Source organism: Sphaeramia orbicularis, chromosome 12, assembly GCF_902148855.1.
Source record: "Sphaeramia orbicularis chromosome 12, fSphaOr1.1, whole genome shotgun sequence".
Classification (NCBI taxonomy): Eukaryota; Metazoa; Chordata; class Actinopteri; order Kurtiformes; family Apogonidae; genus Sphaeramia; species Sphaeramia orbicularis.
Genome location: NC_043968.1, coordinates 44,622,077 through 44,683,566, shown reverse-complemented (window position 1 = coordinate 44,683,566; position 61,490 = coordinate 44,622,077). Strand labels below are relative to the sequence as shown.

The window sequence follows — 61,490 nt, the reverse complement described above, 5'->3', positions numbered from 1 at the left end:
ATTTACGTGTTTTACCTGTAGTATTCGGTCAAAGGCTTTTAGGCCTCCCTGTTCTGCTGGGCCTCCTGGTCGGATGTTGTTGACATAGACCCCGCGGTCCAACAAACCATCAGAAACACTGAACCCAAAATCCTCCAGGTCTGTGGCTTTCTCTAGAGTCAGCTACACAAATACATGTACATAAATACATAAAATAAGACACCTACATTGTTGTCCTACACGATCGTCTGAAGCCTCTTAGTTCATTTTTGATTTGGTGGTAGTGTTGGAAATAGGCTCAGAACAAAATGTCTCTGGATACAGCTGGATAGCTCATCAGCCAATCAGAGCAAAGGTACAGGTGGCTGCCTGTTGTGGTATCGTACAACATCTGACCTGCCCTGTGTCAAATAAATTGTGGGGATTGGTTCTGTCCAGTCTAGGCTCAGTGGTGGATGGAAGCAGAACCAGACTCATCAGTCAGACAGATGGATCCTTTTCACAGGCTAGTTTAGTTGTTGTCTGTGGGTCGGTATCTGTGGACAGCCTTAAGTGTTTGGTGCCATCATATGCTTTCCTTAAGTGGTAATTTATTTATTGTCAATCAGTAGAGAGACTCAAATCTGATTTAGCTCTAATTAAAAATCTAGATCTTCTACTTATATGCATTTCCTCGTCAAAATGTATAAAAAGGAAAACCAACGTTAGGCCTAATTATCTTTAAAAAGAAATTCAGGATTAGAACCAAGTGGGTACAACATCCTGAAGTTAAAGATCACCTTGTGGAGCTCCACAGGGTTCTGGTTCAGGATTTCATTGACCTCCTGTCCTCATCTTCTTCAGGCAAAGGCTCGACGATGGGGGTCGGAGGGCAAGGTGTTGGACCGTGTGGTCACCTGGGAGAATTCAATGTGAATGTGTTCAACATACTAACAATGATGTGACATAACAGCTGAAAATGTACAGGTCGGAGGTCAGGGCCAAGTACCTGTGGTCGGGAGTTGCTGCGTTCCTGGAAACTTGCCTGACGACCCAGCGTGCTGCGCAGGGGGGTGGGGTCATGGTTCAGACTGAGGCTGGAGCCTGACATTATGGTTGCCTGGAGACAGCCAGAGAGCCAGTCAAAAACTCCAACTCAGAGACAGCTGATTAAAAATGGAGGTTACAGACAACCGAGGGGGCGTGACCTTTGACCCCAGCTGCCAAGATCACACCAGGAAAGGACAGGTTTTCACTGACAGGATCTACTAATGCTTCTGATGGTATTTACTGATGTTGTGTTTCCGTCTGTTGCCATTTTTTATTTCATGAATCTTGCTGAGGACAAAATCTACTCACAGGATCACAACAGTAAATCAGGTCCACTGATGTGACCTGTTGCTTCTTTACTGAGCAGATCTACCAACACCAAGTTCTGTCTATTGAGACGATCTACAACTGTTTTCAATGACAGATTTTGCAACAGGACCCAGTTACAGGACATACATTTGTTTTAATTCTTACCTTTAAGGTTCTACTGTCTTTTTGCTCTAAAGGACCATCCTCATCCAGAACCATAACTATAACATTTGGTTTAACATTTAAAGTCATCGTTCTTACTCAACAACTAGAACAACAATTACAGAAAGGAACGATGTCATTGGGATCCCTTTCAGAGTGATCTGACAAAAATACTGACCGCCAATCATAATCCATCTGAAATTAGAGGACATTGTGCTTTTTTGTTTTTATTTATCTACTCTTATTTATGACATAAACTTGTGTTTTTCATACCAAGGATCAGGACCAGAAATCGGTCTCGGACCAGTTTTAGTGGGTCGCCAACTGTCAGAGTAGAATGAAGAACATTAATATGTGTTCCTTCTCCCAATTAAAGAAAATAGTGTTCCCTGGAAAAGTTCATTAATGTTAATAAATGCAGAGGACCTCAGTTGTAATAACAGACAATTAAAAAAGAGGCTGTAATGCACAGTACTTTGAAGCAACTCTTAATGATTTTCTCTCTGTGACTGATGTTTGAATATTCTGGCAAAGTGCATTTAATTCCCATACAGTGTTTACATGGGGCCATTCATTATGTATTTTTGAAAATATGGTGCCCAGGGAGACAAAATAGATTTTTTGGGGTCTTTTAGGAGTCAACAAACTGAGTCGGCAACTGAGTGACAGAGCCTCACTTTGTCGACCCTGTTGTGGGTAATATAGGCTTTTGTGGATAATTTTTGTGGACTTTATTGAGATTGATGGACGTATTTTGTGTTGAGGGCGTTGTGTAACATGTTTATTTTTATATGAGGGAAAGTGGATTGATAAACCCCTTTTCATCTTTTTTTGCAGTGTGAGTTTTATTTAAAAAAAAACAAAAAAAAACTGTAAAATGTCATTCTTCATTAGTGTGGATGCTCAGAACATTGTTGTTATAGTTATAGGTTTAGGTGTGGACGGCCCAATAAGGATCATTTACTCATTTGTACTGATACATTTCCTGACTGGATCTACTATATATTACATGTATTTCATGTGTGATGACTGACATCATTTTTGTTCAAGCCTTCACACATCACTCAACAGATGCTCACTTCTCAGCCAATCAGATCCAAGGACTCATCAGATGCATGCATGACTGACAGATCAGCCTTATGACTGGCAAGACAAACTACCCATCAGGCCTTGCACAAGCTCTCCCAGCATGCCTTGCTCAAACTGCCATGCCTGGTGCAACATGACTCTGCCACGTGATTATTCAGAAGCTGGGCGATGTCACTAAAATGTCACAATGACGTCACCATGGTCGGTAGCGTTGCTGCTGGGTGCGGTTAGAGTCACATTCAAAGACAGCTAACATGTCTGATGTTTAACAACGCTAAAACTCCAGGTACAGAGAAGAGAGAGGAGAGGAGGAGGAGGAATTAGTAAGTGGGGAGAAAAGAGGATACCAGAGTGAGGAGGTGCGTCTCCTTTCCAGACTCCTGGAAGAGAAGCAGTCATTTCTCTTTTCAGCCCAGTCACTCAGATTTACTGCTGCATTTTTAACCAACGTATAAGCATATTACTCTTTTAACATGAAGAGAAAGCATATTATCACTAATACTGATAAAACTGCATCTACGTAGGGCTGGGTGGTGATTCAGTATTATTATTTAAAGATATGTGAAAAACTTGAGTTGTGATCTGATCATACTGTATTATTTTGAAAGTAAGTGTATTATTTCAGAGATAAAATACATTGTTCATAGTCACATTGACATTTTTGTTTGTCTTTTAGAGTAAAAATGTACCAATCTACATCAGACAAAAATACATCATTTAAATGTTAATGTCATATTTACATTTTGGCTTTAACAGTTTTTCTTAATGTTCTGCAGATATTTGATAACATTTGGAAAAACTTTTAGATTAGAATGATAGGATTTTTTGCTTTTGTTGTTTTCATATCTCAGATTAAAACCTAGGAGCTTTAGCACATTGTTATGTTAGATGATGTGCCACTGTTCTAACACTGTATCTGTGAAACAACTAACAATTAAACATAATGCATCAGACAATTAAAGATTTGCACACAACGCTTTGGTCTTACACTATTTTATTGCCTCTTAGGCAGCTACTTGTGTTTAGAGAATATGTAAGACCTCAAAACACCTCAATTTATTAAGTAGGGTATTAAAACATTTTTCTTTCAGGCTACATCCACACTAATATGTTACATTCAGTTCTAAAATCATGATGATTTATAACAAATCTATCACCATCCACCATTTTTAACTATTCTTACCACCTCGGTTACACATATCACTTGAGCAGGAGAGATGATCATGTCAGAAAACATTCTCAGATACTGTGTGACTAACAGCTGGTGTGAATGTAGTCAGTGTGATAAAATCTACATCTACAGATCTAATTTATAATACAACCAGTGTCAAAAAAATAATAATAAAGAGAGTCAACAGTATCTCTAAAAGTCTCAGTTTTAGGGATCCTAAAACATTGGTGTAATATTAATACTAGATGTAAGCTTAGCCAAAATAAGTGTTTTAAAATTGTATTTATTAGGGGGTATAGCGTGGTGACAGTGCTGGACACAAGCATTGTTGCAAATCTCTGGAATAAACAGCTGTCTGTGGTAAAATATTGTACATAGTATCATAGTAAACAAGCAGAACTTGACAACACAACTATTGTTGACAGAATAATGAGGATGGAAGTGCCTATAATTGATATACGTGTGTGAATTATCAGGGTCATGTGACTGGGTGATAAATTGGGGGGGCAGGTGGGATGTTAGGTGTAAACATACAAAAAGTACCTTGTCAAACAAAAATGTATTGGTGTGGATATAGCCTTAGCAATGGAAAGAACACTCCTCAAATACCACCAACAATATTGAAAAGTGTGCTATACCCAGCCCTATGACTTAAGCCCTTTCTCGTAGGTACTATTATTATGCCTAGGATTTCTACTGCTGCTTACTTCTAATAGTTTGTACTTGAGTAATGACAGTACGACTCACTTCCAGTTCTCTGGGATGCCGCTCTGCCCACAGGTCTCCAGATCCTCCAGTGCCTGAGACCAGAAGTTCTCCTCCTGGTCTGGCTCGTCCCATCATGCCCCACCGTGAACCTGAATGAGAGGTCAGAGGTCAAAACAATCAATCAGAGGGAAGAACAGCTGATGACTCCACACAGAGGAGGAGGTAACGGACGGTCATGCTGGGGAGTCTGTGCTGTGGGGACATGCTACATCTACAAAATCCACCAGGTGAGTGTGTCTGTGAGACGGAATCAGAGGTCACCAGGTAAGGGTTTCTGTTGGAGTTGTAGGGGTTGGACAGAGGAGGGAGTGAGGGTTAAAGGTCACATGTCAGTGTGTACTTGCTGTCAGTGATAGACCGCTGGGCCGGTTATAAGCTCTGCAGCAAGAGACATACTGCTGTTACTGTCGGTGTGCAAGACGTGGAGCCAGCCTCTGTGACTTCAACACTGGTTTGAGGCTCTACCTGTTTTCAAAGCTTTGTGTTTGGTATTTGCTTGTTGTCATCTCAGCTTTTGGAGCTGGGGGTGATCATCTTTGACATAAGGTGGCATGAGGTAGAGCGAGGGTAAAACTTGTGAAGCAAACGCTACCTTTCTGAAAACACTGACTAGACTGCAAACTAATGCTGTTATACTTTTTGCTAAATGTTAACACATACAGTAAATGTCAGCTTTGCATAATGTGTAAGCACACCACTTAGGTGTGACAGACAAGCATATATTGCAGATTCATACAGTATGTACGCACATGCACTAGCACTTGTCCACACTCTGCCTGCTTTTAAACACTCCAGTGCCTGGTGCTATTTGTCACATTTTTATATAAACTACCCATCATTGCGCACATGCAAATGCATCAGCACTTTATCAGCACTGCACTGCAAAGCTGCTCTTTTTTCTTTCCTGTGTTTCTAGAATGTATTTACTTCTGTGCTTTTTTCTAAATGTGACTTGCACCTGATATTTAGAGAATGGCACTACAGTCTAAAATAAATCTGATTACAAAACCAAATTAATTCTAATAAGGCAACCTTGCTAAATTAATATGCCAGCTTTTATAATTAAAATGAAGCAGTGCTATAACAAAATCCTCTGACACAGTTACAGTCCATCTGAAAAAAAAAGTTTTATTTAACAAACAGAGGGTGTGATAGTCTGACTCCACAGGCAGTTTGAAGTCAACCGCACGTGTCAATAAGAGCTAACACTGCAGACATCAAATCCTTCTATTAGTCCTAAAATGTTATTAACAAAGCAATAACTGACAAACTGGCCATCAGTTCACTTAGTAAAATGTCAAAATAAAACAAATGAGACCAGAGTGACTTCTGGGAAAGTTCACAAGGCTGATAGGATCAACGGGAGTCAAAAGGAGCAGGGATTTTTTTATCCAGTGACAGTCAGTATTATACTTTAATTTACATCCCCCTTTGTTGTCCATTTGCTGCCCCTTTTGCCACTGCTCTGAATAGGTAACACTGAATAGGAATATGGTTATGTGTAAAAAAAAAAACAAAAAAAACAAAAACAACAAAAAAACACACACACACACAGGTCAACAAGTAAATTTAGGGGATAAAAGTGTAAAATGTATAAGTTTGATTTTGGTTGGCCTTTGAGTGTTGGTTTAATTATGTTTAATAAAGAAATGTGAGCACATGCTGTAGGAAGAAAACAGCTTGTAAACACTCAAAGCTGTCTGCAACACTCTCTGTCTCACCCTCCAAGTGGGGGGCGGTCCCAGTCATCATCACTCAGACCCAGATCTGACAGCGGATTGGCCCGCTGGCGAATGGAAGAAGATGATTGGCTGTTGGTTGTCTTGGCGTTGCGCCATTCATGGAAGCTGTAGGGAGACGACTGAAATGGTGGAGCTGCAAACAAACAGAAATATTTAAGATTATTATTAAAAGTTAGGATCAGTATTCAGAGGTCAGAGGTCAAAGGTTATTCTCTACATACCTGGGGTGGTGAAGCTACTGTCCATGTTGGATCCGTCCCAGGACTCCACAGCGCTGTCCACAGACGGCAGAGTGCAGAACGCTCTCTGGCTTGATAGTGGTGCTACCATGACAACAGGCTCCTCCTCTCCATCCTGGTTCTCCTGGCCAAGGCCCGCCCCTGACCCCACACCTGGACCAATCACACAGGACTTTGGGCTTGATACTAAAAGGAAGGAAAAAAGCCTACACTCATTAATGTTCAACCAGAACTGTACAAAGAAGTTAAGAACTGGTGAAGTTTGCAACTGATCAGATACCCTTTACTACCCTCTACGGGCACAAAAACACAGAAAGTTGTTTTTTAAATTAACTGTTCTGTGCTTTTTTTTTGTTAATGGAATATTAACTAGTAACTAGGATGGTAATGCACCATAACTCTAGATGCCACAATTAAGATGATAAATGTGAAGCTTGCAGTCTGAGTTTACAGAACTATGTTCGCCCAGTGTTTCCTGTGGAATTGATCTCTTGGTGTGGCAGTGCATAATCTGGGGGAGGGGGTGTGTGCGTGTGGACATAGATGACCACAAACAAAAAATAGATAACCTTTAAAGATCTAGCAACAATTCTTTCCTCGCTGGATTTTTCAAAGGTCATTCAGCGTTGGAGTTGTGATTCAGATACATAAGAGGCACAAACTGAACAAATCTCCTCTTAAATATAATCACCTTGGCGTTATCTTGTCTTTGTCTAACAGAGAATATGTAACAATATAAAAAAAATAATGATGCTGATGTTAACATACACTCTCCCTGCTTCTTGATCTTCAGTGTCACCGTCTCTCCGGCCTGCTGCAGCAGACTGATGGCTTCACTCAGAGGTTTCCCCTTCAGGCTGCTGCTGTTGATCGCAAGAATACGATCTCCAACGTGGATCGCTCCGGTCCTGAAACACACGACACATAACACACATACAAACAGCTCATTTTACACTGCAACAGTGTAGCTGTTGATCAAAACGTATTTCCAACTATTATAGTAATGTATTATTTTCTTTTTTGTGCATTTGATGAGTTTCTTTGTCTTTTCTGGTTGTAAAATAAACTCTTTGGATGACTAAAAGATGTAACTTTAACACATACATAAATTTGACAAAATATATACAAGTATTTAACCAAAATGTTAGAAAATAAACAAAAGACATTATGTAACATAACGTGCTGTGCACTTATAAATACCCCTTGGCCAAACGATGTGTAAGATTCTGTTGAAAGGTTACTGCCCTATAATTTACATAAGATTGCCTTTGTGTCAATTTGGTGCGGAAACCTCAATGCATCTTCAGCTAATGTGATTATGCCGCTGAAAGGGACATTCACTCATTTGACCTTGAACAAGAGGTGCCAGTTTTCTATTTTCTATTTTCAATAGGCTTCTGCTCCATGCCAAGAGAACCATAAATTTGGTGCAGATATGTCAATGCATTCTCTTCAGATAAGCAATTACATTGTTGAATGGACGGACGGACAGACCCGCCACAGCCAACAAAATTATTACAATACCCCTTTGGCCCGAAGTGGCCAAGGGGTAAATATGGAAAAAAAAAAAAATTATTTATCTTCACCAGCAGAGGGCAACATTCCCCACTTTACCTGATCAGAAAACCTGCCCTCAGTTTTTTACTGAAATCAAATTACTATGTTTAATTAAGACCAAACTATTTTACTTTTCATTTGATGTAAGTGGACTAAAGTTTTTATCAGACAACCCTAAATTCAGCAGAGTAACAAAAAGTCCCCACTTAGATTTAACAAAGTAAAGAGGTAATACTTCCATGGCTCATTACTGCGGTGATTAATACATATCAGTAGTAAATGTGTCATTAACTTTAACTGATGCAGTGAGTAGCTTCTCATATTTTGACAGAAAGCATGAAAATTGGACGTTGTCAGGGATTTATCAGGGTCATTTGGCTTGTGAAAGAGTGGTTTAGGGAACTAGAGACACCATTTTCACATATGGATTGTCCACCTAAATCCAGACCTGAACCTCCTGAAAATCTCTGGGATTTGATGGAGGAAAACTTAACACCACCCGTGGTCAAACTCTCACATCATCAATATAAGATCTTAGTGAAAAATTAATGCAACTATGGACAAAAATGTTAAAATATTTATTGTGTCAAATGAAAATAATGCATCTTGGAACCTGTTTTTCTTTGGTTGGACAGTGTAGAAAACAATGAAAGGTCATGGTAAGAAACAAATAACAAATGGTATTAAACAACTTTTTAAGAATTTAAAAATAAGTTTAATAAGTAAATTAGGCCAATAACAAATATAAACAAAATATATATTGAAGTTGTAGTTTTTAATTTATATTGTAAATATATACATTTATCTGAGAAATGACACACTCAAGAGAAAAAGAAACCTTTTTTAGGATGGCATCTAACGTGAAATATCATCAGGAATTGGCTCCAGTAATCTATTTATTCACCATTTTATCATTAAAAATACTGGTTTCATAAAAAAAAAAAAAATCAATGTTCTTTTCTGTTTTTTCTTTTCCTTTTTTTCCTCTATCTTTGTATTAACCTCTTGTGTATTTTCAATGTGTGTTGTGTCACAATCTAAATATGTAGGGATATGGAAGTCAAAATGTGTGGTCTTGGCTTTTTGTCTTCAGATGTTTAATGTCATCATTTTTATTGAAGCTGAAAAAAATGCATTTTTTAAAAAACATTTATGTTAAAAAAGTTAACATTGTTCCTTATGTTGTAAAATAAACAGAACAGACCGTGCATTAAATCAGGCATTGCAAAGACCACACAACACCCTATGATTAGTTTATAGGTGTGTGTGTTTTTGTATGCGTACCTCTCAGCCAGGCCTCCTTTACTCAGTGAGGAGATGATAATGGGGTCAAACGGTTCCTCTGTGCCTGAGATGGTGATGCCCAGCGGGCCGCCGTACCGCTGCAGCTCCACAGTGTAGATGATGCTGCCAGACACCTCCTGTTCATCTGAAGACGACAACAAACATTCATTCAACACCAGGTGAACACATGGCACAGACTGTAGGAGGCTCTATGTGATCATAATGTGAATTTAAGAGTCTTTGAAAAGTCCTCAAAGAAGTTTTGGAGTCTTTGATTGGCTACTGGGAGTGAATTGGCTTTTATTTGTCACTAAGAATATTCTATGAGTAGAATTAGTTTAGCTGCAAATTATTTGTTAAACATAAATAGTGAGCTAATGGGACTTGGTGTATTAAAAAACCTGCATCCTTGAGGTGATCCTACAGGTCCTTGAAAAGGATCTAATGGCCTCTGATTATGTTACAACTGATTGAAGATGTCTTGAGGGTCGTTGAGGAGGTAATTCAACATGTTTTATGCATTTTTAAAGAGGATTCATGGTCCATTAGAAGGTTTTCAGTGTCCTTGAGTGAGTGTTAATGATGTCTGATGACGTACCTGAGTTGTCTTCGTCTTTGCGGATCTTTAATTTGACCAGTTCCTCACACTGCTGAAGGATCTGAACAGCCTCCTCCATGGAGCAGTTCTCCACCCGGATGTTATCAATAGCCAGCAGCTTGTCTCCGAGCTCCAGCGTCCCCGTCCTGAACAGAAACACAGAGACATTACTGTTACTCAGTGGTTCAGACAGTTTAGGTCCCGTTTCAGGTTCAGAAAATAAGACCCATCAAAATTGTGTTAAGGTTCAGAGAAAGTTCCTCATTCAACCCAGGGTTTGTTTAATCCCTTCGGAGTTTTTTTCGGTTAAGAGGATATTGCCTCCAGCTCAGATTTAAACGTAGTAGGTGATGGTAAAGGAGCTTTACACTGGTTACCACCCACTACAGAATAAAAAAAGAGGTCTACTCCACTGTAGGAACGAGGTGGACTCCATGAAAGGCAACCTGTTCCCTCTGTTCATGTAAACAGCTCAGTCTAAGCCAACAAAACACCATGATTCAAATTTTCATGTGATAAAACTAATACCTATGAAAACATAGTTTTGACCATTATATTCCATTTCTGTTATTAGAGCCGCCTAAATCCCTGTAAATCTTTTCAAGGCATTTTAAAGCCTAATTATGGACTGTAGACTTTTTAGAACCTGCTAAAAGTCTGGATTGACTATAATGCTCCTATTTACCAGACAAAAGTGTGTGTGTGGTGTGTGTGTGTGTATGTTTGTGTATACCTGTGTATGTGTGTTTGTTTGTACCTGTGTGTGTGTTTGTGTGTATCTGTATGTGTGTGTTTGTATCTGTGTGTGTTTGTATGTACCTGTGTTTGTTTGTAGCTGTGTGTGTGTACCTGTGTGTGTTTGTGTGTACCTGTGTGTGTGTGTTTGTTTGTACCTGTGTGTGTGTGTGTGTGTGTGTGTGTGTTTGTGTGTACCTGTGTGCTACGCTGCCTTTCTTGATGTCGGAGATGATCAGAGGATCACCTGGTTTCCTGTTGGATGGAGCTGCAAACACATAGACACAGAGAGCTCACATAAAAGAGAAAAACTGTAAATAATTAAACCTGTTTACCTTTTGAGATGGTGATTAAATAAAGATAAAACTCAAGAAGAATATGTATTATTGAACTGTATCAAAGACTGTATATTTCAAGGCAAAATCCATTTGGACATGATGTGAGACCAAATCAAAATAAATTAATGCATGTTCTACTCCATTCATTTTGTTCTGAAATGCATCAATGATATGTTGTGATGCTTGTACATATCAGCAGTTTCAGTGTCCTAGATGTCCACCATGTGTTTCTCAATTAAACTGATAAAACAGTAAACAGTGTTCTGTGTGTTTTCACTTACAGCTGATGGTGATTCCCAGCTCAACCCCAGGTTTCTTAGGGAGTTTCACATGGAACGTCCCAGAACTGGGGATGACTGACTCTGATGGACACAAGAATACAACAATAATTAATAAAATATGAGCTCATTTAAGCATATTCATATATTTCTTTTTTTTTATTTTGAGCTACATCATAAGCTATAAATGTATTCACTTCTGATAACAGACGTTCATGTGGAAAATGTGCTAAATGTTGACTGAAATAGGAAACATGTAAGTGGTACGCCCTTATGCCCACTGTGTCTGAACAGATGACCTATATAGACATCTGTGATGGTACAAATGTAAAACATGCTGGAAATGAAGCATTTAGAGCAACTGAATGCTTTTGTTTAACAGAGATTAGATTTACATCCCATGAATTCACCTCACGCTTTGAACCTTTGAGCATATTTAATATGAACATCAGAGTATTACACTGTACATGATGCATAACAAAAAATATCAAAAAGCATAATATGTCTTGTTTATGTCACCTTACAAGACCCTCATCCTCACTTGTTCACTCAGTATTTCATGATAATGTAGCAACAAAAGCTTTGACTTATTGCTGCCACTGACTCAGCCAAAAGACACATAAACACATTGAAACGTGGGCTTTTATTCAGAAATCTGAAGCCAGAGCAGTATCCACATATTTTCAGTCATATGGTGTACTGTGTTTCATGACTGTGGCTGAGTGGTTAGTATGCTGCAATTAGCATCAAGAAAATCTCCTCCCCTGGCACCAATCACACAATATGTCTGTGAGTCATTTGTGACAACATGTTGGGTGTTTTAGGCTTTTTATTTACACTGACAGAAAGTCTGACAGATTAAAACGAGATGCAGAATGAAACACAAACTGGCTGTCCATCAAGCGGTAGGATAGGAAAAGGACGTGTGTGTGTGTGTGCATGTACCTGCCACGTCAAACTCAATCTCCAGTGTGAGCTGAGCAGTGATGGAGGAGTCTCTGAGAAGCTGATTGGTTTCTTCCAAAGTGGAGTCTTCAGTAGGAACTCCATTTATGGACAAAATCCTGTCACCGATCTGCAGGATACCACACCTACGCACACACATTTAAAGAGTCAAAGCTGCAGGATATAAAATTAACCCTTTGCTCAATGCTCTAATTCAGTGTTTCCCAACCTTTTTGAGCCACGGCACATATTTTACATTAGAAAAATCACAAGGCGCACGACCAAACAAAAATGTCACAAAAAGTATATTTATGTAAATATAATGCAAATCTAGTCTCAACTGACTTCCTCAGTGTGAAACCTTGGCCTGTTAGTTGAACACAAAGCTGATATTCTTGCAGGAATTGAAGAAAGACACACAAATCGTCTGTTTTTGTCTTTATATCAGTCATGTTTGTAAAGTCCACCTCACATAGATACAGTAGGTTGTGGAGAAAGGACACAGAACTAAAATAGCATTGTTTTACAAAATGGGGAACTCCTCGGCAGCAGTCACCGGACACTCATGATATGGCCAAATAACTGTAATGTTTTTCAAGATTATGGCCAATGTACAATTTTATTTTGTTTTCTGGTAATATCAAGTGAAGACAGAACATAAAGAAAGAAACAAAATAAAGTTTACTACATATTACTTTAATTTAAAATACACCCATACTGTCCCACATCACTTCATTTCTATTTGGAATTTTATGATACATTTCTATTTTACTAGGTTATCTTTATGAAGTTCTATACTGTGTTGAAAAAATTATTACTCTATATACTAGGCTGAAACTATCCCACAGCGCAACAGGAAGCATAAAAATAGTAAAACAAAGGTGTGTCAGTATTTTCTGTAGCTCAGTTTATAGTTTTACAGAGGGTAAGTTAACGCCTCATGTACCTCTCAGCAGGACTGTCGGGGTCGATGTAAGCAATGAGAGGTGGCGACGAGAGCGTCTCAGTCGCAAAGACTCCACCTTGCAGCTGAAGACCAAACCCCATGATGCCGTCACCTAGCAACGTCACCTCTGTTGTTTCCGTGTGAACCACCTGACCAGCAAGCCCCACAGTGCTGGACGCAAGAGACACTGACAGACAGGACAGAAAGAGAGTGAGTGATTCCTAACATCACCCCTTTTTGAATTAAAAAAAGACAGAGGTCAGACTCACATGAACTCTTAAAATCCTTCTTCTTGCCCTTCCTCCTCATCAGTGTGCCCCGTGGACTCGTGGGATACATGTTCCTTGGCAGGGTGCTCATGTTGAGGGAAGAGAGGCTATAGGCTGACATTGAGCCGGGAGAGAAGGAGTGGCTGAGAGCTACAGAGAGAGAGACATGATGGTGATGAAGATGAGCAGAGATCTCATTCTGTCTTAAACATCACACTGCAGGTAGAGAGAGAGGCGGACGTACGAGGGTTGTTTGTGTGGCGGTTGTGCGATCTGGCACCAGACTGGTCAGGGTGGTACGTGTTGTAGTGGTAAGGGGGTAGAATGGGGGCAGAGCCTCCGGTTTCCCAGGGGAGGGGGCGGGGACTACGCTGCACCTTGACTGCACACACAGAAATACCACACATCATGCACACACACAGAGGAGGGTGTTTAGGTTAAGACAAGAGGAAAGGTCAGAGGTCAGGAAGTTCATAAAAGATTACATTTCACTTATGTAATCTTTTATGTGTGAAACGTAATTTTTTAGCGAATACTACATTGTGATATGATCAGAACCAATCAGATCTGGTTTATATGTTTGTGCTGTGGTGTGTTTAGTGTGATGTAGTCCTGATGTGACTGTCATACTATGGTGTGGGGTGTTCCAAGTCAGTCAGACCTGGTATGGGGGTGTCTTTATCATGATGTGATATGCTGACTGTCAAGTGGGCCCGGTGTGTTTATGTTTATATGAGAGCGGGGGTGCACATATGTCTTCATATTAATGTATGATGCATTCACAGCGCACATGGTGCAGCATGTTTGTTTTTCACCTTTTGCATTCAAAGCTAATCAGGGCTGGTATGAATGTATGACTGGCAACAAAACAGTAATTACCATCATCATCATGTAATATTATATCATGATAATGATAATTATCAGGATTATCTTTTTCTTGTGACTTCAGGGAGCATTTTGTTTACTCTGTCAGCTAAATGATGATGTGAGTCTAAAGTGTAATTGAAAACTAAAAATAACCATCTGGTTTCTTCAATTTTCACTAAGGACCAAAAATCTAATTTTAAAATAAACATTTAAGAAATGATTATATTTGTCATATTTACTATAACAACTGACATGAAATGTTTACTATGATAATACATTGGGACATATCTCCCAGTCCTATAATGTGTGTATGGTGCATTTATATCTTGGTGTCTGCCATACTGCGTTGTGATGCATTCAGGGTCAGTCAGATCTGGTGTGTTGTGCTTAACGTCCTGTGTGAATTTGGGACCTGTTATGTCTATTATTACTGTGCTGTAGTATTTCAAGGCCCCTGTCGCATGGTATGCATATTTATACCATGTTGCGGTGCATTCAGGGCCGGTCGGGCCTGGTGTTGTGGCAGGATCTCCATGCGGACAGTCTGACAGGAGGCGGAGAGGAGCTGAGTTGCTTCAGCCAGAGAACAAAACTCCATTGACTTCCCATCAACAGACAAAATGTGATCTCCTGCATGAAGAGCTCCACATCTACGCACAAACAGAAAATAAAACTCAATTACACAACTTCCACAAAGTGAAACATTTATAAACAAAACAAAGTGATTCAATTAAAACAAAAATATTTAACAGATAGGAAAGATTGCATTTCTGAAAGGGGTCAGAGTTCACATACCTGTCTGCTATACTGGCTGGTTTGACTTTGTCAATGATGATGACCTGCTTGTTGCAGAACATGGAGGTGGACAAAGCCACGCCCAGACTGGAGCCAGTCGCTTTGGCAACCTCAACCAGCAGTGGTCCTGATGCCGTTGCAACAGAGTCTGATGGACAAATAGTCATAAACATGTCATTTGTCTTTGTTGTGTTTGCAAAATGAATCTGTTCATTTTATACAGAACCCCATATGGAGTACCACAGGGTTCAGGTGTTGGCCCCCTTTCATTTTTTACGCCATTAGGGCCTAGTTTTCACAAAAGCGCCATTTTCCATCATAAATCTACCCATCTTTATATTTCAGTTTATTACTGAAGAATTATTTTCTTATAAATTAAGAACAGTTCACAGAAACTGTGAACTGCTGGTAATAACTGATCTCACAGTGATATAAACAGCTTGATTAGCCAACAACAAAAATAACAGAGTCTGAAAATGCTAATTACTGACCCATCACTGAGACGTCGTATTCGATCAGCAGCGTGGCTTCCTGCCCACACTGCTTCAGGATGCTCATGGCCTCTGACAGGGTGCTGCCATGGAGACGAATCCCATCAATGCTGAGCAATCGATCACCCGGCTTGATAGTTCCTTCTCTGAAGAGAGAAAGAGAGTTCTGAGTTTCTACATAAGTTGCACGGGAACCAGAATCCTTACAGACAGAGGAGTTACTGCACCTGTCAGCCGGACCGCTTGGCCTGATGGTTGTTATGACGATGGGACGAGACTTGTTTCTGTCTTCATGGGCCCCCCCTGCACGTACACATTCATGTCATATATGCATTTATGACAAACAACAAAAAATTATAAAAACACACACACAGCTTTCTTACCTCTGATGACAAAGCCAAAGCTGTTTCCTTCTTTGTGAAGTGTGACTTCCACATTTTTAAACATGACACCTGACCCCTGCACAGCTGAAACACACAGCATATTAACATGACCTCTGGCCTGCCAGAACTTTAAAATAACAAATTACATGCACTCCTAAAACACTCCCTTATGGGTTAGTGATAAGATTGATGTTACAGCAGCAAGAGGGATAGCCAAAATTAAAGTAAAAAATAAAGCCGCACTCAGTGAACACAATAATAAAAAGACAAGCTATGATAATCACTCATTCATTGATTCATTCAGGCTTTATTTTGTCTCAATGCCTCAATAATGAGGTAAAGACCTCATTTGCAACGGGGCTCAGCAAACTTGCATAACAATGGTGATAAAAAACAATGAAAAGGTAATTCAACCATTAAACCTTAAGAAAAATTGAAGGTAATAAAATACATTATATTTGAGGTCCCCACATCTAACATAAGTCTTTAAATAAGTGTTCTACCCAGAGATTGCCTATGAGAATATGATATGAGAATAAAAACAAGGACTATGTGGACATCAAATGAGAGGACAGTTATAGCAAGACATCATTTCTAGTAGTTTCTCAAACTGCCCTACAGACAAATCAAAATACTTCTTGAAACTCTTGAGCTTCTAAAAGTGTTTCTAATGGATCATATAGCAAATTTAGATTACATTTTGCTGCCATGAAAAAATGAATTCACAAGTTATAAGCCTTTCTTGTTGTGTCTACTGCAGAAACCAGACTCACTCATCCTTCAGGCAGCTAAAAAATTATCTCTGTTACAGTTGACAATGTGTTCAAAGACGGTCTGAAAGTTACTTCAGTCTGCCAAAACCATCTTGAGCATTTCAGAAAACCTGACAGTAGAATGTGTGAATCTGTGACTGACAGGCCAGCTACACAAATGTGGGGTTTGGATTCCCTGTTAATTCAAGTTTGACATTCACCAGAGAAAAGGACTGAGCGATGAGGGTTTATCTTATTTGACAGTTTGTTTAACGTTTCCCAACAACAGACTTTTCTTAGACTTGTTGCCTCAGGGAAGTTGTCTTACGTTCAGACCCATAAACTAATACTACCACTACTCCTTTCCAAAACACTACAACGCTGCTTCACTTCTAGATCTACAGTTGCTTGTACTTACAGACGGGTGGCAATTCGTACTCAACCTCCAGAACAACTCGCTCCCCAACATTCTTCAATAGGCTGATAATTTCATCATGTCTGAATTTAGCCAGGTTAATGCCGTTAACGGAGCGAATGTAGTCACCCACGTTCAGCTGGTCACTCCTGCAAAAACAAAAAAAACATTTTGTGACAAATCAGCTGCTAAAGCCTGACTTATGTGAACTTAAAACCAGAAACACTAAACATTATTATGGCTCCATACCAGAGTAAACTTTTAAAATCCACTCCCCAACACCTTTATTTTAAACCTATTTTAGGGTTACCCTTAAATAAAAGACCTGAAGCCCAATGTGCCTGTTAAGGAAGATAATCCCTGATTAGTCCAACAATGGTGAAATCTGCAATTATGAACATATGTGCAAACAGGGACTTGAACCCTGGACCCTCAGTTTTAAAATTTGATGCTCTACCACCTGAGATATCTGGGCTCTGGTAAGATTCATAGGGCGGCAACCTCTAGTTTCTGTATTCAATATGAAATTAAAATACATCGGCTTAAACATAGCTCAAATGTAACCCTAACCCTGAAAGGGGTCTCTGGTGACCTGGAAATGTAAAATAACTTACAACTGGATCAAACATTAAAGCAGAAGTTTAGTAACATATAGTGGTGAAGATTGCAATTGACTGACAACCACCTCCCAGTAGAAAACAGACTCTTCAACTTTTAAGTTATAGCAAGACCACTGAGTTGGGTGGACAAACTTTAAGCAAAAGTGGACGAAGATAAAATAATCTAACCAAACACAGTAAAATAAAGTTGGAAGCAGACACTGATGGTTCATACTAATTTGTTACCTGGCTGCGATGCCCCCCTGTCGCAGGTTCGAAACCCGTGGCTTCCCATCCTTGTCGATGCCGCCTGAAACTGTCAAACCGAGCGTTGTCCCCTCCTTCTTCATCAGCTCCACCACGGAGCAGCCCCGAAACTCATCTACACCACAGGGACAAACACAGGTGATTGCTCGCACAATATGTATCACCATGATTTTTGTTTTAAATGTTTTTTTTTTCTTCCATTTTGATTTATTTCACAATTCCCTAATTTCTGACTGCACAATTTTTTTCAACACTTTTGTCCGTACAAAGAAGTAAAATAATAATCTTGACAAAAAGAACTGGAGTCATCTTCTATTCTATCATCTATCTATATTTCAGAAAACAACTGAAGTATTGAACAGGGAGAAAGATAGATAGAGGGAGAGGGATATTTCAGGGCAGACAAGAAAAATCTGATGTAACCAGTCCTCAGGTGTGATTTGACAGAAAGCAGGGTTTTATTAAAATGTTCTGTTTTAATATCCCATCAGTTTTGATTATCACTTCTTCTATGTTGTAATGTTTAGAAGCCCAGCTCTGTCACTTATTTACCATACTATTCTGTTCAATATCCTTTGGTGGAAAGCTTTTATATTCTATTTGATAAATTGATTATTGGTCGCGACGTCTCACTTGGAAGACCTCTATGCTTGTCATTAGGACTAAGGTTTTGTTCTTTATGAAAAGGGTTCATAGTTTTGTAGTTGTTGTTCTTGTGGAGTTTTCTAGCCAGTCATGTCTTTTACTTTTTGGTGGGCACTACTGCTTTATTACAGCAAGAGTTAAACGGAACTTAATCCTGTTAGTCTTAACTACTACTGTGTTATGGACACCATAGTTAAAATATCTTCCTGGAACGTTAATGGCCTTGGCTCCTACACTAAAAGACGAAAAGTACTTCAGTATTTAAAACAAAAGAAATCAGATGTGATCATGCTTCAGGAAACACATCTATTAGAGAAGGATACTGTAAGAATCAAAGATAGGTGGATCGGCCAAGCCCATCACAATACTTTTATACAAAAGAAGAGGGGAGTGTCTATTATATTTTCTAAACATCTTAGAATTCAAGTGGAGAAGGAATTTAAAGATGAAGAGGGGCGTATAATTATTCTTTTAGTAAATTTAAATGGACAAACCATGATTATTGGCAATATATATACGCACCTAATGCAGAAGACCCTGACTTTTTTCTACAGTTAAAGAGAATCTTTTTAGATTTTGGTGACTACCCTATCATTTTGGCTGGAGACTTTAATCAGGTACTGGATGTATTTTTGGATAAGTCAGGGAAATCGGTCCCTAAGGCCAGCAAAGCCCAGGATGCTATCAAAGTACTATGTAATGACAATGGTCTTCTAGACGTGTGGAGGCTGTTGAATCCATCTGCTCGGGATTATACCTTCTTCTCAAGTAGACACTCTGTTTACAGTCGTATAGACTATTTTCTGATTTCACACTCGATCATTGAAAGTGTTGATAGTTGTAATATTGGTACAATAGCAATAACCGATCATGCTCCCATAGATTTGGTCTTACAGCTGGGGTCACATCAGGAAAGGTTCAAAGGATGGAGGATGAACACAAGTATCCTCAATGATAATAACTTCTGTGTCCAATTACAAGACCTTATTAATGAATATTTCAAAATAAATAATAACACTGCAGAGCAAGGCTCAATTTGGGATGGGTTTAAAGCCTACATTAGAGGTATTTTGCTACAGTACTCTTCCTTAACCAAAAAGCAAGATCGACAAAAAATTAAAACATATGAAGACGATATAAAAAAATTGGAGAAGGAATATTGTGAAAATTCCAATCCTTCAGTTCTTAATCGTTTAGTCAGAGCAAAATACGAGCTAAATACAATATTTTCTAAAAAAGCAGAATATTCACTTTTCAGACTTAAACAGAGGTGGTATGAATCTGGCGATAAAGCCGGCAAATTGTTAGCTAGTCAGCTAAAGGCACAACAAGCAGCTCGTCACATTAGCGCTGTTAAAAATGGTGTTGGGAAGATAGTCACTAGCCAGAAAGAAATCAATACAACATTTAAAGAATTTTACAAAAAGCTATACTCTCAGGAAGTCCAATTTGATTTAAATACAGCTGAAGAGTTTTTTGGAAATTTAACTTTTCAAAAGTTATCTGAAGCGAGCGCCAATGAATTAGAAAGACCAATTTCTTTAGAAGAGCTGAATAAAGCCATTAAAATCTCACCTAATGGGAAAACCCCGGGTTTGGACGGTATACCCAACGAGTTTTATAAAAAATTTATGTCTGAACTTGGCCCGGAAATCTGAGAACGTTTAATTCGGCTATTGCTACTGGTCCCTCCCCTCTTCAATGAACGAATCCTGATCACTCTTATATTGAAAAAAGGGAAAGACCCTCTGGAGTGTGGGATTTATAGGCCAATAAGTCTATTGTGTTGTGATGCAAAATTATTTACAAAGATTTTCGCATTGCGAATTAACAAAGTTATAGCATCAATTATTCATCCGGACCAGGTAGGTTTTGTCAAGGGCAGAACATCCTCTGACAGTTTAAGGCGTCTCTTACATTTAATCTGGAAGTCCCAACATTTAACTAGTCCTGTAGCAGCCCTATCATTAGATGCGGAAAAAGCATTTGATAGGGTCAGCTGGAGTTATCTATATCATACGCTTGAAAGATTTGGGTTTGGAACTTCATTTCAAGAAATTATTAAAATGATTTATGCAAATCCAAAAGCGGTCATAACAACCAATGGAATGAGATCATCTCAATTCACACTAAAACGCGGGACCAAGCAAGGGGATCCATTATCACCACTACTTTTTATTATTGCACTTGAACCACTGGCACAAGCTGTCAGACAGAATGATACAATAAAAGGTGTAATAATGGGTGGCCGAGACAACAAAATGTTAATTTTTGCAGATGACGTACTGCTTTTACTGTCTGACCCTCAAAAGTCATTACCTCCCTTACTGGACTTGATTAATGCTTTTTCAAGACTATCTGGGTACAAAATTAACTGGACCAAATGCGAAATAATGCCTTTGTCAAAGTTTTGCTACAAGAGCCATGTTCAAAATTGGACATTCCAATGGACTCCAAAAAACCTTAAATACCTGGGTATACTTTTGAATCCGGGATTGGAAGATATTATAGCTGACAATTTTGAGCCGATAATAAATGAGATAAGTCTACTTCTTAAGGGTTGGGATAAAATGCATATTTCACTATGGGGTAGAGTTCAGAGAATAAAGATGGTCATCACACCAAAATTAAATTATTTGTTCAACCTATTACCCCTTAAGGTTCCCAAATCGGTGTTTAAGGCCATTGATAAAATGATAAATAATTTCATCTGGGCTGGGAAAAGACCCAGAATGACCCTGAAAAAACTCCAGAATAAAACAGAATATGGAGGCCTACGGTTACCGAATATGCAGCTTTACCAAGAAGCCTTTACAAGCGCACAAATAACAACACTTATATCAACAAAAGATAACAGACCGATCTGGGTGGACTTGGAGAGTGAAATAAACTCCCCATTTAAAGCTGCTGACTATCTGTCTCAACACCCTAATGATAAAGTAAAATCTAACCCAGTTATGAACCATACTAGAAACGTATGGCACCGTTTACATAAAAAAGACAATATTTGCCCCTTTCTTCTTGGTACATCTTCGGTGTGGAACAACCCAAAATTAAAGATTGGGGGAAAAATGTTCTTCTGGGCGAGTTGGCATAATAAAGGTGTCGAGAACATAAACTGCTTTTTTCGAGACAACACCCTAGTGTCTTTTCAAGATCTACAGACAAAATATGGCCTTAATAGTACTGATTTTTGGAGATTTCTACAACTGAGAGATTGCCTCTCGAAATTAAATAAATCTGAAGTAAAGCTATCGGGTGAATCTCCAGTGTACTCTATATTTAAAAAATTAAGGTATTTACCACGTTTAGTAAGCCGCATTTATAATTATCTTATCGAAGACGTCAGGGATGTTAATTTAGGGCTCCAAAAGGTGTGGGAAATGGATTTAGGGAAAATATTTGGGGAGGATGAGTGGGGATGTATTAATTAAACAAATGTTAAAGCCAATAAGAGATGCACGGTCCAAACTCATTCAATTTAAAATTCTCAATAGACTATACTGGACACCTGTCAAACTATATAGAGCAGGAATATGCAATTCTAATATCTGTTGGCGGTGCAAACAAGTCCTGGAGACATGGTTCACTGTTTCTTACCTGCCCGAGTCTGACCTCTTACTGGCATAATGTCATGGGAAAGATAAATAGTACTTTAAATTTGAATTTGGTCCTGACACCTGCGTTGTGTCTTCTGAATTTCCTGGAACATGATGTTACATTAGAAGTCAAAAGAGCACACTGGCTTAAAATTGCACTCACTACAGCTAAGAGGATCATACTAAGGCACTGGAAGGGGCAGAACAACCCTACTTATTTTGACATGGTATTCAAGCCTTATCAGAGACCGCCTCATTTGAAAGACTGATCCACAAGATAAATGGACAGATGGATATATATAGAAGTGTGTGGGAACCCTTCTTAACACAGATCGGCTCATATTGAAGGATGCTGATTGAACTCAGCTCATGCTGGAGGATCCAATGTGCCTTCCCTATTTTTTTTTTTTTTTTTGTTTGTTTGTTTTTTTTGTTTGTTTTGTTTTGTTTGTGACTGACTGGCTGGGGGAGAGGGGGGATTGTGGGAGAAAAAGGAAAAGGAAGAGTTGTGCCTTCAACATGGACATCATACTAATGTGTGTTCTTATCAATTTAGTGCAAGATGCAATGTGTTCGGCTCTGTGCTAGGGCTGTGGACTAATTGTGATGTCCTTGATTTATATTTTTTTTAATGTGATTTGTTAACCCTTGAAGGACTCAATAAAAATAAAATTGAAAAAAAAAAAAAAAAAAAAAGTTCTGTTTTAATATTCATCAAGCAGGGCTTCACCCTCTTTCATACACACAGGATGAAGACATCTGATCTTCAGCCATGACCATCATTGTCTTCTTCTTCTTTTTCATCTTTTTCTTCCAAAGAGGCTTTAGACCAAAAGAGTCATGTCCTTTTCAACGTCCTGAAAAGTCTGTACAGCTGACTCAAAAAAAAAACCTTAATTCTAAAAAATGTTAGATGAAAAAGCTTAGTGAAGTGGTGGTTCAGCAACTTTTTCAAACGTTACTTCACAAACTGCCTGCTAACGATGAAGACTTCAGACTATAACAAAGCATCTCCAGGGAAAACAGACTTCTGTTAAAACAGCAGCAGATTAGAGTGCCTTGTCTGTCAAATTGTACTATTAGAGTGATCACTGGTGGTCTTCTTGGGACTTCTCAGAATTTGAAATGCGGAAATCAGGTTTCTGCTGCATTTATCACCCTTAAGTCAAGTTTTTCCTTTAAAACAAAGACAGCACTGCTTGTTTACTTTGGTTTGAAACAGCTTGAACATTCAAAAATGTATCTCACTGTTACAAAGCTCCAACAGCTACTTTTGCAAACACTAATTAAACAACCAAACTGGTTGAAAGGACAAAACCCTCATGCATTTGTGCCCCATGGAACATTACTTCAAAAAATTTTTTGCACATATTTACATTTACACATATGACGTTCGTCAGTTTAGAAGATTCTACAAGTCAAGAAAGTCACACTTTGTGGTAAAACTGCTGAGGTATTTGATTGTAAAAACATATGTATATAGAAAGACCACAGCCAAAGGTAGCACAAGTGATGTCATTGTAACTATAATGTTGCCCATAAAGTTGGAAGAAAATATTGCAATGGCTACTGCCACAGTACTGTGGCACAAAATATTGGTTTGTCTATTGCCACAGGGCCAATCAAATGTTAGAATTTGTACTGTGACAAAAAGCAGTAACGGCATTTTGTTGCCACAGAGCCAATCATGGATACTGTTACATGAACTCATTACCCTCTTCTTGCCACAGTACTGTGGTGATATATGGCATACACACAACAACGAAACTGTCAATCCGCAAAAGTTTAATATCTTTTCAGCCTTTCGTCCACATGACACTAGTGTTGTCAGTGCCCGAAACGGTATTTTTGGAGAACGGTTCCCAAAGCCAGACCTAAAAAAATCAGAGGGGCTGAAAAAGGTGACAAAGTAAATTATCACCTGAAGGCTGCCTGACTACACTACAGCCAGAGAGATAGAGAGAATCAGACTGGTAAATGAGGGAATTATTTTTACCCCCATTTACTATGTAGTTTTGAACATCCAAATAAAGTGAAATTTACTGTTGTAAATAATAAATAAACAACAGGACTGTCGACAAAAACTTAAGTACAGCTTGAAGGGGTATGGTTTATATATTGATGTATAAATATACATATATTTTTTTTAGATCTATTTAGCAGTGTTATTGTAATGGTGTACAGCTAGTGCAAGGGGGTAAACTGAGTACAGCTAGATTGTAAATTAAGCATGTAATAGTAATAGATCTCCTCAATTGCAGTAACACAAATATCAATCAACTTGCCTAATTTTTACTATTTTCTTCGGAAAATCTGCAGGACTGTCGGTAAGTCCTGTAATTCAGTAAGACAGGTTTCACTACCAGATGACTACCAGATGTTCACACTGAAAAGAATGTGGTTGTGCATGCCCAACGGTTTGGAGTATGTGCATAATTCTTTAGGGGTAATAAAAATACAGGGGTAAAAATTGTATTCATAGCCGGTGAAACACTCACGTGATGCACTCTATCAACGTCACTGAAGATTCTGAAAGTTCATTTTACGGAGTGGGTTCGGAGGGTCAGGTGTAGCATACAGTGATATTTTTTCAACCTGTAGCGCTCAGTGTGCTGCCTCCGGAGGCCTATTTGGCAATGACTCTTATGCAGTATCAGTTTGACTGATTCATCTGATTTTGAAGCTCTACCAGTACTAACTGGTCCCAGAGTTTTACCAGTTTCTCATGATTGGCTCATTAACACTTCTATTTATGCTTAGTGACTCTGAAGCTGATGTTTCCTTTATTTCTTGAAATTCTTCCAGCTGTTTGTGGTCTGTTGTTTTCAGAACAGATAGACACATTTAACCAGTCAACTGGAATTAATGGGAATTCCTGCGTTTGAGGGAAAAATAATAGCTCAAAAATATGCAGTCTTGTCCCAGATTTAATAATTCAGTGATCCATAGTCATTCATTTATTTTTGGTATTTATTACTTTAAGTAAGATGTGCAGTTCAATGATCTGGTTTCTGATAAAATCTAAATTAGTTTTTGATAATATTGCAGGATTAAGAGGCTCATTTTTCCTGTTGAAAACCATTTATAAATCTAGTATTGGTCAAATCTTGTATCGTATAAGAACTACTGGATCAGGCTTTCTAAAGCCCCAAAGACTCACATTATTGAGACAATACTTTTAGAACATTGCAGGATGCTACTGACTCAGCTTGCAAATCACCCAGGTTTATTTTAGAAAGTGGTGTTATATTGTGTATGTTTTTTCTCCATATTTATGTGCAGTGGCTCACCTGTACAATGTTGATACTAGCTTTTCTCTTGGTGACATGCTGGCTCAATAGTGTTTTCTCTGCTTAAGTGGTTATGTGGTGACACCAGCTCCTCCAAAGGATGGAACGCATCCAGAAATAAACAGGAGAAAAACTCAACCTTCTGGTGTTTTTGCTAAATTATCAGAACTACAAACGCAACTGTAGAGAGTAATTCACTATCACTAACCTCATTCATAATGCATGAGACTACAGATTATATCGAGTTGCAAATAAGCCTGAAAATCCAGCAGTTACAATGGAAAAACAGCGAGTCGCTATGGAAACGTTAGACTGTCTTGTCTCCTTGCATTGGTGTAAATGGGTGGGTTCTCAGGATGCTGCAGACCAACACCTTGCCTTGTTCGTTTTGTCGCGAATGTTGGTCTGAACTGAGCTTATGGCTTCCAATCAACAAAAGTATTTGGGTCACTGGTGTGATGTTCGCTTGAAGTTACACAAATATTGGCACACTGACTGGGGTTTTCAGATGCAAGTTCTAAGTAGGCCACCAGCTCCAGGTGGGAGGAGATAAACTGCAACTGCAAGCATCTTCCTACCGGTCACACAGATAGAAAACATCAGCTTACTTTCCGTTTGTGCGTGTGTTCTATTTTCAGAGCTGTTATCATCATCTCTGAGGCTATTAGCTTCGCTGCTGGAAACAAATGCAGCAGATCTAAAAGAAAAGAATGCACTGAACAGATAACAAAGAACTATAATCAGTTACCTGGTATACTCTGCCTCCTGATGGCCAGCGCTCCATCTGGAGGTCGTGACCCCGCAGAGTGTTTAGTGTACGGCCCTTCATCTGCAACACAAAGAAACACATCCAGTTAAGTACTGATGTTCACAGTAACAAACATTTGACCAGTTTATTTAAATTTTTCTGAAGATCAGCCAATCACCCTGTAACGTTGAACAGTTTGGAGGCTTAACCATTACCTCTTAATGCCTACAAACCCCGACTCTGTCTTTCAAGGCCTTACTGCTTCTTAAACTGTAACAATTTCTTTGTCTGGTTCTGACGCTCTATCGCTTTAATTTTTTAGGTCAATACATTTCCTATTTCCTCCAGCGCCCAGCTAATCCCATCCAAGCTTGACCAGCTCCTTCGTCCAGTTCTAAATTTCTAACCAATCCTCTCCTAGTTCTTAAACCTGTTCACAGTTTCCATCAGTCTTTCTTACTAGTTCCTAGGATCCACCAGTGTCAAGGTTCTACCAGTGCATCTGCTTGTCCCTGTACTTCACCAGTTCCTTCCACCACTTTTGACATTTAGGCATCTATGTCAAATATCCTTGACAAGCCCTTATGATGCATCTGTACTCACCTTCATCATCAGACATAGCAGAGCTTCCACCACAAAAGTACATCTAAGAAATTAGAGGCTAAACTGCTAATGAGCAAAAATGATCTTACAGGAAACACTGCTTTTTGTCAGTAAACTAACCCATCAGGTATTGGTCATAACTGTCGGGTTTGTCGTTTGAAGCCGCTGCTGGAAGTCTATCAAGTCAGACTGTCCTCATGAATAAAGAAACTACTGCCAAAAAGTGAGACAGAGAGGTGACTGCATCAGTAGAGCAACCAATCCCAGGGTAGAAGACTGTGGTCTATCCAACTCTGGACCAATCTGAGCTCTCCACTGGGAAACCCACCCCACTCCAGTGATGGCGTCATACACAAGATGATGACTGAACTGTGTTTTTGGCTATGACATCATATACACCAGTGTGACTGCAGAATGTACCGATTGGATAAAAAAACTGATGGATGCAGAGGAGGGAGGAAAGATCTGCTCATCTGCACCAACAACAATTTCATGAAACACATTAGTAAAACATGCTGTTGTACCAAAGAAATTCACCATGAACACAGCTGCAATGACTTATCGATACATCTTCTACATGACGACAAAAAAGAAGTGACAAGTATGTTGATTATTAGTCATTTTAAGATTTTTTATTCACAATTGTTTCAGGCTGCAGCTTATCACTCATAAAGAATTGATGCTTTTCTTTGTCATATCCATTAGTTTTTGTGCAAATGGCAATTTAAATACTTGAGTTCTGTATTATTTTACATAGCTCATATTCTTTAATATCAAACACATCTGAAAAGTTACAGTCTACTTGTTCTGTACTATGAGGTAGCTAATAACTTTTAATGCATTTTCTGTAAATCTATGACTATTTATATACTTGCCCTTCGCATATTTTAAGTCAGTTTGCACTGCATCAGGACAAATTCCTTGCTTGTAAAAACATACTTGGCAATAAACCTATATCTGCTGCTGAGGCAAGGGCCCGAGGGATATTATGAGCAGGATTTATGTATTTTCCTACATAAACTAAAGAATTTATCAGAAATTAGATCTTTAAACTATATTTTGTAGCCCTAATGAACAGCATCCAACAATAAATAGAAACACTTCTGAGAAAATATATGCAGGAACTTGGGGCAAAGAACAGTAATACTATAGCAATCTTTATCTTCTATGACTCACACACAAAAGTGGTTAAAAAAAACTCTCATCACGTCTTGATAGTATGGAAAATTATTTCCTGCTTTACTTTGCACTTCAGTTTTTAGATGAGGCAATCTTTAAATTGCCTGCATATCTGAGGTAGTCGGCTATTCATAGGATGTTAGAGTTTATATTTTTTTACAACTATGCCTTAACATCAGCTCGTGTGTCATCTGCAAGGCACCAGGAGATGCACAATAACCTGTGTGAAAGGTTCGATTCATCCTGTACAGTTAATATAATGGGCCATAATGCTCGATAAAGTAGTTTCATATTGGTGTCCCATTTTCTTCTATATGATTCCATTCCAGTCTGTTCTAATTTGCTCTACATCCACCCAGTTTCTGTTTTTCAATCCAGCAGCTGAGCTCAGAAACACAATGAGACTCTGGAAATACACACGCACAGACTGTAGCCAACTGAAGATGAAAGCTGAGCCTCCTCCTCCTCCTCCTCCGTCAGATGTAGGACAGCAGCATCGCTTCCATTCGGTCTCATCTACGCTTCTGTACTGTACATTTCTGTGTGTGTGTGTGTGTGTGTGTGTGTGTGTGTGTGTGTGTGGTGTGTGTATATATATATATAATATATATAATATATATATATATATATATAGATATATATATATATATATATATATATATATATATATATATATATATATATATACACACACACACACACACACACACACTACAAACCCCACTCTGGTACAGTTTCATCCATCAGTCATCACAGCCTGTCATACTGATCTTTGATTGTTTAAACTGTCAATAAAACAGTTGAAAAATGACTCATGGATCCTGAAGCCAGAAAATGACAAACTCCAGGTCCAACCAGTGATGGCCACTAGATGCTGGCCACAAGAATCCTGCTCTACATTACAAAAGTATCAATTTCACTCATCAATACCACATTAATGTTTTTCCCCTGGAGTTGATATGGACTCACCAATAAGTAATTAAGTTAAGAACAATTTTATAGAATAAACTGTGATTTTGAACTGATAGACTATTCTACCATCACTGAAAAAAATAAACATGATCTTCAAAGATGCCCCAACTGTGTTTAGTTAAAGTTTAACAATTAATTTATTCACTGATTTATTGATTATCAGAGAAAGAGAAATTCATCCAAAGAATATAATGCTTAACTGTAAACACTTCCAATATGATAAAAAAAAACAACAAAAGACAATCAGCATAAAATCTTAACAACAAATCCTGACTATCAAAAACACATCACCACCGTGACATTTATCTATGTAGATTTCTTCTCTATGTTTAACATTTAGCAGTACCTGCATGTGTGATCAGCGTTTTCAGCTTGCTAGTGTACAGTCCAAGGTTGTGTGATGACAGAAATACAAACTACTAATCTGTAAACCCATGGTTCCAAAAGGGAAACCCAACCTGCACCACCTGCAGCAAAAACAATAAACAATAGTGCCAGCAATTTCTAACTGTAACCCCAGTGATGCTCACCATGTACAAACAGTAACTGATTATTTGGCATTAATTCTGCCTGCAGAAATCCTGTTCATATACTGCTGTTGTTTCTTTAGTGTTGTGGTTATTTTGTGGAGGAAACATAAGAATCTGCAATATATGTCATCTACACACTTCCTAATGCTGTATGTTGGTTGATAATAATAAAATCATTTAGATATTTAACAGAAATATGGGGCCCACACAGAGTTAAACTGGATAAATGATGCAAATGATAAGTGAATGGTTATATTAATGCAATAATATAATAACACAACTGCACAATGAATAAAAAAAAAAATCATATCTTATCATGTCGGACCAAATCTAACATTGGTGTTCTATAATCACAAGTTACAATAATTAAAATTGTTATATGCAGCTACAGCTGTAACTATTCTTATCAGAGATTATACTGGTCTTCAATTTATTGGAAATTATCTGCTTTAGAGACAAAATTTGGTCAGTCTTATATACTTTCATAAGATCAGTTGGGAAATAAGTAAGAGCTTATTACATATACTGTATACACGTGTTTATTATCATAAATAGATTCAAAAATTATAAATATTACACATGAAAGAATCTGTGAAGTGAATTTATGCTAATGTGCAGTGATTTGGAGTACAACTGATGACTCTGAGTCAAACACTCCTTTGCAGTAAACCCAATCTCTCATTAATGCAAAAATCTTAATTTTTTGAGCAATACAGTTTTATTGATGTATCGTTTTAATTTATCTGTAACCGCAGCCAAGCAGCACTTTTGAATTTTCTCTATCAATGACCCATATTTTCAGTTTTACTCATTTTACTCTGGAAACACCCAACATTGTTTACAGACCAATTTTATTTTGAACTATGGAAAAAAGGCCTGTTACATATTCTGACAGCCCTACGATTCACTATAGTGATAAGAATTAACAATACTACTTTATTAACTCTGAGATACAGCAAAGAAATGTACCAAATCTTCAAATTTGATAGTGAATTTTCTTGTATTAACCCTTTAAAACCTGATGTATCATTGTTGACACACCCTGCGCATATGCAGTTTGAATGGTTGTAAGTCTTACTGTTTGTGCAATTGTAAAAATTCCAACAGTTTCTGAGGCCTGAGACATTGCGCTTCATTGGCTTTATTGGGTGATTATGGTAATTTCACTCACACCTGTACTAGAGGGTGGAGAAGAAGCCATTTTAGCAGTATTATAACATGCAGTAAACTGTCAACTACTGGTAGATTTTGAAAGATCTGGGGGAAAAAAAGGCTCTGGAAAAATGGGCAAACTGACTCACTCACAGCATATTTTCTAACCTTTTTTATAGCCAAAATAAGGAAAAAAGTCAAGGCAGACCATTTTAGGCTCAGGGTTTAAAGGGTTAACTATATGGTAAATGACTTATTGGGGTGACATGGTAGTGCAGTGGATAGCACTGTTGCCTCACACTCCGGCTTCCTCCCACCATCCAAAAACATGACCTAATAGGTTAATTGGTTAAGCTAGACTACCCGTAGGTGTGAATGTGACAGTGACTGGTTGTCTGTCTCTATATGTCAGCCCTGCGATGAAGTGGTGGCATGTCCAGGGTATACCCCACCTTTGCCCATAGGTAACTGGGATAGGCTCCAGCACCGCTGCAACCCGCTCCAGGATTCAGAAGATGAATGAATAACTAATTCATTGCATTTCTATCAACCATGCTGCCATCCTGTAACCTGTACAATATGAAGGATATCTGTGATGCTGTTGAATATTTCACTGACACTTAATAAACGCACAAACCTCACACCCTGTTGGACCCAAAGTGAGCAGGCCTATCTGACGATCATACAAAGATTTCAACTGTTTGGTCATATGTTCGAGGGCTGTCTCTCCTCAGTTAACAGTTAAATCAGTTGTTCGGTTAATCAAATGTACGAAAATAATTATATGTTGACCAATGTAGCTTTAATTGAGAATGCACAGCATGCGTACATATGATTTTTATAATTCATAGTGAGAAAATCATTCAGGCACAATCCTTTGTGATGTGATTAATGGAGAGTTTTGTATCACAATGATAATAAACATGTGGGCACCAGTCCAGACAGAATGTCAGAGCAGGCTCCAATTTGCCACCAGCTTATAATGACAGCACTATAATAACAAACCATGTTGAAAATGTATGCATGAATGGAAACATGTTTGTTCTCTGTCCATACTTTAATAACAGAGTAAGTCTTTATCATAAGTCATCTTAATGATGCAACAGTTTCTAAACTTTTAGGCTCCTCAATGCAATGATTTGCTGTTGATATCAATTTTACATCAGTGCAAATAAAGAGCGTTTCCATTTTATGTTGAAATGAGTTTGAAAATTATATCCTGGCAAATTGTCTATGAGATTCACACCTTATAGAGGTCATATTTAAATTATTATTCACAACAATATCATGAGGTGGGAAGAAAATTATAATAGCAGCAGACGTAATTACAGAACTTGGAACGTTAGATAAAAATCTATCACTATTTAATCACCGATCAATCAAAGAAAAGAGTATGGAAAAAGTCTTGGGTTTGACTCTGATTCCAGCCGCTCCTTTGTGATAATGCAACTACTGTAATGTTAAAAATCTCCAGCTGTTTAAAGATGATGTACTGGTCACAGTCCTTTTACAGATTAAACAACTGGTTAATATTCAGAAAACGACCAAACTGATAAGGAAAGTCTTAGAAACAGAACTTCTATGTCAGAATCCCCACAAACACCTGAAGCTTCAAACTGTGCCAGACAAAAGAAAAATCACATCTGATCATAAAAACCCTGAACACACACTCTCTCTGTGCCCTGCTTTCTCCTCCAATCCCGCCATCCCCTGTTAATACACACCATGAATATTACATTGATGAAAATCAGATGCAATGCTCTCTTGTTCCCTGTCTCTCTCTCTGTGCCTCTCACTTTGTAGGTCTCTTTTCCAAGGCAACCTGCAGCGACCAACTGAATGAATCCATCAGGAGATCATTTTCAACACCACATACGCATGCACAATCACACATGTGCACGTTCACACACAGACATACACACAGCTGGTGTTGGCCAAAACCAACCCGCTCTCTCTCTCTTTTCAATGTCAGCAGTTTACAGCAAATGACGCTCGACCAGATTAACACACATGCACGAAACACATGCAAACATGCATCCCTCTGTCTCTTTCTCTCTCCCTGTCTTTCACAGTGTTTTTAAAATGTCTCTCTACCTTTGTTCACCCTGCGCAGGATCTGGCAGCGACATTTAAACGACACGGCGATCATGGTGAAGCCGAGCCGAGCGTCGCCTCCCCCCCCAGAGCCATGCAGATGCAGCCGCCACAAACTACACCTTCCTCTTCTTCCTCTCCTCCTCCTCCTCCTCCTCCTCTCTGAGCGAATGAGTGACGGACTACCTCCTCAAAAGGAAACCATCGTCGAGACACTTTGGGCTACGTGAGGCTCCGCAAATGGTCGTGAAGAGAGAGAGAGAGAGAGAGAGATGGAGAGATGGAGAGATGGAGGGAGGGTGAGCAGTGTGGCGTCCGCTGCAGATGTGAAAGCTCCTCCATAAAATGAGGCAGCGGAGGAGGGGGGAGGGAGGCGAGAGTCTGCGCAGATGGGAGGATGTAGAAGAGGAAGAGGTGGTGGGGTAGGGGATGATGGAGAGATGATGGAGAGTGGGAGGAAGCGAGCCTGTGTATCCCTCCGCTTGGTGTGTGTCTGTGCAGCTGGATCAGAGATGGAGGAGTGAATGCATACATAAGAGGAACAGCAGGAGGATCATGTAAAGAGAAGGGATGGAAGGATTAAAGGAAGTGAAGGGAAAAGAGAGCACAAAAGCAAGGAGACGAGGAAGGATGAAGGAGAGGGAAAAATAAAGTAAACAAGTGGAAAAAGTAAGTGGAGCTCTCAGTCGTAAAACACTTTGTCCCTCCTGTTCACTGATACCTGCTACCCAAGGACACATTTTGCGTCTAGACTTTCAATCTTTTCAAAACCTTTCAAGAAATGCTTTTTTTTTTTTTTTTTTTTTAAAAGCAAAAATTGAGAGAAAGACACATGTAAAGAACATGTGTGTCAAATTGAAAAAGAATCGATTGAATAGTGTTCAAGGAATTGGTTGGACAAATTTTCTAAGTTGAAATGTTCAAATATTTGTATGATAAAATAAAATAAAATTAGTGGAAATTAACACCTTGCAACAGTGTTTTTTTTTGCCTGGCAATTCCTTGAGCTAAGACCAAAAATGTCATCATAGTAAAATCATCGTTGTCTTTCTTGTCACCTGCCTAAGGACTACAGATGGAAATTAGCACCGTTTCAACAATCTGGCATATTTACAGCTGCAATTGATGTAGATGTTCATTGATATGCACGGTCCCTAATAAATAAATAAATATCAGTCAGTATTGATAACTGTCATGATAAATGTCACTTTTATACAATTTATACAATTGGTTATGTTAGAACTGAATACCAAAGTTCAATACATGTTATGTTGTAAAATAAAAAATGAAGATAATCTTAAAAAAATAAATGAAAGATGTGGACAATTATGTGTGAGGTGGGAAATTGGTATTGAAAAGTATCCTTTAGGAACCAATACAAAGGTATTTCTCTGAATCTCAAATGATTTGTTGTTTTATTCAGCAACAAGATGAGGGGTGAAAAAATGTTATCTAATTAAAATACGGCACAAAAAAAAGTCTTTAAAAATATTTGGGTAGTGATAAAAGGCAGGTATGACTAAATGCAATGGAAGCAGCAATGTTCACAATCACTGGATTAATAAAAGACACATTACATGGAAATGGCAGCTAAATGCCATCATGTATGCAGAGCATGACAAAGGCAAAATGTAGAAGAGTTTGAAATAATGTCATTTTTTAAAATCCAGCCGAGCAGTTCAGTTCAACCTCCTCTTTATGTCTGTTGTCACATAAACACTACATCAAACTAGCAAAGTTTTACACCATGATGATGAGAATTATGATGAACCTCTTAATATTTACATAATTGCAGATTTTCTCCAAATTTGTTTAAAATTTGACAAACATTTGGTTGGAAACTCTTCTAATCTGATTCTGAGATGTAGTGGAGTAGAAGTGCCTCAAATGTGTATGCAAGTACAGTGTTGCAGTAAATGACCTTATTCACAACAGAGTTCCATCACTGCTTTAACAAATAGCACTGTGTAACAAATATTCCTGTGACGTAAATGTTCACTTAAAGGAGTGACATTTTGCTTTTTTAAATGGAATTATGCATTTTAAATCATTTCGTTGTGGTCTACAAAACATGTAAATGCTATGCTTGGGTCTGAATTCTTCATTAATTCAACTCCACAGGTCCATCTTCAACCCTATTTCTGAGTAATGACACCAGAAAGGTCGTTTTGAGCACTGGCCCTTTAAATGCAAATGAGCCACTTCACACCCCACTCCCTCCAGGTTGTTGGCTGTGCTGCTCTGTCCTGTTCAACCACTTGTGTTCGTTAATTCAACCAACAACTGAACATTTTAGGTAATCAGCTCGAAGTTTGGACATATTTTCAGTATGGACTACAACCACTGCTGCTGACAAACAATTATGTCGTACTCGGAGAAATGTTCATCTGAAGTCTTGACCTTATATGTGCAAATGTCATGACGTAACTAGTTATAAAACGTAACAAATTAAGAAGGAATTGAAACGAGTTGTAGAAATCCACTCGATTTTTGCCACAATGAATATAAAGATTGCTTTGCAGCACCTGGAGGGTGCAAATTCCAACATTTTGAATTATTAGGGTCTAAATACACAAATAAATGAACCAAAGACTAATAAAAGTGGGTATAGCAAAATATGACCCCTTTAAAACATTAAGGTAAAAAAGGAGAATATGGTGATGCCCTGAGTCAGACTTGACAACAGCACTGAATATCTGACTTTTCCTATTACGCAACCGGATCACTCTGGTCCTTCACAAACCCTCTCTGCCCACACGCCCATAATGGAAACTCATTAACCCATGACACTCAGTTTGGAGGCTCATCACATGCTTTGGACAACCACACTATCACTGGGAACAAAGGAACATTGTCAGATCAGATACAGTACTGAAATTCTCAACAGTTTTTATTTCTAATCTGCATTTAATTTTTTAAAGGTTATTTTTAGGTGGTTTTACTAGTCAATTAGTAACTTGATTTTTATTTCAGAAACTGACCAGTTTAAGTTTATATAACAATATTATAAGCTATTGTATTCTACAATTTTTCAGGTAATATGAAGAAAGCATTGATCCAAATGAGGTGAAATATGTAAGATAAGAGTATGCATCATATCAGATATGCTTTTCAAGATGATTGTTGATTAACAGATGTGTACTGTGCAAAACCATTTTATTCTTGGTAACTGTGAACCATTAACATCAGAGGGAAGATGTTTTAACCTGTAAGTCTTTGGCTGAATCCCAATTCACCCCTTGGCCTCTCCCCCTTACCCCTACCTCTCGGTTTTGCACGTACATGTGAAAGGGTGGCGTTGTCCTGATTCTCAATTAGACAGAGGGGAAGGGCTCAGGCAGAGGGCTGTATAGCCCTCGAAACGGAGATTTTTCAGGACCACACTACGAACGGAGGGGTAGGAGAAATTTCCCATAATTCTGCTCAAATCATTGGCAAGATGGAGGTAAACACAGCCAAAAAGTGCAGCCGTGTGATGAAAGAAAGACACAAATGTACGTATTTTCTTTGTAAAGAACTTAATCATTTGATCGACCATTTAATGCTGTTTCACTGTGTTATAGATCACATTTCTGCGGTTTATAGTTGATAGCTGTAAAAAGATGACCAAAGCCCATGCAACAGAGATGGTTACAGCTACTGACGGCATGGTGAATACTTTTGGAAACAAAGTTGTCGCATCTGTTAATAGCAGCATCGATGACTGCTGATGACATACCAGGTTTCGAAGGGTTGTCCCATTTCATGGGGGAATGTTTCAACCCCTACCCCTTGCAGCTTCATTTCAAGGGGTAATACCAAATGCAAAGGCCAAGGGGGAGGGGAAAGGCGGATGGCTAAGGGGTGAATGGGGACTGGGCTTTTGTCATTTTAGTAGCATTGCCCATTCTACTTTTACTTAGCTTTCATATCTTTTTAAAGCACCAGATTTAGTCTTTGTTAACTATGATAACAGCGCTATCAATTCTGTTCAATTCATTTTTGTCCCAATCACAGTTTAAGAGAAAAATTCTCTAAACATATGCCTTAATAGGAAAAAACATTTTATCTAAAGCCAAAATATATATAGTTTACTGTTACATTTTATTGAGAAATGTCACAAAGCATCCCAGTTCACAGGTAGCACAGAGAAAGACGATTATTTTTGCAGAATCTGAAATATAGTGGACACTGGACAATAACAAGGAGTTCAAACATGTATTTAACTGTGTATTCATATTTGTTGCAGTACGCTGTAGGAGCATGTTACTGTTTGTGTTGGTCTGACAGCATACATCCAATAGGAAAACAGGTAGTGTTCTGTCTGTGAGGTGATTGGCTGAAGGCTGAGGTGGGTGTGGCGTCCTGCAGCAGGTAGTGCAGTGGTCAGACATGTAGGTCAGTGTTTCAGCAGCAGATTAAACTGGATTAGTGTCAGTGTGTGTGTGAGTGTAAAAGGAATTAATGGTGATATTACCATAACATCTGTGTCAAAGGCTCTGGACCAGTGTTCATTGTAAACAACCATTACTTTTATATTATTGTAATAATAATGCGTTCTCTACAGTTCACCTGATCTGAAGTCTGAGGGTCTGCTCTGATCTCTGCCGCCCCCTGCTGCTCACAAAGGTTAATGACTCTGATCTGAGCCTGAAACCCCCCCTGCTGGACACTGCATGGCAACACTACAGGAGGCAGCAGGTCATAATACTGTGTATCAACAGAAACCTTTACCCTAAAAACAGATGACAGATGAATATGGAACAAAACTACCTAAACAAAAAAACCTTCAAAAAAAGCCCTTCAAAACTTGAAATAGAAGACACTTAGAAAAACTAAGACCAGGAAGAACCACAGATATGAGAACCATATCTGACCAGAATAAACCAGAGACTGAAACCAGGTAGAACCAGATATAAGAAGGAAAAGTCAGACCAAAAAAACATTAGAACCAATGGGAATCAGAAATCAGGAAAAAAGTGCAATCAGAGTCAACCAGAGGCAGCGAGTAATCCATAAATTACAGCCAAACAAAACCAGAGGGAAACACAAAGAATTTAGAACACAATTAAGTGAACAAAATCAGACTCATAGAAGTTAGAACCCGGCTGCAGGACTAGATTAAACCTGTATCAAAACCAACTTCACCATATAAGAAAAGAGATGCACCAAAAGAAGTCTAAATCTAGGAAAATCAGAACCCAGAAATAGTTAGACCCAGAGGTATCAAATAAACTAGAACCAGAGAATGTGCAAACAGCAGCAAGAGACATTTACAGAGATTTAGTAGGTCCTACTAGATAAAACGTTGCAGAACCACAGTCATTAGACAGAGAACCAAAACATACCAGGACCAAAGTCAGACAGAACCACAAACCAGAAACAGGTAGAGCCACAGAAATTAGGCAATAAATAAATAGCAGCAGATAAATCAAAATATTAGAGCTGATAATTTTGAGACATATATTCAGCTCAAACATCTAAACTTGAGTTTCAAAACAATATAAAAAAAAAAGTGTTGACTTTAATTGTGCATGTTCTAGACATACTAATTAATCCAAAATGTCACCAATCACACCCTGGACCTCTAAATTGCAGATTTTTGTGATTACATAATTGTACAGACGTTGACATTATGATTGTGATGTGTAGTTCTACACAGCTTTCTCCTGCTGCAAACTATTGTTATTACATCAGCCTTTAAAAATCCACTACCAGTCAACCTCTATTAAGAGCTGGAACACTTTAAGGCACTAAAAACTAAATTGCCCACAGATTAGGGCTGAACAGAAAAATCGTAACGGTACTCATTTTGACAAATATTGCAATTGTGATCAGTCACGTGTTTAGTGTGAACAGTCATTATTGAAAACTTACGATGTATTGAGCATGTTCCCTTATGTTTGCAGAATATGATTTGTATTTCTCTGTAACACCACAATGGTTTGCACACTTTTGTCCATAAAGTTGTCATAATTTTGCTTTCAGAAACATTCCTCTTTTTATTTTATTCATACTGTTACATTTTATGTATTAAGAATAAATCATGCTGTCACAATCATTTCATGAGAAGCAGTAAAAAAAATATTCTATTCCAACTTTATGGGCAACAGTGCATTTAACCTTTATCCTTAAACTGAAAATTGTACACATATTTGAGTAAAGTTTTGTCAGAGGGTGGAGACTTAAAAAGGACAACTTAAGTCAATGTTGACATTTAGAATAAAAAATAGAAATAATTTAATGCTAGTGCTGCTTCTGTTTATAGTCATGGAACAGTCATCCCTCTGTGGACATATGATTTAATAATACAGTATGATGAGGTGATCAAGCCCATCCTCCTGCTGTCAAATCAACCAACCCCTCCGAAACACACAAATACACAAACCTACACACACGTACATACACGTACACACATGCACGGCTACAGCTGTTACCATGGAAACAAGCTGATGAATAATTGAGGGGAGAGTGCGACCCTGCACCATACAAAGAGTGATTTTTAGAGATGAAAGAGGTGTTCACACACTCACACATACATAGACACATACAAACAGCCTCTAGCATTTCAGAACAACCAAATCATAGAATAACACTGACAAAGTGTGTGTCTGTGCATGTCAACATCCACTGCCCAAAGTTACCAACACAGGGGTTTGAGTCACCAGGACGCTTCCTTATATAAGAGCTCATGCACACATGCTCAGAGTGCTAATAACACTCTTACAGAGCAGAGGAAGGATGTGTAAACCTTTAATTAGTGCGAACAGTCACAGTCAGACTGACAAGTTTACATGTGTGTGAAGAACAGATGGAACAAAGCAGCAGCAGCACTATAATCAACAAAACAGGAACACTTCAAACCATCACATCAGCCAGACATTGTCAGCAATAAGTACTCACACTTAATGCAAAAACAAACAAAAAAAAAAGAAAATTAAACTCATTTAATGTTACAGTAAGAAACTGTACAAATAATGAATCTATTATTTTAATCCTACAGTTGGTGAAGTTAAAACAAGTAAAACACACTCTGAAAAGTGGAAGAGTGGGACAATCAGAAACAAGGAGAAAAACATTAGTATGAAGTGGTTATATGATTAAAAAGTTTTTTGATTTATTTTTTATTTTTTTTACATTTTTAAAATATTTTCTGAACTAAAAATTACCGAAGTTTAAACATAAACTCATCTAATTGGCACAAATACAAAATAAAGCTGGATTTATGAACAGTAAAAGTCTTTCAGAGACATCGGAGAGGCTGTGCACAATCCTGTGGGAACAAATATCTGATTTTTATTTCTCTCCTAAACCCTGAAATGCATCCCAGTGTCCTCCTAAAAACTAAGCAACACACATGTATGGAGTTCTAGCTCCATGTTTTACTATGTTACTAACATGATTTACAGTTGGAAACAAGCAAGTTACACTTCAACGAAGGAGCAAAAGCTGTTTACACTGACATCCTGAAAATGAATCCATAACCACACTGCTAATCATCAAATGTTATATGAAACATTGTCATGTAATTTTAAGTAATTGTTAAATGTTAGCAGCTGTGTTTCAAATCAGTAATGCCAACATCACATAATGTATAAACACACTAATTTGCAGGCTAGCTGACAGACCATACAGTGCAGTAGTGAATTAATGTGTATGTTAGCTAATGTTGCTAAGCAATGCTAACAGGCCATAATTATGTACCAATGAATTTCAGGAAAATGTACATGGAGCTGGACGGAATACTTAAGAGCAGGTACAGTGTGTCATCCACAAACTGGGAAGCACCACCGAGTACCTTTGGGCAAGGCACTAAACATCAACTTGCGGCCAGAGTCTGTGTTGTTTAAATGTGTGAATGGATGAATGAGACACACTGTAAAATGCTATCAAAACAGTAGAAAAGGACTATAAACATGCAAGACCATCTACAGTGCACAACTAAAGTAGAGCTCTCTGGAAAAATACAATTTTATTAAAAATACAGAAGGTCTGAAAATCTGACTCAGCAGGTGAGTAGATGTCAGTCCCACCTGTCAATCAGAGCCCACATCGAAGTGAGATTGGGCATCAAAGATGATACCAATGATAAAAATACTCATACCACAAATCTGTGTATTCTAAACTATTCTTTATAGTCAGAACATGACAAACTAATTTAGAGTTCAAACAACCAAATACATGTTTTCAACATTAAAATATACAATAATAAATAACAAAACCCTGAAAACTTTTAAGTGTTTTAAGAAGCAATGTAAGCAAAATAAACGAAAAGATAAAATAATTTATATTGTGATAATGACACAGTAGTTATCACATTATACTTACAATATTTATTTTGCAATAACTACTATCATTTTTTTGTCCAGCCCTAGATTAAACTTTTCATTAGCCCTAAAAAACTTATTAATGTAAGGTTTTCCCATCCATTTTGAATGTGGTGCATCACTCAAAACATTTTCAGCAACCTAAGCCAAATTCATCCAAAATAAGCTGACTGACTTTTCCCATATCTAATAGCCTAATTTCTGAGTTTTCTTCATTTAGTTTTTTTCCTTTTTTATCTGCACTAGCTTTTCCAAATTTGTGTACACAGTTGTGGTAAAATTGATTGGAAATTATATTAAATTATACATTTTACATTTTCTTGCCCCAGATGTTGTAAACATACAAATACAGCCCTAAACCCTCTGAAATGGAGCAAAAACAGAGGGGGTGCAAATCACTTAAATAAGACTAAAATGACTAATTCTCTTCATTTTTTATTTCAAGTGGAAACTTTATTAGATCTGATTTGAGCATGAGTGGCTTATACTATGTCAAACTATAAATTAAGCAACACATTAGATTTAGCCTTTTAATAAGCTAAAATATATATATATATATATATATATATATATATATATATATATATATATATATATATATATATTTGTTTTTTTGTTTTTTTAGTTTTTTTAACAGATGTAAACAATGGAAAAGAAAAGTTTACAAAAATACACTATATTTGAAGCATTCAGAGCAGATGAACCCTAAGCTTTTGTTTCACAAAGATAACTCTGACATACATAAAACTTTATTTAATTAACACAATGTCACTGGTTTAGCATAAGTTAGTCTATATTGAGCTTTTTAAATTTCTCAGTACAAAAGAATCAGAGCGTGAAAAAAGAGAATACGATGTTCTGTAAATTAACAGAACTAATTAAACAGCATATTCAAATAACAAGGGTAAAGTGCTGTGAATCCTCAGAGACCTACCGATTAATTAAGGTGCAGATTTGTCTTTGTGCCTGCTCTCTTTTCTCTCAGGTTGTGTGTTCATTGGCTTGAATCTCAGCAAATGGAAAAATGAGAAAAACATAGGACTGAATGCCAGTACAACCCAGAGGAGTCTAACACATTTACGCATAGTAAAAAAAAAAGAAAAAGAAACTGGTAGGCGTGCTGCTGTCTGCTTTATGACAAGACTACTGCTGCCAGCCAAAATCTGATGAAAATAAAGATGTTTTTTTTTTTTTGCTTTCAGCTCATTTTGTTTTCCGTTTCTACTTAATATGACAAGAATGAAAAGCAGATAAAACAGATCAATCTGCCCCTTTCTTTTTGTCTCATTAAACACTCCTCAACTGCCTATGTCCTATTTAGTCTTCAGTTCATTGTGGTAAACACAGAACCAGTTATAGTAATGAGGTCTTTATTTAAAGCATTAATTAACACATTTTTTCTATGTCAACATCCTTCACTTTACACATGAGTCCTGTGAACTGAACTCTGTAGCTTATAATAGACATTATGTCTTCTAATTAATGTGCAAATTTATGCATCATAATGATTCAACATGTAATGAGATTGTTGAGCATGCAGAGGGAGGATAGCAGGCGAGCAGAGACGCAGCTGTTTGGTTTGGGATGTCTAAAAATGCCGAAAGTGAGACCCAGGTGATGGAGGCGGGGCCAGAGGCATCAAACCCTCACCTGTCACTGTTACACTCAAAATGGGCAACACAATAACACAATAATACAACCCAAAACATATAACCCTAACCCTTTATGCACAACAGTTAAATCTCCTGCAAGGCTTGAATTATAATCTTTTTCAAAGTGCACTAGAAATACGGCTGCACACTGTCCATAACAAATGAGTCAACAAAACCATGAACATGAAACTGATTTAAAAATGTTTGACCCCAACATCACAAAAATATAGCCTACTTCCAAATATACCAAACATACTTCAATCTGAATAAATAGAAAGTAGGTGATTTGCTTCAATCCTCCAACATAACCCAGGGTTTTTGCTTGGTTTTCAAATGGCTTGAGAGTTGTTTCGTTATTTTGCATCATTTTGGACCATTTTTATCACCATATATTTCCACAACTGTTTTTTAAAAAAGGATCCAAAACAGCTCACATACAAAAATTTGCTTAAGCACACTATGGACTGACCTAAATCATCAGATCTTGGTTGTAGAATAGAATAGAATAGAATAGAATAGAATAGAATAGAATAGAATAGAATAGAATAGAATAGAATAGGTACTTTATTGTTATAAAAAACATAAACGAGTTTGTATACATTCAGAACAAAATTTTGGTGCATTGACTCACCATTGAATACACATAATAAAAATGTGACAAAGGATAAAATTTAAAAAGTAAAGTATCAAGAAATATGTCTGAAAATTCCAACATATACAAAACATAACGTGTTGTGCACTTTTAATCCCCCTCGGCCAAATATAGTGGAAGATTCTGCTGAAAGTTACTGCCCTATAAATTAGATTAGATTGTGTTTGTGTAAAACTTATTACATACATATTTATATTTGAAAGTACTCAGATATTATAACTGCAGAAGGCTATTTGACCTTAAAAAGTAGGTCAAGGTCACCTGTTTTCAATAGACTTCTGCTCCATGCCAAGATGCATCCACAGTATAAATTTGGTGCAGATATGTCAATGCATTCTTCAGACAATGCAATTACACCGTTGAATGGACAGACAGACAGACAGACGACAAAACGATTACTATACCCCTCTGCACATTGATTTGACATGAATTTGGCTTAGGTGGTAACCAAAATGACTTGGTTGCTGGGCAAAAGTCTTATTTTGGTATAGAAACTGTGATGTAACCTGCAAGTGCATTATCTGAAGAACAAATACAGCAGATAACATTAAAATGAACATTAATGTTGTGTCAGTGCTGTGGGTATGGTTAGGTTTAGAGGAGATCAGGGTAGAAGTTAAAATAGTTTAAGTTGGAGGACATTCATCATCTTGGTAACAGTAATCAACCACAGACTGTAAAGTTTGTTTGATTTGTGGACTGCTCTTTTGACGCCTTTAGTCTATTATTTGGGCTGTCACCTTATTTTTTTGTGGCCAGAAGTTACCATACCCATAATCCTTTACACAGGGGGAAATACATCATATGGACTCTGCTGCTGTGAATTTGAATCACATAGCATTTATTTCCACTTTCAGACATTGGATTTTATGAGTAAGAGGGTCATAAACTTTACAAAGTATTGAAGTAGTAGTATGTGATTTGGGGCCCAACTAATACAATCAGCGTAACATGTAATATTTACAAAATATAGAGCTTTTCAAACTTAAAAAAAAAAATTGTTTAGCTTCACATTTTGCATTTTTTTACATTACAAATGTGACTTGTGGCAGACTTTGTAAAATATGGAACCACAACACTAAAGACAGAAACTCAACTTGAGAGAATGGGTTTTGCTCCAGATTCAGTTACACCCTCAGTCACTGCACTTGCTCTGTTTTGATACTTAAAGGCTCAGTGAGTAATCTTCATTGGCATGTAAATTTGCAACCATCAAAATAAGCACCCCACGTTTACCTAAGTCATCAATTACAGAAAATGTTTGTTTTTTGTGTTCTGGACTTTTTAGTCGAGAGGGTAATTACTCTGGTCTACACTAAACATAACAGTAATGCATCCAAAGGCTGTAGAAACATGGCGATGCAACATTGGACTCTGTGAATGGTAAATGTAAAGAGCTCATAACAAAAACATGACCATTCTTATTATTGTGTGATTCTACATTAATGGCAAAATTAAGAATATTCCATTTCTACAGTTAGATTCCCCTAAATCTTATACCCTCCACGTTCAGGCATCCAAAGCTGATGTTTAACAACAAAACATATCAACAATAATTCACCATAATCTAACAAGAGCACACTCTCTGACATTCATCTGAATCATCAGTTTGAGCACAGACCACACAGAAAACTCTGCACTACACTGATTATCCTGCGCTGGCTTTCTGTCGACATCAGGCCAATATCCGCAGCAAATTACCCCACTGGTTCAGTTGTTCTTTTACTGAACGCTAATCCACACAAAGTGAGTTGAGTGGAAGACACTTTAGGAATCGCAGGAAGCAAATCTTTACAGATGATCTTTCAAGATTTCTGATGAGACTTGAGCAGCTTATTTGGAGATTTCTTTAGTTTAGATGGATTTTAGAAATGCCTTTTAAACTAGAGAAAGTGAAATAAGGTAGATTTTACATTCATCTTAGCCTTAGGTGCTTTTGTGACTAAAGGTTAACTAGGTCAACACGGACTACAACGATGACTGACTAAAAAGAAAAACACTGGACTGCAATAACACTAAACAAGGTCTGGGGACAAACAGAAAGTGTGTGTTTGTGTATCTGTGGGTTAGCCAGTCAACCAGCCTTAAAATGCCTTCGTATAGAATCACACGCTATACTAAACACACACAAACACACAGTGAAGTAGTAGTTGGAAGAAATGCCTCTTGGCAGCTCTGTTTAACACAAACACACAAAAAGTCAGTTAGAATATTCCAGTACATTTTCACAGAAATATAATAGTTTGGTGTCTGTTATTAGTGCACACACATCCACACTCACATTATGCTGAATCAAAACTCTCTTATGAGTTTTACACAAACACACTTTCACACTTGCTTTGGTGTGTTTTTCTTCACAGTAATACACGAGAAATTTCCACAAATATAGCGTTTTGCTGAGTAGACTGAGTTCTCACTGTGTCTACCTCATTCAGCAGCAAAAGAGTCAATGAGCACAGCCACCAAAGTGAATCTTTAATCATTTGCACACAGATCAGAGCACCCAGAAACACTTTAATAAGTGTAAACAATTTAGTTAACGGCAAGTTCAAGTACTGCTGGAGATTTCTCTAGAGGGAGACGGGTGGGTTAGCTGTAGTTCACAACTCACAAAAATACAAAATAACTACAAATCTCAGGGGAAATCTGAATGTAAACGCAGCAAAAAAAGTAGTTATTTTAATGTCTTGTAGGGAATATATAAAACTGCGACAGGACAAAAGTATCCAGTAAATACCAAAACATCAGTATGTCCCTGAATCATTTGAACTAGAGTTAAATTTAAGTACTCAGTTGAGAAACACAGGAAACTCTGCTGGTTGAAGCATCAGTATATATAGACAAAAGCACAAGACAGAACATGTTCAGGTGAGATGTCAGCTTTGAGTCAGACTAAGCACTGTGGCATCTGACAAAGAAACATCCATACAAGGGGCTTTAAATGATGTCACTGTAAAACTAAAACCTGACTTTGTATCACTGGATACACTCACCATTTAAGTTAGTATCTGATCTGAGATCCTGTGGCATTATCATAGAGACTATTAATGATTAAAGCTCCATTACAGAGTTTAATCCAAATGACAGCTGCAATGACTGGTCAAAACTGATCACTCGTCAATTCATACTATCAGTTGTTTTTCACACTGGACTGAATAAATGCACTAATTTACATCAAGTGAACGAAGACTGACTTTATAGAAACTATGACGAAACCCAAAAAAAGATCAACAACTGAGCTTTAAATGTATCTACTCAAAGGTTAACACCGCTGAAGCAGATCTGCAACTTTAAAGAATAAGTCAATAAATGATTCTGAGAGAAGATTTAGTGGTGTTAGAAAAATATTTATAGACCAAATGATGAATTGATTCATCATGAAAATCATCTGCAATCTGGATCTAATTATTGATCACAGCCCCAGCTCAGATTAAAGTTCATCTTGATGATGATGATGATAATGTGATGAAATCATTATTCATCCTTCAAACGCAGACATGGTACATCTATACAGACACATACACCAAAAGCAAATGTGAGTTTGAGCGACCAAAGATAGCCTGCAGCAAATTCTGATGCTGTGAGATATTTAAGGCTTAATTCTCATAATGTCACTGCTGCCACATCTACATATGAGCCAATCAAATAAAGGGGAAAATGCCAAAGAAATTAAATTCGCATTAATAGAAAATAAAGTGTTATTCACACAAATGCCACTATACAACTGACAAAATGCAAACCAATTAATGGAATATTTCACATGGCAGTCAGTACTAAAACTGCAACAATTAAAAAACATAGTCAAGCTAAACATGTCAAACTTTTAATGATTCCAGGTTAAGAATTGTGACAACTGACCCCTTTCCTTGGTCTTATATTTTAGTAAGCATGAACATCTGAACACATGGATGTCTAAAGTTCCTATTGTTCATTGTTTTATGAAGTTGTAATACTGACGTGGCCAAAAGCAGATAAAGAAAATAATGCTGCAGTGCCAATAAAATCTTTGGAAGTTTGGTACACACGCCTACAACAAAGAGCTGAAACAGACAGATGCAGAGAGCACAGCAGCATTATTTCCAGGTAAGTGGACTAAAACGGCATTGAACGTTAAACCTGGACTTAGTGTGTGCATGTGTGTGGGTCCACATTTTCCACATTCCTGTCCACAGTCAACACTTGAACACTTCCTCCCTTGTTATTACCAACAAACCACCTGCCCCCCTCTCTGTCACCTGGATACCTGTGTGTGTGTCTATCTTTGTGTGTGTGTGTGTGTGTGTACTGTAACTGAGCAGCTCCTCGCTAACGACCTTCATCTATAATACAAGACCTTACACACACAAACACAAACACACACACTCAGGGCTACTTCAGCTGTCATAATCTGTTGATAAGCGCCTCTCACTCTCTCTCTCTTCATCTGTCTGCCTCACTTGCTCTTACAGCAACACAATAAAACAAACCCCCCCACCCCACCCCCCACCCCCTCATTGTTTCTCTATGGGACTCACTCACTCAGTAGGTGTGTGTTGTACTTGCTGGTGTAGTAGTAAACGTCTTCGTAGCCTTCCTGGTAATCATCATCCGCCCGGTACCTCCTCCCTCGCCTCCTCCTGCCCAGGAGACGCAGCAAGGCCACGAACCGCTCCATCATCACCCCAACTCACTCACACACACACACACACACCGGGGGTCCGAACTGGGCCAAGCCGAGCTGGGTCGGGCCGGGCTGGTGAGCAACCAGCTAACAACGCAGAGAGCTAACAGACAGCCTTATTCCAGGGAGGGAGAGATAGAGAGAGTGAGATCAGGTTTCTCCCTTACATTGCTCCTCGCTCACTCATTGCTGCATGCACACACACACCTCTGGATAATACACACACACACACACATTAGCTAGTCTGTCACATGCACTCACTCACTCACTCACACGCTCTTTGTATTATCCTCTATCTGCAGCCTCCCTCTCCTCCTCTGTTCTCCTCTTCTTTCGGCTGTTGGTGCATCTACTCGGGCTCAGCCAATCACAGAGCTCGTTGCACTCTCCCTCTCTCTCTCTCTCTCTCTTTCACACACACACACACACGCTCGCTTGCTCACTCGCTGCTCTCGCCCTCTAACACACCACTCCTCAGCACTCCATTGTGTGAGAATGAGTGTGTGTGTGTGTGTGTGTGTGTGTGTGTGTGTGTGCAATGCCAACAACGTGCCCCTGAAGAGTCAGCGGAGGAGAGCTAAGCTTGTTTCCTTCATTAGTCCCTTTGTTGCATCCTTCATTCCTTCCTTTGTTCCACTGTTTCCTTTCTCTATCCTAATTTCCTATGTTTCCTACATTCCTCTCCTCCTCCTTCACACACACTTGACTACAGTGAGGGGGGAGGGGAGAGCTCTTCAAGCATGGAAACTCTATGTGTGTGTCTGAATTCCACAGAGGGGTCTGTAATTGAACGTTAGGGGAGACGAAAGGAAAACGAGGAGGAGAGGAGATGAGGACTAGAATGAAGGTGAGGGTGGATGAAAGGAAAGGGAGCTACAGGAAAAGAGGAGAGGAGAGGATGGGGCAAAGGTAGGGAAGATAGGAAGGAAAGAACATGAGGAAGAAAGGAAACTAGGATGGGAGGTATTGAGAAAAGGATGAAAGGATATGAGGACAGATGAGAGTGGGAAGGAGACAAAGAGAGGGAGGAGAGGGGAAGAAAAGATGAGAGGAAACAAGTAAAGGAGAGTTAAAAAAAAGTAGGAAATTGTGGAAGGAGGTTAGAAGAAGGAAAAGACAAAAGGCAAAGGCCAAGACAAAAGGAGTCTGATGGAAAAGAAGGCGTGGAGGTTAGTCAAGGAAATGAACAAAAGAAAAGTGGAGGATAAACAATGAAAGAAAGAGGATAAAAACTAGGACAAACATAGGGGAGAGGAAGAGTGTTTAGAAAAATAAAGGAGGGGACAAGGATGGGAGATGAGAAGAGAAGAGAGAAGATGTAAAGGAGGGGAGACAAGGAGGAGAGGAAAATGATGATAGGACAAGAAGAAAAGCAAGAAAGAAAAGAAGGCATAGAAGAAATGAAACTAGGTACCTAGGAGAGGGAGAGGAAGAACAACAACAAAAGAAGAAGAGGAGATGATGTAAATCAAGGAAAGAAGGGAAGATTAGAAGCAGGAGAGAAGAAAATAAAAAAAAAAAAACTAGGACAGAAGATGTGCAGAAAAGGATTCGCTGGAGAGGAGAGGAGAGGAGAGGAGAGGAGAGGAGAGGAGAGGAGAGGAGAGGAGAGGAGAGGAGAGGAGAGGAGAGGAGAGGAGAGGAGAGGAGAGGAGAGGAGTATCCCTGACAGAAACGTGGATTGTGTGGTATGTAAACACCTGATCCACATCTCTGATCTCTGCCTGTTTTGTGCACAGGAGGGTCTTTAACTCAAATTACAGACATTAGTAGTTCTCCAGGAAAAAAAAACAAAAAAAAACAAGCCACAACATGCACAGTTAACAGAGACGATCTGATGCTGGACAGGGTGGAGGACAGACAGATCCAATATCACTTGTGAACATTTTAACAGCCTGCTGAAAACTACATTCTATCTATGCATCTATTTGCTGATGAGTCAGAGATACTGCGGTGGCGGTCGAGGTCTGGTAGTGGCAAATTTCAGATGGGGGATCCCAAGACACTCCCAGGACAGATGGGAAACACAATCCCCCCAGGTGTTGTGGGCTAGCCCCAGTCCTGATCAGGTACTGGACCACCTCAGTTATTGTTACAGTTAGTACAATGATATTAAATTATATTAACCCACACGCAAGACTGTGGATTAAACTCAACAACAACTGGTTTTATAGGCAACAATTAATCAGTCTGTATATGAGAAAAAAAGTCTATGTAACTGCAAGTAATTAGATGAAATATTTTAGCCTTCCTTTAATTGGCTTGTAGATTCTGGGGTGGTCAGAGGAAGCATTATAAAGCATTTATTCACTTCATAAACAATGTGCATGATATTTGCTTTTGTCTTGATATTGTCCTGTTAAAAACAAAGGTGTAAAAACCCCTCACAAACAATTCAGCATGTATGAGAAAAAGATTCATGTTTGGCTTTTTAAAACAATGTTGAAACATTTTACAGATTAATTACATTTCTCAAGACCAGTAACATGCACAATGAAACATTTGCTGTCATTTGTGTTTTAGCTGCATTATTTCCATCATCTCAAGGCTTTCACATGACAGATTTGTGACAGTTGCAACATCTGTTCAATAAAATGCATGAAAAGATCTGCTCTAACTGACATTGGAGCACTTACACAAAGGTCCAATATGCATGTTCAAGCAACCTTCTGTTTTGTTGTCTACACCCCTGTTACATGTCCCACTACAAGAATGCCTCCTTGTATTTAATTATAACATTAACATTAATCCAACCTGCTATGACATTCCACCAGCTCTACAACCTCAAAATATAAAGCACACAAGCTACTCTCCACTGTGATAATTTAGTTGTTTCACAGTGTTACTTTGTGTATTATCTTCAGTTCATTCAGTCATTCACTCATCCACTATAGAGACAGGTCGATCAATTTGTTGGCACCAACAAGGTGTTTTCCAAATTACTGGTATCAGCAAAACTTTGTTGTAATTGTGGCAAATGGCAGATACTGGCCTTCTCCTCCAAGTTAAAAAAATGTGTTAGAATTGCCTAATAACAGATCCATGTTCAGTTTCAGATATTATTGATGTATTTATTGCTTTGAGATGCTACGTTCAACAGTGATCCAGTTTGTCAAGTGTGAACGACTGCTTCCCTTTAGACCCATCTCTCTCAACTGATGGGTCATGACCCAAAAGTTGGCTGTGGATTCTTTCCAAGCTATGAAGTGTGTGACTCTAAAAATAAAAGCTTTTTAATTCTACATTTACAAACACTAACCATAAAAACAATACAAGTGTGTGTGTGACATGTCAAAACTGAACTGTAATTTAGAACTGAAACACACACTACTTAATACACATAACAGTGTGTATTAAGTAAGAACAGCTGCTTTTGAGAGTCGTTTATTTTGTGTGCAAACAGTTGTGATGTTTTTATTACAGTCATGTGCCCTGGATGCAATGATGAAAATATATGTTAAAATATAATGTTTAAATGATTTTGATATGTTTTCTTGGGTCATAACTTGATGGCCAGGGTCAATCTGGACCCCAAGGACCAGTTGAGAGCCACAACTTCAGACAATGTTGTCTATTGTTATCTTTAGACGATTAGGCTAAGGCTATCAGCTCTTCCCATCTTCAAACTATTATTATTATATCACCCCTTAAAGATTCACCATCTGTCAACTCATAATCCACTCATTCATTGATTTTCTGTGTTGAATTAATCTTTTATAGCAGGGGTGTCAAACTCATTTTAGTTCAGGGGCCACATTCAGCTAAATTTGATCTGAAGTGGGCCGGACCTGATAATAATAACATAATAATATATAAATAATGTCAACTCTGAACTTTTCTCTGTTTTAGAGTGAAAAAAGTACATTTACGTTTTGAAAAGGTTTACATCTACAAACTATCCTTTCAAAAGATGTGAATAACATGAACAAACTGAAAAAAAATGAATGTAATTTTAACAATATTCTGCCTCAGTTTATCATATTACATATGTACATTATAATGTACCGATCACAGTGGATCACAGTGGATCAACATATACACAAACATTTAAAATAACAGACAGGATCTTGTTAAAATTGTACTTACTTCTCTTAACTTGCTTCTCTTTCTTTGAAACTCTGCACTGCAACTCTCACTTTAATATGTGTGTGTTTTTATTTTTATTTTATTCAATTTTTTTTTTTTTTTTTTTGATTTTATGTGTTGTTTTATTACTTGCTGTTTTTAATCACCTTTTACATGTTTCTTTTATAATGTTTTAAATGTGTTTCTTTTTGTTTCTTTTATTTCAATGTCCTGTGTGAAGCACCTTGAATTGCCTTGTTGCTGAAATGTGCTATACAAATAAACTTGCCTTGCCTTAAGACATTTCAGGTTGTTCATATTTGTTCAGGTTATTCACATTTTTTGTGAAATTCTTCTTTTTTTTTAGTGGAAATACATGAAAATATTAACATTTACAAAGAGAAAAATGTGGAGTTGTCATTATTTATATGTTATTATGATAGTATTTTACTGGTCTGACCCACTTGAGATTGAATTGGTCTGAATGTGGAACCTGAACTAAAATGATTGTTCATATCTTCAGTGTAATTTTTGCATTTCACAAATTCATCCCAAGGGCCGGACTGGACCCTTTGGCGGGCCGGATTTGGCCCCTGGGCCGCATGTTTGACACTTGTGTTTTATAGGGTCGCGGGTGGTTGGAGCAAACCCCAGCTAATACTGAACAATATATACATCACAAGTTCATCTTTGTTCTGGGAAACTTTAGCAGCTCCATCAGTGTGAGTCTTGGATGATTTTCTTTGTTGAACTATACAACTGAAATCCACTAATTATTCAATATGAACTTGCACTGTAAACGTTGGACTGACCCTTTACTGTGTCTCATATTAATTTCACATTAACTCTATCAAGTATGAGCAGGATGAAAGGTTAAAGCACGTAAAAGCTGGGTCCGACTGCAGTTTTAACACTGAGCTGGTGACTTCCTGTAACGACAAACATGTGGGTGGTTCTTGGTATCCATGTCTGCACGCGGGTTGCTGTCTGTCATTTTTCCATCAGCGTTTTTCCGTCTGTCAGGCATCGTGGCATCGTGGGATACAAGAGCTGTCAGGACATGACAGGGGGTCAGAGGTCAACACACTCACACACACTCCAGTACCAAACATAGTTGCCTGACTGTCACTCTGCAGACCAGCTGTCAGTCACTGTTCCTCTCAGTTTCACAGGTCAAAGGTCAGGGTTCAGGGCAGTGGGAAATTTACTGTGTGTGTATTTTACGTGTCCGACATGTTAAATCTCACTTTGGGATACACAAACACATGTCTTTCCCTGGGTGTGTGTTGAAATCTGTGCAGTTGAACCAGTTTACTGCCCCACAATGGTCGCAGAGGAAGTCAAACAATCCCAGTCAGCTGTCTGTTTGAACAGGTGAACAGATCACACAAACCCTCTGCTCTCATGAATCAACGATAACATATTCTGGGAATCACTCTGATATTTTTACAACTATGATTCCCAGGAATCTCTCCACTGGGTTGAAGAACCTACAACATTCCTGGTTTGAGCTAAAAGTTTCAACAGTGGCTTAAAATATTGCTGTCAAATGGAGACTAGTGGAAATGCAGGAAAAAAGGGAACCTGTTTAGGTGCAAAAACCACCTGGAAAACTACCACTGCCTTTACATATCAAAACATTTCATGAAATTAATTGTTCTTAACACTGAAGTCGTTGTCTCTATTAAAGATCTAGTGTAATGATATTGAATGGTTCAAATTCACAAATTTACTTTCAATTAACCAGAAATATCTGTATAGACAATTTTAAAGCTATACAGAATAATTTAACAAATTCCGCATAGTTACATTCTTATTAAGAATTTAAATTCTGTGATTAATTTGTTGTTGTGTTTTTAATAACACTTACAAATTATAGATCCCTGGAAAACAGTTGATATCATTTTAGGCTTAATTTTGTTTACACTGTCAAATCCAACAAATCATGTTTTAGATTGTTGTTTTAAGTATTTTAAATTCTAATTGTCTAATTGTGATTAATAATTTGAGATTTATTATGATAATTATCTACACTGGCTGACAGGTCTCACCATGTTATAATTTTTGGAATATAAATTAAAAACTAATGAATGGTATTAAGGCATTTGCACTATATTAACAAAAACAAAACAGAGGAATGAAGCCATGACATCGACTTTTATACTTACAATGGACAATTCTGAGGTAGATCAACTCAACTGGGTGCTCTGTTATGATTTGAGTTATAAAAGTTATGATAAATAAGTGAAAGTTTCTATTCAATATATAACATAATGTCGGATTTTGGAGAATAACTATGAATGAATTCAAGGAGTGGCCTGTGGACAGAGACTTAATAGCATGTAGAATGCAACCAAATGTCTACCTAGTGTATTGGAGAGCCCTGTTCACTCACTCACTTCACTCAGAGGGAGTTTCACAGCCTTGAGCAAACTGCTCAAAAGCTTGGCCAGTCATGGAGGATTGCTCCTACACACAAGTGCAGCAAAAGACATTTTGATGAGTTATGTGAAGATGAAAGGCTACTGAATGTGGAGGAGCACTTCAAAGTGTCTGTATTTTATGCATATTTAGTCACTGTCATTGCAAAGCTGACATGCAGGTTCAGCGCCATGCAAGAGGTGAGCGATTTGGGCTTCATTAACTTGCTCAAGGACACTTTAACACCTGAATCAGGGATCAAACTACTGCTACCAGGTTTTTACTGCCATTACGAGACTCAGGGGCAGAGATATGCAAATAAAAGAACTAGAGAGGTTCCACTAAAACCCTGACAAGAAAAGATATGAATAGGCTGTAATGTAATAAAATAAATGGAAATACGGTTTTAAAACTGGGGATATTATTCACCAAACCAACGATTAGAAAGAAACATGATACGTTAGATATTTTTGAATGCTACAAGTACTGGCATAATTACCTTTTTGTTCCCATATATTGCACTGTGGGCTTTGACAAATCATTTATAGTATCTTTTACAGTTAGTCATGACTGCATGCTCCACTTTAACCTGTTTCCAGAGGCATGCAAATAGAAAGTAGTACTACCCACCTTGGTGAAAACCTCATACAGGATGCTTGCTTGCTCTTTATCCAAATACAAATTCCAGATTTTTTCTAGACTTTTCCAAAACTGCTATTTTTTGCCCCCAAGACCTTGACTCTATGTACTTTTATACTTGCATGCCTAATTTTTTGGTTGAGACTGTACCTGTTGTGTATAGTAGAAAAGTTCATTTTAATAAATGTATGAATGAATGAATGAATGCATAATTCACAGTAAATTACTGTATATTTTACTGACAAATATTTTCAAAACACATGAAAATCACAAAAGTGCATAGATATCACACAAACAAGTTTCACTAAATTACAATCATTCCAGTACCGAGCGGTTAGCCAAATCATATCAAGTTTTTTATATGCTTTCCTCATGTAATTCTTATCTTACAAGATCATGTGCTTTTGAGCATACTCTAAAATTCGACAATGAGAGAAGCTGTTTTCCATACTTGATTAAGACTTTCTCACAAAATTCCAGATTTTTCAAGGTGTAGAAAACAGCATTAATTCCATACCTTTTAAGACTTTCAAGACCTGCACAAGCACTCATATGACTGTATTTTGGCCAACCTAGTGATTTGTGTTTGTAATAAACAAATGATGTTTACTTGCTTGGTTATGAAGGTCACTATAACTCATCACCATTAAACAGGTCATTTTTTTGGTCACCAGTCCAGTGTTAGCCTCCATTTGATCTATACACCAGATGATCATGTGGCCACACACAGTCCACACTTCACAGCCTGTTTGGTCATGTCTTCATTAGATATGTAGATAATATACAGATTGAACCCAAACAGAATCAGCTGTACATTAACACAGATTGCAGTCTTTTGCCATTATACAATGTAGAGGCTACCATTGCAAGGACTAGTAAAGGTCAAATACTGAAAAAGAGTTCAACTGGTGACATCTTTGCTGCAGAAATGAGCAGAGAGAAAATCTATCAAATATCAAATAAAACATGACAGCTGATGAGCTCTGAAAGATGGTGTGAAAAGGGTTGGAGGAAGTGATTCACTGCATGGAGCTGCTGGTGGCTGCAGACTGTCAAAAAACAGTTAACACTGTTTTATCAATATGACTTTGTAGGGTTTCAGACTAACATTTTATACTGTTTGTACTGATGCAACCAATGTTTTTATTTAGGTTTACTGGTAACAATTAATCAAAAAAATTGTCAGCAAATCACTGTCACGGACACATGTAAAGTTTAAGGTTCTGATGCTGCTGAAGGAAGAGCACAGGATGCCATTTTACTCAGACTGAAGGCCTTATTTTTTCCCCCCTACATGGATCAGCAAAGGAGAAAATCAAGGTCAGAGCCAATGAGAAGCAGAGTATGAGTAGGTCTTGGTAGAATTCGGGTGGGAGAAAATACACTATACACAGGCAGAAGTGCTACATGTCAGGCACACTGGTGGGGCCAATGAAAATTTCTAGTCTAACTTGAAAGATTTTTGGTCACGTGAGCAATCACAATGGTTACACTTTGGAGCCATGTTTTGTACAGTTTGAAAAATGTGAAAGATTATATCATTACAGACTTTTACTTTTCTTGTGTAAAAAGGACCTAATATACAAAATATTGAAATGATATCAGTCACAATATGAAAAATGCATAGTTTTTAATCAATTTCCAAATAATAATACATTTCTTTATAGTGATGACCAATAAACCCCCTACCAAGTGACCCTTCGCCTCTATGCAACGACAGAAACCAAGGAATGCAATGTATGATGTCATTTTATCCACAATTATGTGGCAGATTAGCGTGAGTGTAAACTCAGAAGACGGAGGAGTCCTTGCCTGTCCCCCTCACCTGTCAGACAACCCTGAGGGCTTCACCAGCTCAGAAGCTGCTCTGTGATGCTTCATACTGACAGAACCCACAGATGGTTGAGTCACATCTACTGACACAGGCTCAAAGAGTGAGAGAGAGGCGAGGGGGGGGGGGCTGAGACATGGATGTGTGGTGCTAAAAATGACAAGCTTCATTTGCATATCGCTCTCAGGCCTCTGCTGCTCTGTAACACGATTGGATGCCTCATCGTTGTGTGTGTGTGTGTGTGTGTGTGTGTGTGTGTGTGTGTGTGTGTGTGTGTGTAATCATGTTCTCCACGCTCCTCTGGAAACACATATACACTGTTTATCCTCTGACGCCCCCTGCTGCTTGCTGAGAGGAACTGCATGTAGGTATCAGGAAAAACTCAAAACATTAACCGCTTCAGAGGTCTAAGAGTGAGGAAGAACTACCCATAATTCACAGGGGCTCACTGATTGATTGATAAAGCCTGAGGGAGAGCGAGACAGACAGAGAGACCCAGAAACAAACGGAACAAAAGAGAGTGAAAAGAGTGAATCCATGTTCTTAATGGACAGCAGAGTGACTGACCTTGATTCCTAATGGACACACACACACACACACACACACACACACACACACACTGCATTGACTTCCATTCATTCCCAGATGACTCAGCCTGACCTGAAGCTAAACCCAGAGAGAGAAGAGACAAAAACCTGGACAATGGTAGAACTGTCATGAAGTCAACTGGAGGACACAAACACACCCCAAAATACACTCAAAGTCACACAAACAGGTCAGTTACCAACATAAATCTTTTATGTAGGAGTAATAATGTCATAATCTATATTTATCTGCATTAATAAGCCAATCAGTCAATTCACTGATAAATAATATCAGCCAATGTGCCCAAGAATTTCCAATTCCTGCTTCAGATTTTTAAGGATTTGCTTCTCTTCATCTTTTGTAGAGATGAAAAGATATTTTTGGACAGATAAAAAGCAACTCCAAGATGTCACCTTAGGCTTAAGAAAATGATGATGGCGATAAGCTGCAGCTATAAATAGTAATGGTAATTATTAAAATAAGCATGACACTTTTTTTATTCATTTTATAACAAAGCAGAAACTGTTGCATGCTAAAAAAAATACAAATTTCTAAAACAGTACATTGTAAAAACTCATAATAAATAGGTAGATGGCAACATGAAGAACAAAAACATGTCATGCCTTCATTTGTGTTTAGATTCTTTCTATCATTGGTCAGACAGCAGCACAAGATGTTTTTTTTCATTGTTTACACGGGTGTCTGACAGCATACAGACTAAACAATTTATCTAAGAAAATTACCGAGACATTTAATTAATTATGAAATAATTTGTTAATGCAGCTCTAAAATTGGTCTCTCTGAGCTTTCAGTCCAAATAAATCAACAAGATGGATTTAAGACACAAACCTCTGCTTTCATCCAGGCTGAAACAATGTACAGTCATCAAATAGATACCCTGGACCAGAGGGGACTGGGTGTCCGACTTAAGAAAAACCCACGAAAAAAAATTAAAGCGGCTAAACAGGCCAACCACCGTCCAAACTCATCCTCAAACAAACTGCATCTTAATCCTAATCCTCAGGCCTCGTTCACATGGATTTAAAAGACACAGCCGTCTTTTTGCCGTCTGCAGCTCCAAAAGATTCAAAGATTTAAGTGCTTGCCTACTGGGGGCTGCCGAGAGGCTGTTAAAAGTAACAGTGTGTATGTTACATACAGAGAAATCCTTAAAAAATACACAAAAATTAGTCTTTAAAATCTAAGTTAACTTTACAAGTGCATACAATAGAAGGTCCTTGTTAACAACACACACAAAAGTGGAAGTGATCAGTATTTCACCTTCGTTACTATGATGCAAAAATACTACTTAATAATAACAGTCAACTCTGTCTAAAGTAGGAGGATGGGGGACATTATAATCTGCTACTCCATCAGAAAACATCAAAGTTATAAAATAAGTGGCTGCTGATTACAGATTTGTAAAAAGCACTGAATGTCATCGTCACTGAATAAACAAATAAGAGTAGGCTACTGTTAAAACATTCTGCATAGCTTAGATTCATTTAAATGTTCCAACTACAATTGTAATTACTATATTTAACAGAAAACCTTGCATTACAACGTGGCTGCCTTTTCCATGTGATTAATTCACATGTAACAGTTTTGGACTCATGACATAGTGTTCTTTGTTGAGTACTTTCACCAAAAATTCCATTTAAAAAGTGTGTGTGTGTGTGTGTGTGTGTGTGTGTGTGTGTGTGTGTGTGTGTGAGCTCTGAGCTTTCAAAATGTGATTCAAGGCATGAGCAATTATTTGTGAAATAGACACTCAATGACAACAACGATGGACCAAGACCTGATGACTTTCAGCCACACTATTTTATCTGAAATGCATAAATGATGAAGATAATGAAGTGAAGGATGTTTGTGAATTGCAGTGTTCAATGCTGTGCGGCTGCTATACAGCATTTTATTTATTCATTCATGTGCAGTTACAAAATTATCAAACTCGATTGTATAAGCCCTGGTCTGTCCCAAGATTAGCTCTGTAAGGTTTACATATAAAATGTGATGTCACTGGCAATCAATCTTTATGTATAAGCAACATATGGATTTATACTATTTCTTTTTTGTTTTAATCTTATCCTATGGACCAAGTTTTTGTGTCCTTAAAAAAGCTTGAATGAATGAATAAAGGACAATGCGTGAAGTGGCATCAACAAACATTTAGCCTATCCGTCTATTTATTGATTTTACTGAAGTGTTGTAACTCTCACAAACTCACATGGAAACAGGTATGAATAGTTTTGAAGCAAAGCATTCGCTGGCAAGGATTTTCACACTTTTTTCTCATTTATTTATCAACATCTGTGACATTTCTTCCTAGAAGCCCAATAAAAACACATATTTGTGCTGTCTAGACTGTGTACAAAATCACTTGTTATTTAGCAGAGTTGCTATACAATGAGCATTGAGTGATGTACCCATTCAGCATGAGGGTTTTTCTGACTTTTCCTCCATTCTGCCTTTCTTGCCTGACAGGACGCCTCCTCACGGATTGTGCAGGTTTTCGTCACCCTGTACATTTCAACTAGACTGAACGTTGACTGTGGTGAGCCAGGGATCTTGTGGGGAAGTGCGCTTTGTGTGGTAAAGCGTCAGACATCGTTGAGTGTTGCCAGCTATTGAAAATGATAGGATTCAGAGTGCAGCTGGGCAATTATCAGGTTGTATACAAGGACCCATCTGAACTGCAACATGCAGACATTTCTGGTTAATTACACATTATACATCAAACTGAGGCAGAATAAGTTAGTCACGGATAAGTCATCTACATCAGTACGAGTGTGAATGAGAATGCATTGAGATGACCACCATGAGAAGGTGAAATAACACACCTGATTGGTAATTCAGTAAAATGTCTTACTGGACATATACAGTAGATGTTGAGATGAGGTGGCTGTGATATTGGTTCACAAAACTACTGAAATGTACAGCTTTGACTCCAAAATGCACCTATTCTGTTTTCTGTCTCAGTGGACATCAGAGAAATACAGAAGCTAACACTGCCCTGCCAAAAAAGTCACACACACCATATTGTGTTGAACCACCGCATTACTGTGACACTGTTTCAATAAGCTTCAACAATGTCATAATATTTATTTCTGTCCAGAGTTGCATTAATTTTTCACAAAGATCTTGTAAAGTCTTTCCCAGTACATCTCACAACTCTCAGTGGGGTTCAAGTCTGGAGTCTGTGGTGGCCAGTCCATGTGTAAAAATAATTTCTTGTGCTCTCTGAACCATTCTTTCATAATCTGAGTCTGATTAATCCTGTCATCGTCATTTTAGAATATGTCTGTGTCATCAGGGAAGAACAAACCTACTGACAATATAACCTGGTCATTCAGTATATTCAGGTTCAACTGATCTCATTTTATGGACACAGAATGTTGCTGAACCCAAACCTGACCAACTGAATCAACCCCAGAGCATAACACTGCCTCCACAGACTTGTCTTACAGGCACTAGGCATGATGGGTAATCACTTCCTATGCCTCTCTATTCAACCTGATACACCCATCACCCTGGAGCAGGGTCAATCTGGACTCAGAGCACATGACCTTTTTCCATTGCCTTCTGTCTGAATAGTGTTTTTCTTAAGGTTACACAGCTCTTTAGTCTCAGCCCCTTGAGTTTGCTTTGAACTGTCTGTTTGGAAATGCTGTTATGATCACGACTAAACATAGCTGTTCTGTTGAATTTTTACAATTTGAAAAAAATGCTTAAATCATCTCTGACTATTCAAGATTTTTTTCCAATCACACCGCTTCCTCAAAGATGATGGTTCACCACTATCCTTCCTGGTTTGAAAAACGTGTTGGGCGGTTTTATCTCCTTAGCTGTTATCCTTGCTT

General features: G+C 38.1%; 1 protein-coding gene across 1 annotated transcript; it reads right to left on the bottom strand.

Annotated features, from left to right (window-relative positions):
* Positions 1-758: 758 nt before the first annotated feature.
* grip1 (glutamate receptor interacting protein 1) lies at positions 759-48,432 on the bottom strand. The gene is made up of 23 exons (XM_030148419.1): positions 47,948-48,432; positions 26,290-26,370; positions 17,987-18,122; positions 17,145-17,290; positions 15,975-16,058; positions 15,819-15,894; positions 15,592-15,737; positions 15,101-15,248; positions 14,786-14,955; positions 13,683-13,820; positions 13,439-13,588; positions 13,170-13,356; positions 12,224-12,369; positions 11,282-11,362; positions 10,861-10,930; positions 9,928-10,073; positions 9,330-9,474; positions 7,257-7,396; positions 6,471-6,674; positions 6,229-6,382; positions 4,487-4,596; positions 968-1,078; positions 759-875 (listed from the first exon to the last, which is right to left on the bottom strand). Exons 1-22 carry the CDS (start codon positions 48,084-48,086, stop codon positions 1,038-1,040), a joined length of 2,838 nt encoding a protein of 945 aa, XP_030004279.1. The 5' UTR covers positions 48,087-48,432; the 3' UTR covers positions 759-875; positions 968-1,037.
* Positions 48,433-61,490: the final 13,058 nt, after the last annotated feature.

What these genes read in the sequence shown, in the direction of transcription:
- grip1 (XM_030148419.1), bottom strand. Translation starts at nt 48,086, where the DNA reads ATGATGGAGCGGTTCGTGGCCTTGCTGCGTCTCCTGGGCAGGAGGAGG. An exon ending in GAAGGATTTTAAGAGTTCAT is followed by an intron (nt 13,357 to 13,438) that starts GTGAGTCTGACC and finishes CCTGTCTGTCAG; the next exon opens with TGTCTCTTGCGTCCAGCACT. An exon ending in CCCGACAGTCCTGCTGAGAG is followed by an intron (nt 12,370 to 13,169) that starts GTACATGAGGCG and finishes GTGTGTGCGTAG; the next exon opens with GTGTGGTATCCTGCAGATCG.